Below are 71,291 nucleotides of genomic sequence, written 5' to 3' on the forward strand. Positions count from 1 at the left end.
CTGTTTGGGTCTCAAGATCTTTTAAAAAGCCTAGGAAGGTAGGTGAACCTAAGGTTGCAGGTTGGAGCAGACACCCTATTTATTGGTAAATGTGGGTTCAGGTGGTGCAAGCCAGTAATTCCTTGTAAGTGGAGAGGAGACCTGCAGGTCAGGAGTTGAGGGCCTTCTCTAGGCTAGCCGGGCTATGAGACTCAAGGAAATAAAAACATCTTTAATCCCAACACTCAAAAGGCAAAGGCAGGTGGATATCTGAGTTCGGTGTCAGCCAGGGTTACACACAGAGACCCTCAAATACCACCCCCTTCCCAACTGTAATCCATATCATGTTTCTTCAGTAGGTTTGCCTTGCTTCTTCTGCAGGTCGGTATGTTAGCCTGTTACATTGGATAATAAAGTGCAAATGCATTTTTTCCTTTGGTAGGTCATCAAACCCCCATGGGGCTTGCTGTTACATTGTGCAACATTCCTAAGTTGGAACAAGGACAAGGGGGACTGGCAAAGAACAGTTTTCGACAGGCAGTGGTAGTGTACACTTTTGATCTCAGCACTTGGGAGGCAGAGGCAGGCAGATCTCTGAGTTCTAGACCAGCCTGGCCTACAGAGCTAGCTCCAGAACAGCTAGAGATGCTACACAGAGAAACCCTGCCTCCAAAAACAAATAACAACAAAAATCCCCAAAAGTTTTCCTAGTGAGATGTGGGTGGGCAGGTAGGTGGGCCTTTTCTGAGGTGCCTATTACTTCCGGCCTTGTTCCATCAGCCCCCACAAGGCAGGCATCACAGCAGACTCACCATCTGTGTTTATTACAAACTGTTTAATTGCTTCTTAGTCCAACAACTTTAAAAACACAGAACCACATGCCAGTCTGGGTGCTCTTCATCGAGTCACTACAAACCAGCTCATGTACAGCTTAATGCTGCTAAGATCCAATTAGACCCAATCCCCAGGATGGCCTCAGCCGGTTGGGGAAGGAGGGTCTTGGAGGCAGGCTGCCAAGTGCAGTGGCCAGAACACCTGGCTCAGGTCTGGGGTGGCGCTTCAGCAGCGCGATGCTCATTTTCTGTCCGTAGTGTCTCCATGTACTTCCGCATCTTCTCAACCATCCAGGATGGCAGGACAAAAGATTTCAGCTCCTCCAACTTCAGGTCCAAGCATCCTCTGGGGGAGACAGTGTAGGGGTGTTAGAGGGAGGGTGATGGCTGCATCCCTGTGCCTACTGAGGCAGATGGGAGGGTATGGAGGGACTCCTTTTGTTTTACCTGTAATCGTCGCTGGCAGCCAAGTCTCGGATGTCCTCCTCAATGAGAAGGTAGGCCTGGAGGCAAGGGGGAGTGATTAAGGCCTGAGTCACTTCACAATCAGAAACACTTTTAATGTGTAAGGCCTGCTACTAACAGACTCAGGGTGCAGTTTACAGATTACCTGGCAAGGGTACGGAAGAAAGCACGGAGGGATGGCGCCTTGAGAGTGTCTTTACTCAAACAAACTTTACAGGGGGAGAAGCAGATACCAGTAACTAAGGAAAGAAAGTTGCTCAGGCTTTCCCTGAATGGCCCTGCCTCCTCAGCCTCCTGAGTAGCTGGATTTCAAGCATGTGTCATGGAGCCTGACTTTGGCGATTAACTCATTTATGGCTTTTATACACACACACACCCCTACCTTGTTGTGGTTTATAACAAAATGGTAAGAGCTAGCAGGAAGTGGTGTGTAGAAGTCAGCAGCGCTGCTATGCTACGCAGAGCTGTGGCACTGAGTTCTCCCAGGTCTGGACAGTGCCACAGTCTTGGGTCCTTGAGCTCACATACATTATCTGTTTTTGTTTCTGTAGCTGGGACTGGCCTTGAACTCATTGCAGTACTCTTGCTTTATCCTTGAAAGAGCTGGGATATGAATAACCCATACACAGGCACAACACCTTCTCTCACACACACACCCACTCTAGGCAAGCATTCTAACCCTGAGCTATATCCCCAGCAGTCTGCCTCATCTCCTTTAATTGCTTTTCTGAGATATAATTTCATGTAGCACAGGCTAGCTGTAAAACTTGTCAGACAATGGAGGCTGACTTTAAACTCCTGATTCTGCCTCTACCTCTCAAGAGTTGGTACACTACTTCTGGCCCTTTGGAAAAAACAAACAAAAACCTATTTTAAAAAAATGAGACAAAGCCTGGCAGTGGTGGCACAGGTCTTTAATCCCAGCACTTGGGAGAAACAGGCAGGCAGATCTCTGGGTTTGAGGCCAGCCTGGTCTACAGAGTGAGTCCCAGGATAGCCAGGGCTACACAGAGAAACCCTTTTTCAAAAAACAAAAACAAAGTCATATAAACTGCCTTTCCTATGGGCATCTGATATGACGGAATTCCATCTTGCAGGAATAGGTGGGCAGGTGAGAAGGGAGAGGGAGCCCTAGGAACAGGACTCAGTCTGCTCTTCAGCATGGAGAACAGCTCTCACAGATCTCCCTTCCCATATTTTTGGTGCTTAGGGAGTCTATGAAATTTGGAGACAAGCTGTGGCCAAGACCTGGCCTCGTGGTCCCTGGGTTGGGTGGGGGTTTGGTAGTGGTACATTTGACAACAGTGCTTACCATCTTCCCTCCTGTTGCCCGCATATGATGCTGCTCAGCTAGCCAGTGCTTGTCCTGAGGATCTGCTGCATACTGTGAGGAATAAAGTTAGTGGGGGGACACGTTAGCTTAATGGCAAGGGTTCTGTTCTTGGTCTGTCACCAGTTAACAACGGGCTGTCTTAATTAGGGTTTTACTGCTGTGAAGAGACACCATGACCACGGCAGCTCTCATAAACAAAATATTCAATTGGGATGGCTCACTTATAGTTTAAAGGCTCAGTCCATTATTATGATGGAGAGCATGGCAGAATGCAGGCAGATGTAGTACTGGAGCTGAGAGTAGGAAGTTGACTGATAGTCACACCGAGGAAAGCTTGAGCAAGAGACCCACAGCGACACACTTCCTCCAACAAGGCCACACCTCCTAATAGCGCCTTCCCTGTGGGGGCCATTTTCTTTCAAACCACTACAGGGTCCCTGTCCTAGACAGATATGTATGTCCAAGGGCTCTAGGATCTCTACGAGTGTAGGCTGAGTCAAGCCAAGAAATCCAGGGACTGCAAACTAGTTACCAGATATTGGGTAAGTGTCTACTTTCCCTTAAGTCCCTGAGGTAGTTTAAATATCATGGGCCCCCACAGAGGGAGTGGCACTATTGGGAGGTGTGGCTTTATTGCAGTATTGCAGATGACTTCCCATTGTGTGGGTCAAGATGCAGGAATCTCAGCCCCTTCAGCACCATGTGTGCATGCCACTTTGTTGCACCATGGGAAAATGGACTAAACCTCTGAAAATGTAAACCACCCCAATTCAATGTTTTCCTTTATAAGAATTGCTATGGTTATGGTGCCTTTTCACAGCAATAGAAACCCTAAGATAGTTCCCTTTCTTAAAATATAGCATCCCTGGAAACAAGAGCCTGTTTAAAATGATTACAAGTGCCTTATGATGATGTATCACTGTGTAGCCCAGGTTGGGATTAACTCTGGATCTCCTTGTCTCTGCCACTGAGTACTGGGACTATGAGCATGTGCTAATACCTGATAGGACTTTATTTCCTAAAACAAAAGTCAGGAATAGCTTCATGTAAACCACTTGCTTCTGGAGTTCGACAAGACAAATAAGGTTTCAGTTAAACTTCTTACTATTTTGTAGATGACAGAAGTCTGGGTGGTAACTTCCTCCAGACTCAAGTCCCCTCATTTGTGAAATGGGATGGAGAGTAGGACAACTAGGCATGGTTGTCTTAGTCAGGGTGAAGAGACACCACGACCATGGCAACTCTCTCTCTCACTCACTCACCCTTCCTTCCTTCCTTTTTTTTTTTTTTTTTTTTTTTTTTTTTTTTTTTGGTTTTTCGAGAGACAGGGTTTCTCTGTATTGCTTTGCAGGCCATCCTGGAACTAGCTCTGTAGACCAGGCTGGACTAAAGGCATGTGCTACCATGCCCAGCAGACCATGGCAACTCTTTATAAAGGAAAATATTTAATTGGGGTTTCCCGACAGCTCAGAAATTCAGTCTTTTATCCATTTAGTCATGGTGGGAAGTAAGGCAGCAGGCAGGCAGACATGGTGCTAGAGCTGACAGTCCTTATATCTTCACTCAAAGGCAACAGGAAGTGAACTGTCTCACTGGGCGTGGCTTGAGCATAAACAAAACCTCAAAGGGACACATTTCCTCCAACAAAGCTACACCTCTTAATAGTGATACTTCCTTTGGGGCCCATTTTCTTTCAAATTATCACAACCATTGTGCTTGCCTGTAGTCCTAGAACTTGCAAAGTAGAGGCAAGAGGATCAGGAGTTCAAGGTGGCCTTCAACTTTAAAGTGAATTAAGGTCAGCCTGGGCTAACTAAGACCTTATCAAAGTCTCAAGAGAGAGCCAGTATTTATTTTACAGTGTTCCCCCCCCCCCAGACAGTTTCTCTGGGTAGCTGTGGCTGTCCTAGAACTTGCTTTGTAGACTCATGTATATCTGCCTTCAGGAATTAAAATTAAAGGTGTGTGTTACCATACCTGGCTTCTTTAAAAAAAAAACACAAGGTTCTTCTTAGGAACAAATGATGGTGCAAAGTGGTAAATGCAGTGTGTGACACACAAATGCTCGAAGCCAGCTGTCATAAAATGGGCAGGCTGTTTAAATGGAGAAGTGGTGATCCCAAATGAGTGGCTGCTTGGAGGCAGCATGTTGCTAGATGGCCCAGGTTAGCCTGGCCAGGAATTTATGGCAATTCTTTTGCCTCTGCCTCTAAAGTGTTGGGTTACAGGGGCCTGTCATATGTGCTAGGCAAGTGCTCTACCACCGAGTCATCCCTCTGTTATGACTTTGTGGATTGTGGAGACAAGGTCTCATATGTAGGTCAGCTTAATCTCTGACTTGTGATTTCTGCCCATGACCATACCTGGCACAAACAAGGTTACTCTCCTTTGAGTTTTAAAATAATTTCTCACTTCCTAAGATTTATAGTAAAAAATTAAAGGATGTGATTGCTGACCCAGAAATCCCACTTATGGGTATTCATTTTTCACAATCGTTTAGGTATATAAACAAGGGCATTTGTTGGGGCAGTTTTTATCAGCAAAAGATTGGAAGGAAATATCCACCAATAAGGAAGAGTTTGCTGGGCATGGTGGCACAGGCCTATAATCCTAGTACTTGGGAGATGGAGGCAGGAGGATCTGGATTGAGTTAGAAAACAGCCTGGACAATAGGAGACCGTCTTGAAAAACAATCCTATCAATTCTATACAGTTGTTAAAAGATGAGGGAGAGCTCTTCTTGCAGTATAGATAATTGACAACAGGTCTTTCTGTAAAAATACCAGTCAGTTGCCAGGGGGCAGCAGCACATGCCTTTAATTCCGGTATTCCAGGCAGGTGGCTCTTTGTGAATTTGAGGCCAGCCTGGCTTACAGAGTGAGTTCTAGGGCAGCCAAACCTACACAGAGACACCTTGCCTCAAAAACCAAAATACCCCACTCCCCCCACCCCCAAATCAGCCAGTCATCAGGAAGCAGAGGCAGGAGAATGTTTGTAAATTAGAGGCCAGCCTGGTGATTTACATAGTGAGCTCCAGGACAGCCAGAACTACATAGAGAAGCCCTGCTTCAGAACACAAAACAAATAAAAGAACACCCCCCCCCCCCATATAGCTTGGGGTGGCCTCCAATTCATTATGTAGCTAAGGGTGTCCTGATGTTCCTGCTGCCTCTTCCTAAGGGCTGGGATGATAGGTCCACGTGGCCATTTTCTTGTTCCCTTTTCTGAGACAGGGCCACCACCTTGGTTCTATTCCATTCACTGCTTTATGTCTAGCATTCTGAGTGTTAACTATTTAATAAGCACTCAATACATACTTGTCCAATGGCAGAGCATAATCTTAAACTCCTGATCCTCTGGCCTCTATCTCCTATATGCTAGGATTACAGGTGTGTATCATCATACCAGGTGAAACGGGGGGGGGGGGGGGGTCTACAATTCTGACTAAAAAACTAGCCAGGTGGTGGTACATGCCTTTAATCTCAGCACTCAGGAGGCAGAGGCAGGTGGATCTCTGTGAATTTTAGGCCAGCCTGGTCTACAGAGTGAGTTCCAGGACAGACTGTAAAGCTACAGAGAAACCTTGTCTCGAAAACAACAACATAAAGCAAAACTAAAAGCAGGGCCAGACATAGTTTTGCATGCCTTTAGTCCTAGCACTCAAACAGTAGAGGCAGAAGGAGCTCTGAATTTGAGCCTAGCCTGGTCTACAGAGCCAGTGCCAGGACAGTGAGGTCTACACAGAGAAAACCTATCTTAAAAAACAAAACAAAACAAAGCCCCACCAAAAACTAAAAGCAGAAAAGAGGTTGGGCAGGGTGGATCGTGCCTGTGTTCCTAGCCTTAGCTCAACAGTGGAGGTGAATTACAGACATACACCACTGCATGTGGCTACACTACCACTTTAGGGACAATCCCATGAATCAGGCAAATGGAGCTCTCCAAACTGGGCTTGGTACAGCTGGGCAAAAGGTACAGGAGGTATCTAAAGGGAACTACCTAGATGTTCTGACCACCAGGTCAGTGTATGTTCATGATTCTCTGTGCCTTGCAGTTTATAAGCCATCTACAACCATGCAGTGGTGTATCTCCATCCTTTCCAGCATTCACCTACCTTAAAGAGGTGTGGGTGCTTGATGTAGATTCTCCCTCTGGTGCCTCCCATCCCTAAGGCCCTGGAAAATGAAAGATGAGCAGCAGGTGCAGATTCTGTTAGTGGGTCCTTGAGCTAGCCCCCTCCCCATCAGTACTAAGGGTCTTAAACTTACTTGTTGGCTCGAGACCCCAAAACAAAGGTGGTGGATTCATTCAGCCGAGCTGGGTCCCACTGAAAGAAACAGGTCAGGGAGGGAGGTTTAATGTGCTATGCAGGGGAGCGCCACTCCACCCATCCTTTCCTCCTCCCTCCTTATCCACTATTCAACCATTTACGCAGGAAATAGAGTACTTATGACATGTTAGACCCTTGCTAGACAGTGATAGAGAGATGAGTTAAGATACAAACTGTCAGCTGGGCGGTGGTGGCTCACACCTTTGATCTCAGCTCTTGGGAGGCAGAGGCAGGTGGAGCTCTGTGAGTCCGAGGGCAGCCTGGTTAACAGAGCAAGTTCCAGGACAGGCTCCAAAGCTATGGAGAAACTCTGTCTCAAAGATACAGACTGTCAGCCATGAGTCCCAGACACACATACTGAAGGGACACTACCTGATGAGGCCATGTCATGGCTGGGTGCAGGGCATGAGAGGTGTCAAAAGGGATGGGTGGAATATCCAGAAAGCCTTTCTTGAAGAGATAATCCCTGAAATTACTTCTGAAAGGGTGAGTGGAAATCAGAGCATCCTAGACAGAGTGATACATATAAAGCCTGATGAGTACTGATTTGGAACACTGGAGAAACTATGTAATTTCTATGTTGCTGAAGGAGAGGGGGAGTGAGAAGCAACCGTGGAGGCTGGAGAGAGAAGCAGAGAACTGGAGCCCCGAGGCCACATTGATGGGTTTGATCATACGATCCAGACCAGAGAGAACCACTAAAGCTTCTGCTGGGAGGGAGAGCCTGGTGCACTTTAATGACAGTTTTCTCTTTCAGCAATGCGGATGATGGACAGGAACCATAGTACACAGGATAAGGCTTGCATGGTTGCAAAGAGGTGAGGGAAGACAACAGGCAACGATGGCTAAGGGAATAGGAAACAAGATCTGAAGAGTGGGCTGGGGTGTAACTTAGCAGAGACCTTTGCCTAGCTACCAAGGCCCTGTGTTCAAACCCCAGCAGTTCTAGGGATGCCTACTGTATGTGTCATGCTGAGGAAGAGCTCCTCTTAGGACCAAGAGGGGACTTGGAAAGAACAGAAAGATTCAGGAGCATGTAGGATCACCAGCTCTACTTTTAGAGTTCTAGACACTCTTGAAGATTTTAGAAGAAAACTCATGACAACCATAGGGAAGAGGGCTCGATGAGCTGGCTGTGTTGGCTAGTTAAAAATCAACTTGACATAGGACAGAGTCATTTGGTTAGAAGGACTCCTGACTGAGAAACCACCCATATCTGTCTGTTTATAGAGCATTTTCTTCATTTATGTGGGAGGGCCCAGCCCACTGTGGGTGCTGCTGTTCCTGAGCAGGCTGACAGGCATGGTGGCTTATGCCTTTATCCAGTGTGGTGGTGGCACATGCCTTTAATCCCAGAACTCAGGAGGCAGAAGTAGGAGGACCTCTGTGAGTTTGAGGCTAGCCTAGTCTACAAAGTGAGTTACAGGACAGGCTCCAAAGCTACACAGAGAAAATCTGTCTTGACAAACAAACAAAAAAGAATTCTGATCATAAAAGCAATTGCAAAAATATCCTGGAGGTGGCCAGGCTAAAGGTGTCACCAGATTTGGGTTGGAGATTTGACTCTATCACTGACTAGCTGTATACTGGACAAGCTGTAAGTTCATTGGGAGCATGAGAGATACTATTCCAGGAAACAAGATCACTTCTGCCCACAGGGTTCACAGGAAAGGAAGCTCAGGTCCAGAACAGGAGCATAATCCGTATCTCATAATAACCATCAAAGAGACTAGGCCAGATAGCAGACAAAAGAGATTCACTTATGAAGTACTAAGTATTAGTGGCTACCATTAAGTCTCAACCCTCTCATGTAAAGACTTAGATTTTGCCCTTGAACTTGCAGTGATCTGCCTGCCTCTGCCTCCCAAGTGCTGGGATTATAGACAGGCAGCACTGTGTTGTGACTTTTAAATCAAACCCTGGGCCCCATTCCTGTCAGGCCTCCGGCCCAGCTTTTTAGTTTCCATCTAATTCCAATAAAGAGAGAAGTCACTGCCATCTGCAGGAAAATGCAGATCATCACATTAAATGAAGTCAGTCTCAGTTTTCTTATGTGCAATTCCTAGATTTTATGTAAATACATACAATCACATATGTATAAATAACATAAATGTAGAAGAGAAACTGCTTAGGGGAACAAAGGGGACCAATGAGAGGGCTAAGACAGAGAAAGGGGAAGTAGCAGATATGGACAGGGATGTGTTCACAGTATATCACACAATGTACAATGAGAAAAAAATAGAGCAGAACAAAAGATAACTATTATTCTTTTCTTTTTTTTGCCATGCTAGGGATTAAACCTAGGGACTTCCATATTCCAGGCAAGTGTTTTATTACCAAGCTATCCCAAGCCAAACTCCTTATTTTGCTTCTAATTCCAGTTCCCCCTTGGAATACTGTCTGGAGGCCAAGGTGACAAAAGGCAGAGATGGGAAAGATGGTTCTGAAATGGTGTGAGCACATCATGGATCATCTCTGACCTCTTTACCCCACAGGGCCCAGAGCCTTGGCCACCGTCACATTCATACAAACATACCTTGGGGCCTTCTCGGCGAATTGGTTCACAGGATTTTGGTTTCCATCTGCTTAGAAGGAAAGAAGACAGGTGAATTCTCCAAGGATGGAGGGAGGGGCAGAGTCTGGAACTAAGTTTACTAGGGGTGATGATGGCACACTGTTTTCTGAAATATAGAGGGAAAAAAGCCTGGACCAGAAACCATTTTAGAACCTAGTGATGGGCAAGTCCAAGAATCTCCAAGTTGCAGCTATTTCATCTGTCACAAGGAGATAAGGGCACAGCAGCTGCCCTGCCCACCTTGTGTTTATGAGGAATGGAAATGCTTGGTCTGCTTAGTGAGTTCCAGGTCAGAAAAGGGACACCGAGTAAGACCCTTTCCCCAAGACAGGAAAAAGGATTCAGGAAGGATACTGTAAACTCAGACTCACAACACTAGGGATGAACCTATGCATCCATCGGTTGGATGATGGCGTTAAGTAACGGCAAATTCATCACTTGTAACAAATGTGCCACTCTGGTGTCAGGTGTTGCTAACAGGGAGTCTGTGCACATGTAGGGGGAAGGGAGGGTTTCAGATAGTTCTGTAACTTCTGATGTATCAATATGTCCTATAAATAGATTTAAAAGTGCTCTTTGATAATGACTACTCTGTAGAAGTGTTTTGCATTTTAATAATTGTATGGCTTTTTGTGAGTGTCTCCTGTAGCTCCGGCTGGCCTTTAAGTCACCATGTGGCTGAGGATGACCCCTGATCATCCTGCTTTCACTCCCTAAGTACAGGGATCTCAGGAGTCTACTACCATGCCCTCCCTACTAGAGCATATGACTTTTTTTTTTTTTTGAATCTGCTAATTGCCCTGTTCTTTAGAGACTAGCTGGAAGCTGGTACTTAGACCAACTCTAAACATTCAAGTATGAACCAGGTCTGGTGTGTAATCAAGCTACAACTGTTCTGGGTTTTGTAAAAGCAGCCTAAAACAACTCCATCCCTTCCCTAACCTATACTCACACCTATACTGGGCAAGCCTCTCCCACAGTAGCTTAGGACAATGGACCTGCGCCCACCACTTTCACTTCTGTCCTCTTCCCACTCATGGTCATTCCTGCCCTCGGTTCCCTTCAGCTCTTATAGCACTGGTGGCCCCTACTCACACCATGCCAGCAGCTGCCCGGTCATTTGACAGGACGTGTCCAGGAGGTCGACCTTTCCTCTGCACAAAGAAGAACTGTTAGAGCCCTGACCATGGGGAGCATCCCTGCTCTAGTGTGCTGGGGCTAGATCAGTTAGTGGAATTATCCAGAAAGACCAAATGATCTTGTGAGTGCCCCGGAAAGCAACAGTGATTCTCTCCTTGCCACCCCATGCCTAGAGAAGCCCAAAGGTAATGAAAGCCCTTAGGAACAGAGGGGCCCTTTCCCAGCTGAAAACTCCCAACAGGGGACACGCTTACTTACCTTTTTGGGAATGGGGCTTCCTCGGTGGGACTCCTCTTCTGCTTGTCGGCCACGCTGAAGGAAACAAATGGGAAGGGAGTCAGTGCCTAGGAGCTGCAGTTTTATAGGACAACAGTAAGCAGGGCCCCTAGGCTCCACCTGCCTCCCACCTGACTACTTCCCAGCCACCCGAAGGCCTTAGGGCATAATGATTCTGACCTTGATTCCTGGAAGTTCATGGGTCAATCTGGGTATTACTTTTTCTCCATCTGAAAAGAGTAGCTTTGCCTGAAAGGGAAAGACCAGTGTTGCCAGTCATTAGTTTGGTAGGGAAGTGGAGCATTTTGTAAACACGGCTTAAGAATGGGTCAACTATCCCATCATCAACACAAAGGCATGGACACTCACATTTATGTTCAAAGATGAATAAGCCAGAGAGGCATTAGTACATGTGTCCATTTATAAAAGTGGATATGAAGCCAGGCATTGGTGGTGCACACTTTTAATCCCAGCACTTGGGAGGCAGAGGCAGGCGAATCTCTGTGAGTTCGAGGCCAGCCTGGTCTACACAGCTAGTTCTAGGACAGCCAGGGCTACACAGAGAAACCCTGTCTTGAATAACCAAACCAAACAAAACAAAAAACAAAAACAAAAACAAAAACCAAGTGGCTATGGAACATTCTGTTTCTGCTTTTTGAGCATGGAGGAAAGGGAAAGGACTCGGTGAGACACTTACACTTATTACCCTCTTTTTGTCATGATCATGGTTGGAGAGCTAGTAAACAGAGGCTGGAGTGTGCTTAGTGTACATGAAGCGCTGAACCTGATCTGAAGCACAACAGCCAGCACTTGCTGCCCAGTCTGATGATCTGAGTGAGTTCCATGCTCAGGACTTACTGGAGGAAGGAAGAACTGATGGGAGATGTCATTCTGTAAATATGTTTCTCATACTGGTTAATGAATAAAACACTGTTGGCCAATAGGAAAGGAAGATAGGAGGGACTAGGAGACAAGGAGGAAAGAGGAAGTAGTAAGGAGGAGTCAACATGGAGAGACAGGAGAACAGAACCCCCCAACCCCCCCCTACCCCCGCTCTCCGGTAAGATAAGAGCACGTGGAAATACATAGATTAACAGAAATGGGTTAATAATTAAGACGGAGCTAGCTGATAAGAAACTAGTACCCGGCCAACAGCATTATATCTAATACAGAGTCTCTGTGCATTAATTGGGGCTGGTGTGGTGGCGGGACAGACCAGCGGCGGGCAGAAAAACCTACTCCTTACAAAGAACTTCAGAAAATTGTCTCCTGACTCTAGATACTTGCCATCCATAGAATACACACATGCACATGTGTACAGACACACACACACACACACACACACACACACACACACACAGAGAGTAGAGGGATTTGAGAACTATGTTCAGCTCAACATTATGAAAATACTATTAGCAAATGTCTGTTGTTAGCAACTGTTACTATGAGCAACTGCTCATATATGACACTTCTTCCTGGAGTAAAGAAGATGGCTTCTCAGGAATTGGGTAGCTTAAACATCAGTCTCTACCCTGCCTGCAGGGTAGAGCAGTATCCTTTGAGAGCTAAGGTTCAGGCAATGGCTTTGCTCCTTTCAGAGGCTTGAGTAGCTTGTCTCTCATAGTCAAGCAAAGCATAGTTAATGGATTCACAGTCAGGAAAAGAATGTGGTTGATGCTGACAGTCCCTATTAATAGCAGCAGCTGACACAGACCAACAGGTTCTCTAGTGTCTTGGGATGCAGTCATTTATAGAACTGATGTCAAATCTCCAATCACACCTGAGATACAGGAAGGCAAAAAGGGTGTTAGGTCCCACAACCCCTAAGGGTTACGACTGCTTGAAGGGGATCCACCAACCACTTGTAGAGGTGAGGCGCATCACAAATTACAATTTGTTTTCCTGGCTTGCCTTTTTAAAATGTGACAAAATTTTATTTATTTAGTTATTGTGCACATGTATGTGTGTGGACACTCATATGTAGGTCAGAACAACTTCTAGGAGTGGGTTCTGGGGACTTTAACTCAGGTCATCATGTGTGGGGCAAGCATCTTACTGGCCCTGCTTTTTACATTTTTTTTCTCTAGGTTTATTGTGACAAAGCTGAAAAACAGATGTTACATACATGAGGTGGTATAATGTATTGATCTGATGCATGTGTGAAATGATTATCACAGCTTTAAAGCATCACCATGCACAGCTGCCGCTGTGTGCATGTACATGTGTGTACACTTAGGAACTACCTTCTTAGCAGACATCAAGTAAACAAGAATCAACAACTATTGTCATTATTCCAAATATCAGATCCCAGAATGAACCCACCCTGTAACTGTCAGCTTTTTTAGCTTCCCAGATAACCACCATTTCATTCTAAGCTTCTGTGAGTTTGCTAAGCGTTTTTTTTGTTTTTTTTTGTTTTTTTCCCCCCACCTGTCAAACAGGAACAAACAAAACAGTCCTTACGGAGCCCCAAGATGCACCTGTCCTGGCACCTGGCACATACTTAAGCTACTTTTCTTTCCGCTCTGCCAGCAACTGCCCTACACCTCCCGGAGGTAGGTGGCACTTTTCTCAGCTGACTCAGTGGCTGAGCCTTTTGTCCCCTGGCCCTCACCTGCTCCAGGCAGCTGCGGCAGGCCTCCTGAATCAACTGCTCTGCGTCCACTTCTTCCCCGACATTGTCTCGGACGTTCAGTGCTGCCTTCTGGAAGAACTAGGGGAGGACACAAGGTCAGAAGTCTCGCCAGTCTGCATTAACTGAAGGGAGTATGTGTAATAATAATAATAATAAGAAAGAATGCTGTAGCTGAAGCAAATGGGCCAATGTAGGCCAAAAACATCAAGACAATGGGAAGTCATGACTGGATTTTCATTATCAGCAACACCAACAGACAGAGGCTAAGCAGGGCAGAAGCCTCCTCTGCTGGGTAAAAGGGAGAGTGTGATTCTAAAAATACCAAGGAACGACATGATGAGGCCCCAAACACCTGAGAGGTGTCTGGGAACACATTTATTTAAGTTGGATCTAGGAGATACCTCAGTGGGTTAACATACATAATAAACTTTTAAAAAACACCCAAATTAAAAACAAAACAAAACAAAATGCCCAAATTGTATCTCTAAGAGAAAGTATGGTTCTCTCTCTCAGATATAGGTACATTATGGAAACTACAAACAATACTCCTCCTGTGGGAGACAACTATGAGGATGCATTGCCACTTTACATTTATCAAGTTCAATGCCTCTGTTTATCCTAAAAACCAGGGAGAGCACAGTGTGGTGGTGCACACCTTTAGTCCCAGCACTTGGGAAGCAGAAGTGGGTCTCTTGAGTTCCAAGCACCCCGGTCTACATAGTGAGTTCCAAGATAGCCAGACTATGTAGAGAAACCTTGTCTCAAAACAACAAACAAACAAAGCCAGGGAGAGCACATGAAATGATCGCACATAGCATCACTGTTCTGGAGCGCAATCTTCTTTCCCTAGCACTCCTTAATTCCTCTTGAGGAACTGACCCCTCAGAAACCCTCCAAGTGAATAAAGATGTAAATGTACTGTAAATGCACATCTTTATTCACTTGGAGGGTTTCAAAATTACATTATTATTTATGTATTTATTTAGTTTGCATGTGGAGGTCAGAGGACAGCTTGTGGGAGTTGGTACTTTCCTTCCCCAATGTGGGTCTTGAACTCAGGTCTTCAGGCAAATGTCTTTACCTGCTGAGGCCTCTCATTAGACCATCTTCTAGGAACTATCTAATTGAGTTCTGGTATACCGATGAAAGAGACTACTCTGTAACTATAAGGAAGAATTGGGCTGAGCTATTGTGTGATGATCTGGGGATACTGCCAACATCTATTAAGTGAAGTCAGTTAAGATGAGAAGGCTGTATGCAAGGGGCACAGCTGGAAGACTGCACAGCCACTATTGGAAGTGTCACTCTCAGTGACTCTTAGCTTTCATTTCAAAGCATTTACATTATTTTGTGAGGAATACTTTCTATTTTGCTTTTAACATTTAAAAATTAGTACTATTGTGTATGTGTGAGAGTATGCTGGTGCCATAGCATGTATAGAGGTCAGAGGGTAATTCTGTGGAGCTGGTGCTTTCCTCCTGCCTGTGGTTTCTGGGATCCAACTCTAGGGTGTCAGGCTTCAGGACACGTGCCTTACCCACTGAGCTGCCTCATTGGCCTGTTTTCTGTTTTTAGAACAAGGCATCAATCACACCACCCAGGCTGACCTCCAACATGATATGTAGTTGAGGACATGCCTGAACTCCTTATCGCCTTGTCTGTACCTTCCAAGAGTTAAAATTACATCCAGATGTGGTATGTGCATATCTGGCTTTACAGAATATGTTATCAAAAATTTGAAATAGAAAAGTTGAATTGCCCAATGAACATCTAGTACCCTCCACATACACAGTTCAAAGTCTTACCATGTTGTTTTACTATATATCTACTCATTCTTCCACTCATCTATCCATCAATGTTATTAAATATTAATTTTTTTGTAGTGCTTAGGTGCAAGTCCAGGGTCAGTGTATACTAGGTAGGCTGAGCCACACTGCTAACCATTTATATGTACATACATATAGTATGTGTGTATGCACGTGGGTACACATGTCATGGCATGCTTGTAGAGGTCAAGGAGAACCTGCAAAGTTGGGTCTTTCCTTGTATCGTATGTGTTCTGGGAATTATATTCAGGTTATCAGGCTTGGCAGCAAGTACCTGCTGAGCCACCTGGATGGCCACAGACTTTCAATGTTTGAGACAGTCTTAGTAGGTAACTCAGGTTGGCCTTGAACTAATTATCCCTCTGCTTCCACCTCCTGAGTACAGGGATTACAGGCATGCACTTCCATGCCAGGTCTGATATTATTATATTAAATATTCTATGTTATTAGAATACCCGTTTAAAAATTCTAAAAATTTTAGATTTGTACGTTGTGTATGAGTGTTTGCCTGCATAGATGTCTGTGCACCACATGTGCCTGGTGCCTGAGGGGTCAGAAGACATAACTGGAGCTGTAAGATGTTAGCCACCATGTGAGTGCTGGGACCTGAATCTGACCCTGAACCCAGGCCTTCTGCAAGAGCAACAAGTACTCTCTCCAGCCTTGACCTTTTTTTTTTTTTTTTTTTTTTTTATTATCTTAAAATGATTATTTTATTTCAAAGGTACCTCTGCCAGCTGTGTGGAGGGTAGGTTTAAAGAAGGAACAGTTCTATCTGGACAATAGCAGGAGCCTGGGTGAGAACATGGGATATTTGGGAGTAGACCACTATCTATGGAAGATGAAACAGAAGGCAGGTTTCTAGTGGACCATCCAAAACTGAGCTCTGATCCCCAGTTTGTCCTCCCCAAAGTAAGCCAAAAACAGCTGTTTTCATAGCTGCCCCCGACAAATCACTCTGTGAACATAGTCATGGATGTAAAAGCACATAAACTCCTCTACTGCTAAGGCCCAACCACTATCATCTCTTGCTTTGATTATTTTAGTTTCCTAACTGGTCCTCTGGTAGTCTATTCTATTGCTATGTGATAGCAATACTTTTTAAAAATCAAAACATATTATTTATGTATTTATTTCTCCATATGTATGTGCTTTCATTATGTAGCCCTGGCTCATCTGGAACTTGCTATGTACACCAGGCTGACCTTGAACAGAGATCTGCCTCTGCCTTCCAAGGGTTGGGATTAAATGTATGTGCATGCCACCAAGCCTGGTTTATAAAATTATTTTTAATTATGCGTATGTGTTTGCATGTGCTTGCAGAAGCCAGAGATGCTACATCCCCTAGAGCTAGAATTACAGACAGATGTAAGCACCTGACCTTGATGCTGAGAATCAAACTAGGGTTCTCCATACAAAGCCAGTATGTACTCCTAACTCCAGCCCCTACCTTAAAAACAAACCAACCAACCAGTGATTCTTTTAAAGCATTAACAGGTTGAAATAGGAGGATCATGGGTTTGAGGCTATCCTGGGTTATATAGTGGATTCTAAGCTTTTGAGCTACCCTGAAAGACCTGACTTTAAAAACAAAACCAATCAAACAAAAACTGTCAGGGGCTGGAGAGATGGCTCAGGGGTTAAGAGCACTGGCTGCTCTTCTAGAGGACCTGGGTTTAGTTCTTAGGATCTACATGGTGGCTCACAACCACCTGTAAAACTCCAGCCCTAGGGGATTCAACACCCTTTTCTGACCTCTGTGTGCATCAGGCACACACATGGTATACATCTATCTACACATGAAGGCAGAACACTCATACACATAAAAAAGAAACTAACAAACAAAACCCCAAACAAAAAACAAAAGCCTGGGCCCCACAAACAACAAAAACCCAGCAGAAAATCTGAAACATCCAGAAAACAAAAACCCAAAGTGAATACAAAAACAAAACAAACCCAAAAAACATTGTCAGGCGGTGGTGGTGCATGCCTTTAATCCCAGCACTTCGGAGGCAGAGAGCATCATGGTCTACAGAGCTAATTCCAGGACAGCCAAAGCTGTTACACAGAGAAACCCTGTCTTGAAAAACAAAACAAACAAACAAACAAACAAAAAATCCCAAAATGGTTTCAAAGTTTTTACATGATCTTCAGTTATTTCTTTTTTATGAAGCTTGCATTATTCTGATACCAAAGCAGGATAAAGAAAATTATAGGCCAAGCTCCTTAATGAACACAGAAAAATTCTCAACAGTATACTTGCAAACTGATTTCAAGAAAACATGATAAAATCATTCATCATGAATAAGCTGGCTTTACTCCAGATATGCAGAGATGGTTCAACATTTGCAAAATCAATAATGTAACTGATTACATAATAGACTCAGGTCAGAAATCACATGATCATCTTATTAGATCCTGAGAAGGCTTCTGACAAAACATTGCTTTGTGATAAAGGTCCTGAAACTTGGAGAGGGAATGTATCTCAATATAACCAAAGCAACAGATGACAGACTACAGCCAACGTTAAATAGGGAAAATTCAAAACTGAAACCAGGAACAAGATAGGGTGTCCACTCTGTCCATTCTTTTTCTTTCCTTTGAGACAGGGACTCTCTGTGTAGCCCTGGTTGTCCTGGAACTGGCTTTGTAGACCAGTCTGTCGAACTCAAGAGATCGCCTGAAGTGCTAGGATCAAAGGAAGGCGTGCACCACCATGGCTGGTTCACTTTATACTCTATTCATCAGTAAAGTCTTAGCTACAGCAGTCAGACATTAGAAACAAAAAAGAATACAAACAAAGGAAGAAGCCAAAGTATCCTTACTTGCAGATAATATTCGTCACATCAGAAAACTATTAGAATTGATAAGCATTTTCAACAAAATGGCAGGATACAAAATCAACATACAAAAGCTTATAGCCTTCCTATACACTGATAGTAAACAGGCTGAGGATGAACTCAGAGAAATAATTCTACTCAAAATTATTTCAAAACAAACATTCCAATAAGCCTGTCTGTAACAAAAACCTTAGAGCAATGGAGGAAACTGATGAAGATGCTACATGATGGAAGGACACCTTCCTTCATGCTTATGGATTGGAAAAAGCAATACTGTGGAAATGGCGTAACCAAAAGCAATCCCCATTAAAGTGCACAAAAGTGTTTGTAATAACAAGCCCCCCCCCATCACCTCTTCTTTTCCCTCCTTCCCTAACATTTGTTTATTATTTGTTTCATAAACTGCTGTTCACAATCATGCTTGGCAATATGCTAATCATGGATTACTATTTTTTTTCCCAGTACTTAGGATCAAAAAAAGTATTACTCCCAAGCAGTGGGAAAAAAATACTGGGGTATATATTCAGATTTGAAACCTTGAGTTATCTCTCTGTAGCATGAATGAAGAGAAACTGGTGACAGGTGGAAAGATCAGCCTGTCTAGATGTCTTCCTTCATTTCCACCCCCCTTTTCTTTTCTATCTTTCTTTCTTGTTTTGAGATAGGGTCTCACTATACAGTTCTCACTATGTAGATCATGCTGGCCAAGATCTGCATGCTTCTTCCTTCTGGATGCTGGGATTAAAGTCAGGTGTCACCTTTTTCTTTTTAACCCCCCCCTCCCCAGCAAATATTTTTAAATGTATGCATCTGGGGAATATGTACTCTGTGTATATACCTGCAGAGGCCAGAAGGTGGCACTGGATCTTAGACCTGGAATTAAAGATAGCTGGCAGTTCTAGGAACTAAAGCTGAGTACTCCGCAAGAGCAGCAAGCACTACTAACCGTTGAGCTACTTTGCCAGCCTCCATTCCTTTTCTCCTCCACCACGGGGGTCTTACTATGTTGTCCCAGCTGGCTGTCAACTGCCTCAGCCTCCTGAGCAGTTGGGTCCACCACTGAGCCTGGCCGTACTGTTTTAGTAGTGCTGTGAGCTTTAATCACCATGCTTGCACCTCTCACCTTCATGTACTTGTTGAAGACACTCTGGATCTCCTCATTGATGCTCGGCTGCAAGACAGCACGGAGGAGATCCATAGAGATGGCTGGATCTGTGAAACTGCATTCAGGGGGGAGACAGAGTCAGGGGAGTGTCCCAAACATACTCCCCAGATTGTCCAGCACTACTGGATAGAACAGACCACAGAAACATGTCATTTTATTTCAACATAACTCTTTCTGTGGAGTGAGAGCCACCTGCCTCTGCCAAGTGCTGTGATTAATAAATGATTATCGATAGCCCAGGCCAGAGATACAACTAGAATTCCAAAGGCCCATCCTGGGTTCTTTCCCTTCCTTAGGCTGGACATTTAGCTAGTAGCCCCACATCACTGCTGAGAAAACAGAGGCTAAGAGAAATTAAGGGATCATCCAAAGTTAATAATCATCAGAGTCTGCACTACAAAGGTGGTCTGAATCTTGGTTTCACATTCTCCCAATCACAGACACGATAAACGTGAGAGATGGTAGTAGACTGAAAACCGTCCCTGTTTTTCTTTTGGAAGTGGAGCTGACTTAAGGTCACAGGAAGAACCCACTCAAGTCCTCTTTCTGCAGGTTGCTGATCCCAGACTCCTACAGCGGGGTTCCCAAAGCACTCACTCAAGTCCACATAACGGGATGGATCTAAGTCTCACCCAAGGCCAGCCTTACCTTGTGGTCATCTGAGAGCGGCGGCCCCTTCGCTGCACCTGCCGGTGTTTTATCATTATGTTCCAAGGGTTCTGTGGGGACCAAGTGGGCGAATGTCACCGAAACCGCTCATAGTGGGGACCAGGAGAAAGTGGGGATAAAGCTAAACCTAGACGTTCTTGCTTCTCACTTCTCCCGCCTTGGGGTGAAGGGGAAATCAGTGGCTGGAAGACCCTGTCAGGGTGGAGGACCTGGGGAACATGTTCTCTGCCTCAAACGCCCAAAGCTCGCTTTTTCTGGAAGGGCAACAAGAAGAGCAGCAGTGTTTACCGAGGGTCTGCTCTGGCGGGTGGTGATGTTAGGGCTCTACCCGCCTTTATCAGCCCATCCCACCACAACTCCATCAAGCTGTTCATTTCACAGAAGAGAAACCTGGCGCTCAGAGGTTGTCACATTAGGCCCACGTCACCTAGCTAGGATCTGAATCCAGGGTCGTCGCACGGAGAAAACGGCACCCCCAGGGCCGCACAGCCGCCGCGTTCTCTTGCCCGCGGGCCCGGAGCCCGGGAGCCCGAGAGCCCGAGGCCCTGCCCGGCCCGAGCCCCGGCCTCGCCCGGGCGCCCTCACCGTGAGAACCGGCTGCCCCGCCGCGCCCGCGTCGCCCAACTCCAGGCCGCCTCGTTCTGCCACGCCGGGGCCCCGCGGCTGCTCGGTGTCGCCAGTCGCCCCCATGGCGCCCCCGGCCCACAACAACCTCAGCTCGACTCAGCCACCGGAAAGCGGCGCCGTGACGTCACGGGAGCGTCCCGGCCACCCGGCCGGAAGCGCGACGCGGGTGCGCCGAGCAGTTGCTATGGGAACCGAACTGCCGCCTGGGAGCCGCGTCTAGGTGGATTTCCGGATCTCGGGCGTGCGGACGAGGTTGGGGCTTCCAAACCCCTGGAAGACGACGGCTGGGGACCGAGTGGAGTGTGGGTGCTCGGGGACCATTCGATCAAGGGACGAGTGCGGGTGTGAGGGCCTCAGAGCATAGACTGCAGCCGGGGAGCAAAGGGTTTTGGATGGCGGCTGTCCGAAGTTCAGTCTTGAAAACTGCAGGAAAATCTGATAAATTGCTACATGGGCCCAGAATTGGAGCGGTCCTACTCAGGAACCGGGAAAGCCAAGAAAAGGAGGACTGCTTGTGCCATTCCAAAGACCCACTAGCCTTTAGGGTCTGCCTCTTGTGTCTGAAGGCATCAGAATGAAGGTTGAGTTTTGGCTTTTGAACTAGAACTGTTCCAGAGAGCTGGCTTTCCTCCCCCTAGATAATCATCTAGGTTTAGGTTGGGGATGAAGGGTTTAGCAACTGTGGCGTTCACAAGAGCCACGCTTAGCACCGTCTCAGAGGCAAGCGGTGTCTGTGAAGAATTTGATTTATTTATTTATTTATGGGTGATTGATAACGTTATACTTCGTAGGTTACAGTAGTCAGGGTCTGTAAAGTGTATGCGTTTTGCGTTAGGAAAGATCTAGGTTCAATCCTGTTGTGATATGATTATTAACATTGGCAGTGGCAGGTGTGATGTTGCACATGACCCCAGAACTCGGGAAGAAGTAGTAGGTGGCTCAGGAGTTTGAGGCCTGTTTGGGCTGCATAGCAAGACCCTGTCTCAAAGCCAAGGGCTAAGAACATTGGCTGTGGGCCTGGATCTTCATTCTCCTGCTTACTAACTGCATGACGCTCCACTCTCTTCCTCAAGGACCAAGCTGTGAACTTCTTATACATTTGTATTGATGCAGCAACACTTGGATACAGCTTTTCCGTGGGTTCTGACAGAATGTTATGCTTCAGTTACATCGCTTGCTTGGCTATTTTTTAAAAAGTTGTCTTTCCAGTTCTTTCCCCTGTCGGGCTATGAAGGCCAAAGGCCCTTCCAGATCCTGTGGACTGAAGAAAGAACACTGAGCTTTTGTTCCCTACCAGGGCCATTCTTGGCAAGGCCAGCAATGGACTGGTGCCAGGGCTCTGGGGGGTGGGGTGGGGGCTGAGGCCAGGGCCCAGAGATTGATGGTTTCATGTAAAGCTGTGGTTAAATATTACAGACTTTGAGATATGAAATATTTTGCTTGTTGTACCTTGCAAAAGAGTTCATCCTCCGGATGAGCTTCACTGATTTGTTTTTTGCCTCCCCATCTGAGGGGATGTAAAGAGCTGTGATACCAACAAACTTGCTGGTTTGAGTCATCAGCCCTCCGGACCCCAGCTTTGGACTGTTTATTTTTCTCATCTCTGGTCCCCACCCCACCCATCTTCCTCAAAATCCCAAAGTGAACCCAGGAAGAACAGCTGGTCTGGTTCACCCTCTGTCATTTTGACTGCAGCTGAGTCCTTTCAAAGCCCTTCTGGTCTCTCTTTGACCTTTAACCCAATAGCTACCTCTCCATTTTCCTAGCTTTCCATTGGGATCCTCATCACTTTTCTAAGAGCATTATGCATATTGTATGGCAGTATTTGGTCCCTCCCATCACACGTGCCCTTTGGTAGTGCCAGGAAAATTTCCACACGCCAGCAGCCAATCACTGCTCTTACTGTGAGGAGAAAAGGTTCCTGGTTGGGGGGGGGGTATTGTGAACCGGTTGGGATTGGATTGACAGCAGTTACCCAGTCCTGTCCTTTCATCTGCTGCTGCCTCTGCCCAGAACAGAGCTCTCAACCTCAACATCAGCAGGATGCTAAGCTCCCTCTTCCTCACGAAGGCACTCCTTGTTCTCCTTGCTCTCGGCTCCCTGGCATCCTGGGTAACTGCAGGAGAGCACGGTGAGCTATCCTTTGGGGTCCCTGGCTAAAAGTAATAGAAAGTTACTATGGGAGAGGTCTTCTTCTTCTGCCTTGTCATTTGTGGAGCCAGTCATCTCTGTAGGAAGAACCAGATGGAAGGGTTGTCGGGACAGCAAGGACAAGGTGGTTTGGTTTTTGCTGCCCTCTCACACTGCAGCTATCTTCTAGAGCTCATTAAATGAGGACAGGGCTGGGCAACAGCCCCCTCTGTCTGTCTGTCTGTCTGTCTGTCTGTCTGTCTGTCTCTTCCTCTGCAGCACTACTGGTTTACTTGTCGTTTAGTAGTCGTGGGGTTGTGTGTTGGTATCTCTGTGGCAAGAAGAGATGGGGGTAGCAGAGCTAATCTGCAGAGAAATGCATGGAGATGCTGAGCTCCTTAAGACACATTTGACTCTCATTCTGTAATTACTTTTTGTAAAAAGATTTGTGTAGGCGTCTCTCCGTATGTATGGCATGTGTGTATGGACACCTACAGAGACCAGAAGAGGGAGCAGGATCCCCCTGAACTGGAGGTATAGATGGTTGTGAGCTGCCTGAGACGGGAGCTGGGCACTGAACTTGTGTCTTCTGGGAGAGCATCAAGTTTCTTGACAGCTGAGCCATCTCTTCAGCCTTCACTCCATTTCTTTAGGCCTAATCAATTGTCTCAATTTCATATGAACTCTTTCAGTGAAAGGGACAGTGCCTTCCTGATCAGAATGCATGGAAAGATCTGTGCCAGAGCAATAGGTCACATCTTGCTGGGCAGAAGTGCTGCGGCACAGGCTTTTTGAGGCCCACCAAGCACACCTCAGAGGAGCATGTTGTCATTTGTCATGAGGGGAAAGATCCCTGGCCTTTTCTCATGGATGAATAGGACCAGGCAGCTTCCCTCCTCCCAGACTGGCTCTGGACACCTAGTGTAGGTTACCTTTCCCCCTTTGAGGTCTCTAACCATTCCATACCCCAGCCCATTGTCCCTATCAGGAAAGAAAACGCCATTGATGATCCATGTCTTACTTTGGATTAGAGTAGTGTTCTGACTTTATACTCGGGGCCTCCCACTTTTACCTCCCAAGTGCTGGGATTACAAGTGTGTGCACCATGTCTGGTCTTTTAAAAAAATCTTGTTTTTATTTAAAAAAAAATTTCATTTTACATACGAACCCCAGTTCTTCCTCTCTTTTCCCCAATTACAAGTGTGTGTACCATACCGGCTCTTTTTAAAATTCTTTTTATTTTTAAAATGTTTATTTTTCATTTTATACACCAATCCCAGTTCCCCTCCATCCCCTTCTCCTGCTCCCCATCTTCTCCCTTCCCACCCCCATCCACTACTCAGTAGGGGTAAGGCCTTCCTTGGGAAGTCAGCAAATTCTGACATACCAAGTTGAGGCAGGACCACCATGGGGGATGGGCTCCACAAAGCCAGTTCACAAACCTGGGATAGGTCCTGGTCCACTGACATCCCCCCCTTCCCGCAACTGTCACCCACACTCAGAGGGTTTATTTCCATCCCATGCAGGTTCCCCAGCTGTCAGTCTGTTGTAGTTCAGGAGCTTCCATGGGCTCCTACTAGCTCAGGTCAGCTGTTTCTGTGGTTTATCCCATCATGCTCTTGGACCCTCCCCTTGTGTTCATATGATCCCTCCTCCCTCTCTTCCACTGAACTCCAGGAGCCCAGTGCTTGGCTGGTATAGCAAGGACTTGTAAACATATGTTCTCCCTTGTCTATAAATAGCTCTGATGCCTCCTCCGAAACTGGTTTTGAGTTACATCAGGGCTCCCCACTCCCTGGGAAAACTTCTAAAACCAAGAGGTTTCTCCAAAGAGCCCTCCCCTCCCCCACCTCCCTGCAGGTTGCTCACCACAGCTGTCTTGTCTTGTCTGTCACTTTAAGCTGACCCTCTTATCCCCTCCCCGTTCCCATCCCAAGGCCTGATCATGGCCTCCATTGTCCTAGGTGTTCCTTCTCTGTAGAGCTCATTTTGAAGGGTAACCGGTCTCAATGTCTTTCCTCTGAACCTGCCTCTTTAAAAAAAAAAAATTAAAATCTTTATTTACTTTTTTATTTAGAGTATGCATACCAACTAAAGCATACATATGTATGTCAGACAACAACTTGTGGTAATTGATTCCTTCCTTCCATTATATGGGATTTGAGGATCAACTTCAGATCTTCAGGCTTTTGAAAAATGCCTTTACCTACTGAGCCATCTAACAAGCCTGTTTTTTAAAAATATTATTATTTATTATTATAGTAGTATGATTATTGTTTTTTTGAGACGGGGTTTCTCCCTGTTAAAGCTGTTTGTCCTGGAACTCATTTTGTAGATCAGGCTGGCCTCAGACTCACAGAGATTCTCTTGTCTGCCTCCCAAGTGTTATTATTTTTTTGATGTAGGTGATGGGGAACCAAACTCAGGACCTCAACCTCAGTTCTTCATGCTTGTTCAGAAAGCACTGTACTGACTGAATTATCTCCTTTACTCATGACTTTTAAAAACGTATTATTTTAATCTTTATGTGTGTGTGTGTTTGTGCATGCTTGTTCAAGTTTATATCCACCATAGGTGGGTGAGTACCCTCATAAGCTAGAAAAGGGCATCCAATCCCTTGGAACTGGAGTTACAGACAATTTGGGGACTGAACCTGGGCCTCTGTAGGAACAGTAAGGGCTCTTACCCACAAGCCATCTCTCCAGCTCCCGTGTGTCTGTTTCTGATACAGAGAGAAAAAGAGGCAGTCCCAAAATCATTCAGAGCCCATTCTGTTCTGACATGTGCACCACACATAAGGCATGCGCAGTGCAAAGAGATGCTGTGCATTTGGCTGCAGCAAGAGATGTGAGGTCCCACTCTTCAGACAGAAGCTGGGTAAGAGACATCTTCTTTATGATCCACGGACAGATTAACCTTTTCCTTTGTCAAACATACACATACTATTTGTTGCCAAAGTACCGAATCATTCCCTGATAATTGGTTTTAGTTTACTTAGAGAAACAGTACAGATGCCAGCTATTACTCTAAGAACTGAACACGGATACACAAAGTGCCCAGCTCACGAGCGCTTGTTGGATTAGTCCTAGCCAAGCAGAGCAGGGTGCCAAGAGGCAATGCCACATAATCGTCTGTGGAGGCTGATTAGGAAGTTGCTGACTAATTCCCAATCCCCACTGTCAGTTGAGAGATTCCCTACTAAAATCTACCCCAAGAACCTCAAAAGGGCAGAGTAGGATCTTGATGTCTGCAGAAGAAAGCACACACTCCTCTATTCTGCTTCTGAGTCACCCTGCCTGCCTGCACACTTGTGCAGGATCATCATTACCTAATTCTCTATGTACATATTTATCTCTTCTCCACAAACTTCTATTGGATGCCACTGTTTGCTACATCCGGTGATGGGTTCTGGGTACACTGTGCTGGATAAAGCATGCAAATAAATACATGATTGTGAACTGGGATATGGACAACAAAGAAGCCTTAAAGGACGTCTCTAGAGAATAATGGGCACTCAACGTTGGGGTCTGGGGTAGTGGCATTTAAGCTGCAACTGGAAGGAGTTGAAACTAGCCAGGAAGGTTGTAGTTGGACATTGAGGAGAGGAGAGAGAATCCTATGTAGAGGTCTTCAGAGGACAAGACATGCATGGTTAGGTACAGAGATGGGCGGATAGAGCCCTTCGACACTAGGGGGTTGTCAGTGGGTGTTGGGAAAGGTGACACAGATTTCGGCTCTGGGCCATGCTTCCTTTACCATTCCTTTAAGAGTCACCAAAAGTTACTAGAAGATGGTGGTGTCACTGGGAAGTGCTTTTTGCATGCCTTTAATCCCAGCGGCTCAGGAGGCAGATGCAGGCAGATCTCAGTGAGTTCTCAGCCAGCCTGGTCTACAGAGTGAGATCCAAAACCGCCAGGACTACACAGAGAAACCCCGTCTTGAAAAACAAAAACAAAAGCAAAAAACCAAAACAACCCTTTCCCCCAAACCCAAACCAAACCAAGCCAACCCCCCCAAAACCCGAGGAGATGGAGGAGGAGGAGGGGGAAGTAGTAGTGATTGGTGGTATCATCTCTCTGGGTGTAATTTCTTCTTTTCCTGCTATTTTAGATTTTTCATGGCTACTTTTGCTTGTTTATACTTCTCAGTATTCTTTGTGATCACATTTCCTGTCTCTCTTCATTTTCTAAACTCCTTTTTGGGGAGTGATGTTAGATGTGTACACTGGCCTTTGGAGAGTTAACCAGATATAATATGCAAATTTATGTCTGCCTGTTCAGACTTCAGGGTGCTTTATAGACTTAGAATATGTCTTGATACATTTATTCTTGGATGGTTTATTTTCTTCCCTGCTTTCGGGAATGAGGTCATTTATTACTTTTTTTTTTTTTCTTTTCTGAGACAGAGTCTTAGGTAGTCCAGGTTGGCCTCCAGTACTCTGTATCGCCAAGGCTGACCTTGAACTCCTGGTCTTCCTGCCTCTGCCTCCCAAGTCCTAGGATTACAGGCTGTCCGCCAAACCTGGCTCCTTTCCCCCTTTCCTTTATGCCCTTTCCTCTTTTGGAGGCAGAGCCTCACTGCTTGGCACAGGCTGGCCTGGGGCTTATGAGTGCCTTGCCACTGTCTCCTGAACGGCATTCTCTTGTCTGCAGAACTGGAGCCAGTCTCTCACCTGAGAACGCAGTGTGGTAGGGTTGCACGTGTGGGTTTGGGTTGTCTGAGACAAGTGGATCCCCAGGCCATCCTCTGGGCTTTTCTTTCTGTTTCTCTGTGAGGCGGAAAGCACCCGGAGAGCTGATACAGTGAGTTAAAGGGGTTGTTAGTCCTTCAGAGGACATTAGATTCTTTTCCTTTGGTTCCTGGGGGACCAGGTCTGGGCTACAATATCCTCTCCTCCTATTCCTCCTCTTCATGCCCTTCCTTTTCTTTTTCCTTTTTTTAAAATTTAATTTATTATTTTACATGTCGATCCCAGTTCCCTCTCCCTCCCTCCCTCCCTTCCTCCCTCCCTCTCTCCCTCCTTCTCTCCCTCATTTTTACCCTCTCTGCCCTCTCACATGCACCCTAACCACCCTCCCCTCCCATTCCCCACCCCAATTCCACATGTAGGGCAATGCCATCCAGTTGGGGTCATGTAGATCTGTCAGGTCATTTGAAGTAGGGACTAGGGCTTCTCTCCTGTCTCTAGGTTAAGGCAGTTATCCCTCCATGGGGGATGTGTTCACAAGGTCCTTTTGTGCACCAGGGATACATCCTGGCTCCACTGTCTGAGGTCCCTTAGACTGCCCAGGCCTTCTCATGCCCTTCCTTTTCATCCCGACCATTCCTCCTCCTCTTTGATAGTCTGTCTATGTAGCATATGGTGGCTTTGAATTTTTAGTTCTGCTGCCTCAGTTTCCCAAATGCTGCAATAATAGGCACATGCGACACTACAGCTGGTAGCTGGTTCAGGAGTAGAAATAGTGCTCCCCCCCACTGACCACCCCCTCTGAGAGACCCTGAAACTCCATGTCTCCCTGGTAACAAGCTCCCTTCCAGTACCTGGTTAGACAGATGCCTTACTGTTCATAAGAGAGAACACTGCAGCCCTTGTCAGGACTCTCAGTTCCCACCTCTGGGACCAAACCTGGGAATCTGTTGTGGGCAAGTCACTCACTGTCAGCTTGTAGGGCCTCTTACAATCTTCTCAGTGTTTGAAGCTGAAGTCTGAATTGTGGGGGTTGAGGGTGAGGCTGGCTTCTAGATGTGAGCTACTCTGTCCTTTGGCCATTAGAGGTGGAACTTCCTTTTCCCTTGGGGTTAGGCAGGCAGGCTGGAAGTAGTCTACAGCCCTCAGGGCCTGGAGGAGTTGGTGGGTCAGCAGCAGTTGGTGAGTTAGTGTTGAGCTATGTCTTCAGCATCTGTAGCTCCCGTTGTAGAGAAGGGTTGCTCTTAATGAGACTGATTCCCAGGAAGCTCTCCTTCCTGAGCTGTGAAAAGCTTAACCTTTGATGTCATGACAGGTCTACTGTAGCAGAGCTGGTCTGTTTGACAGAGGTGGGGTGCCTGTCAGCTTGCCTGAGGCACAGGTAGACACTGGAATGTGCTCTCCGGGATAAGTTCTGGTCTGAATATGGCCTGTGGTGAAACTTCTGTTTGCTCAGTGGGCTTGGGCAAGTGTGTTAATCTCCTTGAATCTCCCCTTTGTCATCTTCATAGAGTGATGACGTGGTTTGGAAGAAATGCACTTGAAGAGTCTGCATTGCATCTGGCAGGTGATGCTTAGGACCTCTTACAGCTAGTCCAGCACTAGTTGGGTCTGTTTTCCTCTCCACTCATCTGCATTTGATCTGCCCACTCACTCATCAATCATGGCCCGCCCACTTACTCATCAATCACTCGTTTACACCATGTGTGGAGAGTCAGCCCTACCTGGCATGCGGGTATCTATGTACCTTTGGTGGAGTGTTCTGAAGAGGGAGCTGCAAAAGCAGACGCTACGAGGGAGGGAGGAGCTTTGTTCCTAAGGACATGAAAGGAGGCCATTGTGATTGGAGAAAATCAAAGGGGGTTTCAGTTGAGGTTGGGGAGGTGGCGAGGCTCAGAGTTGGGGCAGCTTTGCCCTTCTTTTCCAGATTTTATGCTAAGTAGAAGAAGGAAGTAATTAGAGCCAGTGAGTTGGCTTATCGGGCAAAGGCCACATAAACCTGACAATCTAAGTTCAGCCTGGTTGGGGAAGGAGAATACTGACTATAGAAGCTGTTCTCTGATCAGCACAGGCACTGTGGCATTCATGCACTAACAACCACACATACTGTACACATGCAATAATAGATACAAATTAAAAACATTTGTAAAAAAGTACCTAAGCCCCGTGTGGTAGAAATGCTCATAATCCCAGCATCTCCAGGTAGAAGCAGGAGGATCAGGAGTTCAAGGCCATTCTCAGCTACATGGTGAGTCTGAATGAGGGAGAGGCCCATTCCAGGTTTCATTTGGAAAAGGCTGTTCTGGTGTGTGAAGAGGATGGGGGCAAGTGTAGACAGACGATGGAAGACCAGACGGCAGCCATCATGGCAGACTGGGTGACAGACGATCATGGCTTGGGCCAAGAAGGTCGCCATAATGCAGGCATGGAAAAGCAGAGACTTAAAGGCAGTTGACAGGACCAGGTAGAGAAGTAAATGGCTGTGGACACTGAGGGAGAGGGCGTGTCAAGGATGATGTGAAGTGTCTGGCGCCAGGGAGATCGGGGCAGTGATGCTCTCACAGAAGGGGCCCACTAGGGAGCTAAAACACTGGAGCTGATGCAGGAGTCAAGCCCATTACTGACTACAGTCTCCCTGCTTTATGGTGACAGCTGGGGTGTTGGGAGAGGTGCAGATGGAGGTTGGGGGTGAGCATCAATTCTAGCTACCAGTCCTGTTTCTTGTCCTCATCCCTGGTAGCAAAATTAGTTGTGAGCTTACTGAGCCCCATACTTTGTAATGGCTCAGTTCACCTAAGTTAGCAGAACCAAGACATTGAGGACAGGGCATGCTGTCCAAAGGCATTGCTGGTTCCTGGGGGGGGGCAGGACAAGGGTGAAAGCTTAGAACTTCTCAGGAACCTGGTTTCAGGAGGGTTTGAGGGAGTACAAACACTGTCTAGCTTAAAAATGAGGATGGTAGGTAGGTCGGGAGAGATGTCTCCGCTGTTAAGAGTACTGGCTGCTCTTCCAGAGGACACAGGTTTAACCCAATACTCACATGGTAGCTCATAACTGTCTACAACCCCAGGAAGGATTCAATAGCCTCTTTTGGCCTCTTTGGGTATCAGGCATGTATATAGACATACATGCAGACAAACACCCATATACATATAAATAAATAAGTAAGTAAGTAAGTAAGTAAATAAATAAATAAATAAGGGATGTGAAGTATGAGGGTCAGGGAAATGGCACAGTGCTTAAGAGCACACACTATTCTTACAGAGGACCTTAGTTCAATTCCCCGCACCCATATGGCAGCTCATACCTGTCTGTAACCCCAGTTCCAGGGCTTCTGACACCCTCATATACTGAGAGCCTTCATCATTTATTAAATAGCAATTAATATTCTAGGTGTCAACTCACCAGAATTAACTTCTGATGGAGGAAACTTGCCTTGCAAAGTCTGCAAGAAATACAGACTCGAGGATATCTGTTGTTTCTGCCTGTAATTTTAAATGTCTTTCCCTAGCCTGAATATGTATGTGTGTGTATCTCACAAATACATTCCCAATCTACATATATCTGTGGGAAGTCAGGAGGATGACTTTTCATTTGGCTGTATAATCTTGATATGTAGACTGTGTCCTGGGTGCCTTGTATTCCTGAAAAGGCCCCAGAGAGGAAATTCTTCTTACTGGGTGTCAGGGTAAACAAAGTCATTGCTTGGCCCAGGGGCTGGAAATACCAGGCTCTGGATTTTACACTTAGTAGCCTTTCACTCCATTAACCCTTTCCACCTCTTAAGTTGCCCGGATGTTTCACAAGTCACATCCTCTCTGAGACATAAGTCACCAGTTTTGTCAGATCTTATCTGTTTTCTTGGCCCTGAGAAATGCATGCCTGGCATCCTTGCTATTGTCAGAGAATTGCTAATTGGAACCCTTGTGGGATGGAGAGAGAACTTTTGAAGAGTAAAGAGGAGACACACGTATGAGCCAATTCATTCACCCTCAGATCCCTTTAACAAGCCTTGCGATTGCTGTTTAGCATCTTGCCTAAACCCTGAGGGGACACCGAGGCCGGCAGTCAGAGGTCCCTGACACTCACACAGACATACATGCAGGTAAAATACCAGTGAACATAAAATAAAATAAAAAAAATGAGGCTGGCATAGTCTGACTTGGAGGTAGTGAAGTCCCATTAACTCCATGTGTTTGAACTGACAGGAATTACTTATTTGACAGGGATTTGAGTTATGAAAGAGGATGGTAGTACTGAGCCATGGTCCAAGGGGATGTGTTCCGACCTCTGACCCTTAGGACCCCAGCCTGCCTCTCAAGGGAGCTCAAGGGAAGCTGGGCTAGGAGAGAGCAGAGGTAAAGTCTCTACTATGTCTGGAGTATACTACTGGGAGAAGAACAGAGAGGAGCAGAGGTTCCTGGCCTTTGTCCCATCAGAGCTAAGCTCATTAAAATGGCAACACCTGGTAAGTACGGTGACCCTCTTTACAGGTTCATTGTTCAACTCCATAAGAAGCTGGTGACAGTGGAATTTTCCTCTGGGGTGATTTCCATATAAAGCTCTCTCTCAGTGGCAGAATCAATTTTATTTTTGTCAAGTGTATTGAAGTGTTGGTCAAGTAGACGATGAACAAGTGTAGTGAGATACATCAGGTAGTTATAGTAACCATGTTTCCCAAATTAAAAATATCAGGGTATATAGTTTTGATATAACACAGCAACACAATATTCCTGTGCAGGAAAATACCAGGACACAAGACTATTATGGTTCATCTTTAGAGTCCAACACTTGCTCTTTCCATCATGGTAGACTCTCTGGAGCCAGTCATGTGCAATCATACACAATCTGTTGCTTTCGAGGCTCTGGGTTAGGCATGTTTTGGTTTTCTATAAAACTTTTAATTGCTCATCACCTCTCTCCACATTAAAAGAACCGGAATGAGTCATGGTGAGTTAGTTTGCCTTAGATGTAGTCTTCTTTGGGTGTGCCTACTCCTGGGGCCAAGTTGTCTGCATCTTTTAAGGATGGCGTATTAGAATACAGTTCATTGCAAGTAGGCAACTGAATTTTGTTCTGCTTAGCTGCTAGTTTACTTTGTAGTTCTGGATTGACCCCACTGTCTTCTCTAGATTTTGTTATTGTCACAGAAGTGATGAAGGGATGCATCTAGAATGTATTTGGCTAGGGACAGCAGAACATAACAGAAGAGCGATTCACTGTCTTCAGTTTACAAGAATTCTGAGGTGGGTGTCAGAGCTGTCATGGCAACTCAGTGATGCTACCAAGAAGGAAGAACCTCTCTCTCTCTCTCTCTCTCTCTCTCTCTCTCTCTCTCTCTCTCTCTCTCTCTCTGCTAGTCCTTGCTTTGTTCTCATGCTAGTGGCTTCCTACTTCACAGAAGGCTGCCTTACATCTCTACAGCATGTATGTCTTTTGGAGAGGAAAGAAGTGAAGTAGCAGTTTGTGTCAAGAATACAAAAGCAGGGGCTGGAAGATGGCTCAGTTAAGAGCACTGGCTGCTCTTCCAGAGGACCTGGGTTCAATTCCCAGCACCCACATGACAGCTTACAACTGTCTGTAACTCCAGTTCCAGGGGATCTGGCACCCTCACACAGACATACATGTAGGCAAAACACCAGTGCACATAAAGTGAAAATAAATTATTTAAAAAAGGATACAGCCAGATGGTAGTGGCGCATGCCTTTAATCCCAACACTCAGGAGGCAGAAGCAGGTGGATCACTGTGAGTTCAAGGCCAGGCTGGTCTACAGAGCGAGTTCCAGGACAGGCTCCAAAGTTATATAGAGAAACCCTGGCTTGAAAAATAAACAAAAGATACAAAAGCATCTTAGTGTGTGGTTACCACTGCTTGCAAGAGAATATGGAGGAAATGAATATTTGGGTTAGACTCATTGATTCTTAGACCAGACCGGGGTTTTTTTTATGAATGAGTCTCATTTACAGCATAGCAACTGTCCCCACATAGTGACCTGAGACAATAGTTAATTCCTCACCACGTCTGTGAGGGTGGCTCAGGCTCTGCTGATAGTTGATCACCCATGTGGCATTCATGTATGCAGCTGTGAACTCAGTAGAACTGGAATGTCTGGAATGCTATTTCTCATTTACTTATTTGGCTTTTTGAGGCAGGGTTTCACTGTGTAATCCTGCCTGCCCTGGAACGCACCCTGTAGACCAGGATGGCCCTGAACTCACAGAGACCCACCTGCTTCTGCCTTCTGAGTGCTGGGATTAAAGGTGTTCATTCGTCTGGCTGATTTAGTCATCTTAATTGATCAACTAGTTTGTGTATCTTTGCATATTGTGTGTACGTGCACATGCCTGTGGAGGCCACACGTCAGCTTGGAGTATCATTTCTCAGAAGCTGTACACCTCGTGTTTTTTGAGCCAGGCTGACTGGCCTGTGAGCCCGCTGCGGGTGCCGCTTTTGCACAGACACGGGGATCAAGTTCAGTAACGCATAGCAAACATTTCATCAACCGAGCCTTCTCTTTAGCTCCCTGGGGATGCGCGTCTCCCATGCTCCCTGTCCACAGTGCATGGCATCACACCACAGTGTAGCTCAAGTGTGAGCGCCGTGGCTGGCTTCTGAGAGGGGTATTCCAAGAGGACAGGCTCCCGTGTCCTCTTCATGCGCTCTTCACTTGCTGCTTGCACTATGCTTGCTAATGCCCCTCTGGTAAAAGTAAGCCATCGGGTGAAGCCCAAGTCAGTGAGGAAAGGGGCTTCACCAGGGCACACATTCCAGGAGACAGAGTTGACCGGGGTCAAACATTGTGTGTCTGTCACAGTATGAGAGAAGGGAATGTAATGTATGTGCTTGCTGTGGTGGATTAGAGCTAAACAGTGCGTTTTCATACTGCAAACAGCAAAACCAGTGTAGTAGCTCATGGCTGGAAGAAATAGAATGAACATGGAAGATTAGGGCATATTGCATATTGAAAATTTATGTCCACTGAAAAATGTATTTTATGTTCCTGACATCTGAGTTTCGATGTTTTGGTTCTATGGCAGAATTAAGTGCTGGATGTCCTGCTGACCCTCTTCCATGTGAGGAGCTGTGTGATGGGGACACATCTTGCCCCCAGGGACACAAATGCTGCAGCACGGGCTGTGGCCATGCCTGCCGAGGAGACATTCAGGGAGGTAAGTTGGTTCTTTAGAAGGAGAGCCACAAGCGCCCGTTGAGTCCCAGGTCAGTTTGTATGGGATTCCTGTGGACACCTTGGAGGGGAGGGGCAGCTGTCGTCTTCACCATCCCCTGGCCTCAAACCCAATGTGATCCTTCCTTCTATGGTTAAAGGTCAAAGTTGGCATGGAAAGAACTAGAGGGAAGTGTGGTAATGAAGCTTTGGTCTGGGCTCTGCTGTGGGTGTACTTTGTGACTGGGGCAAACGATCCCCTCTTGGGGCCTGTTTCCTCTGCCCAGTCAGTAAAGAAGTTGCCCAATATCACTGGTTTTTCTGATCAATTTTTGTTTGTTTTTGAGATAGGGTCTCATTATGTAGCCCAGCACATAGTCAGAGCCATGTGCTGACTTTACAGGCATGAGACACTATTAATTGGTCTCAGATGTCTCTTCTTCTCCCCCCCCTTCAATATTTTTATTTTGAGACAGGGTCTCATGCAACCCATGCTGACTGAACTTTCTATGTAGCTCAAGATGACCATGAACTTCTGATGTATTTCTATTCCTGCATGCAGGGGTCCCTGGTGTGTACCACCACACCCAGTTTATGCCCTGCTGGGGACTAAATCCAAGACTTCATGGATGTTGGGCAAACACTCAGTGTGTTTGCTGAGCTATATTCCCAGCCAGTTAGTCTGTTTATATTCCCATGCAATGTCCAACCCTTTGTCCCTATGTACATGCAGCTGGTTAGGAAAGACAAACGAGGAATTACAGATGCTCCTTGATGTAATGGGTTTCTATCTGATAAATCCACTGGAAATGGCAAGTCTTACAAGTTGAAAGTCCATTTAGTCCTCTTGTCCTGGTCAGGGTTATTATTGCTTCGATGAAACACCATGGCCAAAAACAAGCTGAGGAGGAAAGGGCTTCTTTGCATTCCACTTGCACATTGTAGTCAGGACAGGAACTCAAACAGGGCAGGATCCTGGAGGCAGGAGCGGACAGGACCATGGAGGGTGCTGCTTACTGGCCTGTTCCCATGGCTTGCTCAGCCTGCTTTCTTCTGTTGTTTTGTTTTGGTCTTCGAGGCAGGGTTTCTCTGTGTAACTGGCCTGGCTGTCCTGGAACTTGATTTATAGACCAGACTGGCCTCCAACACAGAGATCTGCCTGCCTGTGCCTTCCAAGAGCATGTGCCACCATGCCTACCTCAGCCTGCTTTCTTGCAGAGGCCAGGACTGTCAGCCCAGGTGTGGTACCCAGAGTGGGCTAGGCCTTCCCATGGCAATCACTGATTAAGAAAATACCTACCTGGAGGCATTTTCTCAATTAAGGTTCCCTCCTTTCAGATGACTAGCTTGTATCCTCAATGCACCAAAGCCTTCTACCTTTGTAACACATATAATATAGAGCCCAGTGTAGCATGTCAGTTGAATGTCATGGTAGCCCAATGGCTGACTGTGAGTTGTGGCTGCCCGGCCCAACACTGAAAGCAAGTATCTTACTGCATATTGTTGATCTGAGAGGAGAGAAGTTGAACATTAAAGGACTTCCTCCTGAATCTGTGCTGTTCTTGTACCATTGAGAAATGATACCATGGCAAATACACACACACACACAGACACACACACACACACACACACACACCACTCATATACAACACACACACCACTCAACAAACACATACTACACAAACCACATACACACAATACACACATCACTCACACACACCACTCAATACAACACATACTACAGAAACCACACACACACTCACAACACACACATCACTCATACACACCACATACACCACTCAACACAACGCATACTATACACACCACACACACACACATACACACACTCACAATAGACACAGCACTCATACACACCACACACACCACTCACACACAACACATACTACACAACCCCCCACACACACTTTGGTGAAAGAAGACACAGAGTTATGGTGGCAAAAAGCAGGGGCATAAAACCTCTTCTAGGGTGGCAAATGAAGCAGGGACATGAACTTCAATCGTAGGGAGAAGGCTGGACCTTGTCTCAGCTCTTGGCTCTACTGGCAAGTCTGTATTCGACCAGCCTGTAAGGAACTGGCTGTGGGAGTTTGCCAGCTCCGATGTGAAGGGTGTTTGGCTGTGTGGTGTCTCAGTCCTCCAGCATCCCTGCTTCCAGTCACATCTAGGTGGGAAGTGGGGTTGATTCACCTGGGCCCTGAATCTAAAGTCTAGGTGGGAATGTGGGACGAGAGGAGCCAGCAACTCGTGCCTTACCCTGTGCTGCTGTTCTCCACAGGGCGGGATGGCCATTGTCCCAGGATTCTGGTGGGCCTGTGTATTGTCAACTGCATGGTGGATGAGAACTGTCAACCGGGGGAGAAGTGCTGTAAGTCAGGCTGTGGCCGATTCTGCATCCCCCCTCTCCAGCCATTCAAACAGCCCACAGACTCCAGCTGGACCAGTGAGTCCAATTCTGAATTGGGTGAGTATTGCCCATGCTGACCTTTGACCAGCTATGAAGTCAACAGGCTTCAGGGCTGTTAACACTCCCTTGTTAGCTACTGGGAAGGTGACTTATGAAGGCCATGAGGAATGTAGCTGGAGAGAGAGATCCTGAGTCATGGCCACACCCCTTCTATGGACACTGTGGGATTACAGTGCTTACAGTGGCTGTGGCTGTCTGTGGGGAGGTCTTTCTGGAAGAGATGGGATTTGATCCAGGCTCTAAAGCCTAAGCAGATGTGACATGTGAGAGAGGGTGGGAATACCTGTGACGTGTTGGGGCCTTGAGGATTGGGGGCAGGGCAAAAACCAGAGCAGACACTATTCCTATTTGATTACAGGAGATATGAGGCCAATGTCTACATGACAGGAGTCTTCAGAAGCATTAGGAAGTCCATCTAGCCTCCCCAGGGTGGAAGGGAAGGAAAGGACTGGGCTTCTGGGGCAGGGAAGGCACAGCTGTGACTTGAAATGTCTTCTACTTGCAGAGGCTCAAGTACCCTAGCTGTTCTGGCTTGTCTAGAACTCCTGGAATCTTCTGGAAGCCAAGAAGGGGTGATATCCTGGGGCTTGTGACACTCCCACTGATATCAGGGCATCTCTTTGCTTCTACTGCTGTCTGGAGAACACGGAGCAGCCCTGGGGACAGATGTTTCTCTTTCCCAATAAAATGCTGGCTTGGACCTTCTTGTCTGTCCTGTGTAAGAGCTCGGATGAGACGGGGGGAGCCAGTGGGTCTACCTGAGCATGACTTTGGCATTGCAAAACCTATGGACTAAAGAGAGATAGTAGACTCTTTTTTTTTTTAAAGTAACATATACGAAGAAGAGTATTAATGTCCAATATGAAACGACTAGTTAAATGAACTAGTCATTGCATGGAGGTCTAGTAAAAAAGTTATGTGTAACACCTTAGGCAATCTTGGATGAGTTCAGTCATTTTGGAAATAATATATCCTGACTTGTTTGATGCATAACAAGGTAAAACAACTTTTTTCTTTTAAATTTTAAAAAATAATAAGTGTGTGTGTGTATGTGTGTGTGTGTGTGTGTGTAATTGCATGTGACAGTGCACATGTAGTTTTCAGACAGCTTTGAGAGGTTGTTTCTCTTCACTGTGTGGGTTCTGGGGATCGAACTCAGGTTGTCAGGCTTGTACTCATTCCCTGACTCTTGCCAAGGAGTCACCGTACTTTTAAAACGTGTCTCTACATTCCTCTTTTGTTTTCTGTAAGATATTAAAAATGTCATTGTCTTATAGCAAGATTGCTTTTGCTTGCTGCTTTGATTTTTGAAGTTTCTTGTAGCCTCAAATTTCTGTGTAGCTGAGGCTGGCCTTGATCTTCTCATGCCCACTTCTCTAGTGCTTGGATTACAGGTGTGCAGCACCATCTTGTCTGTTGTGCTCAAGGTGTGTTTCCACTGTACATCTTGGCTGAGGGTGGATCTTTGACATGGTTTCTGATTCTTTCACCTTGCTATGCACCAAACAAATCAGCATGCACTTCCGAAATGCTTAGATTTCTTCAAGATTGCAGTATCACACATAACTCTTTACTAGACCTCCATGCAATGGCTAATTTATTTCACCAATCATCTCATGTTGGACAATGACACTCTTTTACATAAAACACACACACACACACACACACACACACACAATATTGTTTTGCTATTTAAGACAGGTTTTCATTGTGTAGCTCTGGCTGTCCTGGAACTCACTCTGTAGACCAGGCTGACCTTGAACTCACAGAAATCTGCCCAGCTCTGCCTCCTGAGAGCTGGGATTAAAGATGTGTACCATCATGGCCTGGTAAAATTTCTGTTTCTTAAATAGCTCCCCGTCATAACTCTCAATAAATATTTGAGTGAATGAAAGGATGAATGGAATTTTTCAGTACATCAATTGAGAGTTTTTGGGTTGCAAGCAGTAAAGTCAACAAACACCCAGAAAGAAACAGCACAAGGCTGGCCGGCTCGGCAGCCCAAAGCCGCATCACTTCGCAGGTACAGGAGGGCGGACTGAAACTGGATGGCAGAGCAAGGTGTTGATGGCACCGCAGAAGGAGCTGCTTAAAACAACATTTCACTTGCTTCTTTTTATGTTGTGTGCACTGGTGTTTTGCCTTCACTTCATGTATGTCTAGGTGAGGGTGTTAGGTCCCCTGGAACTGGAGTTACAGACAGCTGTGAGCCACCGCGTGGGTGTCCTTAACTGCTGAGTCATCGCTCTAGCTTCATGCAGGAAGATCTTTACCTCACCTGGCCCTCTTCCTATGATGGCTCCCTGAGAACTTGCCATGGAGAGGCCAGGAAAGCAGAGGGTTGCTGATTAGTTATGTTTCGTTCCACGGATGAGACAGGAAACCACAATTCTATCAGCAGAGAAGGAAATTATGCTGCCTGGCTCACTGGGTAATGGAGATGCTGTACTGGCTCAGGAGAGCATGCCATTAAAATCAGGGTTGATGCTGCTGGGTGTGGGCTGGTGAGTTGACTCAGTGGGTAAAAGGGCTCGCACCCAGGTTTAATGGCCTGAGTTCAGTCCCCTGGACTCACATGGTGGAAGGGAAGACTTTCCTTCAGCAAATTGTCCTCTGACCTTTTTACATGTGCACTGTTACATGCACCCTTTCCCCCACATACACATTCACACACACAATGCAATAAATACAAAAAGTGCTAAGTGGAATTCTGGGTATTGCTGTGTTGAGAACACTCACATTTCTGAGTAGACATGTGTTGGAGCTGGCTGATTTGATGACAAGTGGTTGGCCCAGGACTGTCATGACTCTGAGAAGGGCTGATATCTGATGGATACAGTTGCTGAGATCCCTCTTCCATTGTTGTTCTTATCACTTTATTGTTTAATTAAACATCAAAATAAAAAGCACGTGGTTTTCCTTTGAGATGGAGTGCTGCTTGTGTTGCTTAGACTGGTCTTGAACTCATGGGTTCGAGGGACCCTTTTGTCTCCCGAGTCCCTGAGTGCACGGTACCTTGTACTTTATGCACATGACTAAGGGTCAGTATGGAGAGAGACTTCATGGAGAGCAGTTGATGCTGTCTGCCCCTGGGAATCTTCAAGTGCTGTAAGGTGATCTTCTTCCAGGTGAGGATAGGGCTGGAGGGTGGGGCCTGTGAGCCAGACCTCTTCTTCTGCCAGATAGGAGCTACCCTGTGCAGCTGGTGTGCATAGCAATGGTATGAGGGGAAGGAGGGATGGAGAGAAGGAGGGAAGGAGGAAACAAGAGAGGGAGATAGACAGACTGACACACACACGCACACACACACACACACACACACGCACGCATACACACACACACGCACGCATACACACACACACACATGCACGCACTCACGCACGCACGCACGCATGCATGCACACACACAGACAGATAGATAGAGAGAACTTAAGTTTCCAGGTCTTCCTGAAACCTCTAGGCTGTTCTCTCTACTGTTAAGTGCTAAACCAAAGAAGCCATGCAAAGCTTTCCTTCCTCAGAGTTTAAGTCCCTTTCAGCCTGAACTCTGAAGTAGGTGACTATGAATCCTGATCCTACCAGCCATCTGCTGTCTTTGACCATTCTGAAAAGCCACCCTCGCTTGCACCCTCAGCCTCCTTACAGCGGGTGTGTGACCCCCATGTGGGGACTGGAAAAGATCCGTATTCTCTGCCCCTTTTCCTGACAATCTGAGTCCTCTGTGCCTTTCCCCAGCAATATCGAGGGGGCACTGGCACCTCTCGCTGCTGTTCTGGATCTCATTTTTTTTCTCTCGTGGTATGATGTCAGTGGTAAGTTGGGATGTAGGGTGATAAGGGTGGGAAGTTGCTTTTGAGGGGAGTCAAGGAAATCAGTGTGTAGACAGACCAGCTTCTCAGTACAGATAGACAAACACAAGAATGAATAATCCCCTAAGGGAGTGAAAGGAATACTTTCTTGGGCTCTTTGGTCTCTGAGCCACCAGGGGGCAGCAGAGATCTAGGTTATAGACCATGAAAGGCCACATTAGAAACCAAGATACAGGCAAATATCCCTGTGGTCTGAGTTTCTGTATCCCTACTGAATCACACCTAATAAATCATGGTAGCAGGTTGTGGCCAGCCATTCTTTTCTTTATCTATTTTTAAAGATTTCATTTTATTATTATCTTATGTGTATGAGTGTTTTGCTTGCATATATCTGTGTACATGCATTTGTGGTGCCCCTAGAGGCCAGAGGAGGGCTTGGAGCTCTTCTGCTAGAGTTACAGATTGTTGTGAGCTGCCATGTGGGTGCTAGGAATCAAACCCAGGTCCTCTGGAAGAGCAGTCAGTGTTCTTAACTGCTGAGCCATCACTCCATCCCTACCCAACTCCCTTTTTGGTTTTTTGACACAGGATTTCTCTTCGTAGCCTTGGCTACCTTGAAACTCACTCTGTAGACCAGGGTGGCTTTGAACTCAGAGATCCGCCTGTCTCCCCACCTCCCAAGTGTTGGGATTACAGGTGTGTGCCACCCCTTTTCTCCCATCGTGCCCTCTCTTTTCATGATGTGACCTGTTTCTTCTGGCAGGCAATATTTATCTTGGGAATGTTATTCAATACATTTCAATATTTCTTATACAAAGCCACAGGGTCAGGTTGTTGCAATCGAGAGCAGGACAATAATTTTTTTCCTATGATCCGTGTGTGAGTGAGTGTGTGAGAGTGTGTGTGTGAGAGAGTGTGTGTGTGTGTGAGTGAGTGTGAGTGACAGTGTGTGAGTATGTGTGTGAATGTGTGTGTGAGAGTGTGTGTGAGAGTGTGTGTGAGAGTGTGTGTGTGAGTGAGTGTGAGTGACTGTGTGTGAATGTGTATGTGAGTGCGTGTGAAAGTGTGTGAGTGAGTGTGTGTGTATGTGTGTGTGTGTGTGTGATGGGCAGCCAGTGACTTGCAGGCATCCCCGATCCTGCCAGGCTCTCTGGTAGGTGCTTTCTAGATCTGATGGCTCTGTCTTTGCACTGGGTGATTAGGAAGCCAGGATGCACATTCTCGAGCCTTCTTGTTAGTGTTCTTCCTCCTTCATCTTTCCTTTTGTTTCCTTGTAACTTCAAGCTCTTTATGTGTTTAGGACTGTGAGTCTTTTTCTTTTTTCCCTTTCTTTGTACTCCTTAGTTTTAGGAAAAGGGGATGTGATCATTGCTGGGATATTCAGAACAACATACAAAACTCAAAAGGACGTCTTTTCAGCCACAAGCATCTGTCACCAGCATCCTAGTGAACATCCGTCCAGACTTCATTTATGAGTGGGGATTAGTTCATTTGTCATTGTTGAAATAACATAGCCAAGGCAGGCTACTTTATGGTGTTATGTCCAAATTCTGAACCCCCAAATCACCAAAAGACCCATTCCAATGCAAAAGCGAAGCGTCTTTTTTTTTTTTTTTTTTTTTTTTTTTTTTAACGAGTTAACTGCCTTAACCTGGACCCTTCGTCTGTCCAACATGGTGGCTGGCATGAGAAGACCTGGAGAAACTAGAGGCAGGAAACTTATTGGGGTATGCAAGGTGAGTGTCTAGGGGTATGAAACAATCTCAGGATTGGTGTGCCTCCAGACTTGGGCGACCTGTCCTGTGTTGATTGGTCAACTGGTTGTTTTGGCCTATAGGCTCTCCCCGAGTGGTTGTGATGCCACTTTTACTGTAAAGCATATCCAGAACCCATCAGCTGACTTCTGATTGGTTCCTTGCCACATGGAGGGTATCTGACCTCCTAGTGACTGGGAGGATGGGCAGGGTCAGGAAGCTCAGCACAGGCTGCTGAGTCAGAGGCCACGGCTGCCAAAGCAGGGGGCTGAGTGAGGGTCTTGTCCCTTTAACGGGAAAAAGAAATTTACTTTGGCTCTTGGTTCTGGAGGTTTGAGATTCAGGGGCCACATCTAATGATGTTTTGTTTTGTTGCTAGAGTGCGGAGGTGTCACAGACCATCAAAGGGTAAGGGACAAAGAGTGGTCATTCTCTCTTCTCCCTCTTCCTCTGTCTCCTTTGCTTTTCTGAGACAGGGTTTCTCTGTGTAGCCCCAGCTGTCCTGCAACTCACTCTGTAGACCAGGCTGGCCTTGAACTCAGAGATATGCCTTCTCTGTCTCCCAAGAGCTGGGGCTAAAGGCATGCACCTCCTCACCTGGCTTATTTCTTTTTCTTAGAAGAGCACTAGAATTTGATGAAGGGAACTCTACTATTATCCAAATCCTATTCACCTTCCAAAGGTTCGCCTCTAAGCACTGTAGTCAAATAAAGTTTCAAGTTGGTCTTAATGGGGGTTAAAAACCTCATCACAAGAAGTCTCTGGGCCATGCAAACTATGTTCAGACCTCAATAGCATACATCTGAATTTTGGCTTGGGTAGCAATTACAGAAGGCATGCCATTACTGGTGTTCTCTCATAGACTTTTGTCATTTGACAATGTGCCATAACTAGACCTGTGTTTTAATTGTAAAAGGATTTTATTTCTTTAAATATTTAACCATTTCTGTCTAACAAGACCCTACAACTCTGTAGCTACTGCTTGTCCTGTGTCTTGGTTACTTTTCTATTGCTCTGAAGAGGCATCATGACCGAATACTTACAAAAGCAAGCATTTAATTTGGAGGCGCACGGTTCCAGAGGCGCACGGTTCATGACTGTCATGGCAGGGAGCATACAGGACTCTGGAGCAGTAGCTGAGAGCTTATGTCTGATTCCCAAGCACTGGGCAGAACAGAGAGCTGACTGAAGCTGGCATAGGCTGTTGAAACTAAGTCCACCCCCAGTGACACACCTCCTCCAGCAAGGCCACGCCTTCTCCAGCAAGGCCACACCTCCTAATCCTTCTTAAGGACAGTTCACCAACAAGCATTCAGACTCATGAGCTTATGGGGGCCATTCTCATTCAAGCCACCACATCCTGTTTGAAAAGATCTTTACCAAATGCTTCAAAGACTTCTATCTTATTTCATTCAGTTAAGTCAGTCTGCATTCTAGACAATAAAATGTCCGTTCTTTCTGCAATACTTTCTGGATTAAGGATAAAGTATTATTGGTATCTCTTGATACATAGTTTCTCACTTGTAATTAGGTTTGTTTCTGTTCTGTTGAGCCCATATCATAGGTTGCCTCTTTCCATTTTTAATTTTAATATTATCTGAGCTTTACTACATTTTTCTTTCAATAGAGGATTTTCTAGCTGAGTCAAGACAGAAGGAATAACTGGGTCTCCTTTCTTTCCTCTGTTTCTTCTTAGTACCGAAAACTCAAAATCGAAACAAGGGTCTGAGGATGTGGCTTAGTTGGTACAGTGCTTGTCTGGCATGCACAATATGCACGGGTATGGTATTTTATATGCTTGTAATAATAGAATAGCATGCTGGGGAATAGTCCTTCTGTACATTGTAAGTATATGTCATTATGATTGCTTTAATAAGCAAGTTGACTGGCCAATAACTGAGCAGGATAAAGTTAGATGGGAAAGCCAAACTGGGAATGATAGAACGAGGAAGGGCAGAGTCAGAGGAGTTGCCAGTAGGAGGAAGAAGAGTTGGACACACAAAAAGGCATAGAGGTAAGAGCCATGAGCCTCAGGGCAGTGCATAGATTAGTAGAAATGGGTTGAGCAAGCATTTATAATTAAGTCTCTGAGTCAGTTGTTTGGAAGGTAGCTGCTGGTTATTTGGGAATAGGTGGTTGAGACACTGAGGTGGGAGGTGGAGGCAGAGAGATCAGAAGTTTGTGGCTAACCTTGGCTATAGAGGAAATCTGAGGCAGAGACTGGACGAATAAGGAGGAGGAGGGGGAAGAGGAGGAGAAAAAATTCAGCAACAATAAAAAGCAAACAAGGGGCTAGAGAGATGCCTTAGTGTTTAGGAGTGTTTGTTGTACAACCACAGGACCTGAGTTCATGTTCTCAAACTCATGAGACACGACAGATGTGGTTTCAAATGCACCAGTAACTCCTGTGCTGTGGGAAGTAAGGACGGGAGGGCTGTTAGGGTTCACTGGCTGCTAGCCTAGCCCAAACATTCAAACTTTAGGCTCAGGGAGAGACCCTGGCTCAAAGAAATAAAGTGGAGAGTGGCCTCCATGTAATGTGCACAAGTGAGCTTCCCTACAGACACATGTGCACATACGCTACCCCCTCCCACTGAGCCATATAAGCTTGCCCCTACTCCGCTGGATATCCCAGACCATTTGGAGTTTGTCTAGATGGATCAGTCTTGCTTTGGTCCAGTATTTTCTCACTATTCTTCCTTTCTTCCCTTTTGGCATGCTAATGTGTGTTCTGAGCCACTATATATGTTAGAAGTGTGTAATTTGCCCTTTGATTTTACAGGGGTTACAACTGGGAGATTGCCTTGAGTCTCAAAAGAGACATTGGACTTTGAGACTATATTGAGACTGACAGACTTATAGAAACTTTTAAAATTAGACTAAGTGCATTTTGCGTTATGATACGGCCATACGCCCATAGGGGCCAGGGGGTGGAGTGTGGTGCTTTGAGTGAGAATGGCCTCTATGGCTCACATATTTGAATGCTTACTCTGAAATTGGTGGAATTGTTTAGGAAAGACTCGGAGGTGTGGTCTTGTTGGAGGAAGTGTGTCATTGGGGATGGGCTTTGAGGTTTCAAAAACTCATCTCATTTCTAGGTAGCTCTCTCTTTGCCTCACGCTTGTAGATCGGATGCAGACTCTCAGCTACTGGTCCAGCTCCATGCCTGCCTGCCCGCTGCCATGCTCCCTGCCCTGACGGTCATGGGCTCACCCTCCGAAACTGTAAGTAGCCCCCAATTAAATGCTTTCTTTAATAAGTTGCCCTGGTCATGGTGTCGCTTCACAGCAATAGCTAAGAACAAATGCAGCAAAGGTATGCATTGGGGCTGCCATGGTCCGTGAAGAGATATGTCCCTCTAGCTGGGGACAATGACATTCGGGAGGGTCTAGAGGTAGGGAATATGTTGTTGGTTGTCTTTTACTCTTATTAATTTTTGCTCTTTAGGTCTTTTTTTGGGGGGCTTTCCACCCAGCTCCCAAATAAATCACATACAGAGGCTTATTACTACTTGTAAATACCCTGCCTTAGCTTGGCTTGTTTCTAGCGAGCTTTCCTTAAATTACCCCGAATACATCTTGTCTCTGGGCTTTTTCCTTTCCTTCTGTTTATCTTGCTTTCACTCTTACTCCATGGCTGGCTGGGTGTCTGGTACCTAGCGTTTTGCTCTCCTGCTCCTCTTTCTTCCAGATTTCTCCTCATATTTATCTTCTCTGCCTGCCGCCCCGCCCATTTCTCTCTCCTGCCTCCCTATTGGCCATTCAGCTCTTTATTAGACCAGCAGGTGTTTTAGACAGGCACAGCGACACAGCCTCACAGAGATAAACAAATGCAGCATAGGCAAAAGTCACACACCTGGAAATCATATTCCCCAACAAAAACATGTCACCTAAGACAGGAAGGTTATGTCTCAGTGGCATGGCTGTGACAATCCAGTTCCATTTCTCTTTACTCCTTCTCTCCTTACTTTCTTCGCTCCCTACCACCCACCTCAACCCCCACCAGAAGCCATCAACATCCAGGGTTGTGTTGATGTCTGTGGCCCATGTTTTCAACAAAGGCCGTGAGGATGCCATGGTCTGTGCTGCCTCCTGAAGCCACGTCAATGGAGGGTTTCTCAACCTTGGTCTTATTAAATATGTTTTAAGATTTTACTACTTACTTGTGTGTGTGTTTATGTATGTATGTACGTATGTATGCGTGTGTGTGTTCATGTGTGTATGCGTGCATGTGTGTGTATGTGTGTATACATGCATGTGTATATGCATATATGTATGTGTTCATGTGTGTATGCACGTATGTATGTGAATTCGTATGTGTGTGTGTGTGTGTGTGTGTATGTGAGTCCAGATGTCTGAAGAGGTCACACCCCTTGCAGTTGGAGTCACAGGAAGCTGGGAGTCATCTGATGTGGATGCTGGGGTCTGAACTGGGATCCTCTGGAAGAGCAGCATGTGCTTCTAACCAATCTTATTACTATTTTGTTCTGGGTAATTATTTGTGTGTATCTGTCCTGTATGTTATATAACATTTAGCTGCACTTGTGGCCTGTACTGGTTGATATTGTGTGTCAACTTGTCACAAGCTACAGCCATCAGAAAGGAAGGAGCCTCAGCTGAGGAAATGTCTCCATGAGATCCAGCTGTAAGGCATTTTCTCATTTCATGGTCAATGGGGGAGGGCTCAGCCCATTGTGGATAGTGCTACCCCTGAGCTGGTGGTCCTGGGTTCTATAAGAAAGCAGGCTGGGCAAGCCAGGGGACACAAGTCAGAAAGCAGCACCCCTCCAGGGCCTCTGCATCAGCTCCTGCCTCCAGGATCCTTCGAGTTCCTGTCCTGACTTTCTTCAGTGATGAACAGCAGTGTGGAAGTGTAAACCAAGTGAACCCTTTCCTAGTCACAGCAATCCCAATTAAGACAAGTTGGTACCAGGGATATTGCTGTGACAGACAGACCTGACCGTGTTTTTGGGAGCATTTTGAAGGACTTTGGGGCTTTGAGCTGGAAAAGCCATTGAGTGTTGAGAGCTCAGTGGGCTGTTCTGTGGAAGCCTGGAAGATAAGAATGTTGAGAGCAGTGTAGACGATGAAGGCCTGGCCTGTGAAGTTTCAGAGGGCAATTAAAAGACTATCATATCAGAGCCATTTTACTTTGAATTAAGATTCGGTTATTCTGTTTAGCCTGGGCTGAAGAATCAGCTGTGATTAACAAGATACTACTAAAGCAAAACTTTGATTCGCTGGATTACTTGTTACTGGCCTGCTGGAGCTAAGAAATTAGGGGTGATTAAGAAGAGACCATTGTGACTGAGGTGAAATCTTTTGGGCAGTGTTTCCTGAGAGCACAATGAATCTGTGTTCCAGAGGCAACCAAGGTTGTATATCGTGCTGGCAGCCACACTTGGTAATGTGTAAGAGTCACTCAGGTGGTACTAGTTTTGAAGGCATGAAGCTGAGGCTTGGCACTATGAGAGGCCAGGGGAGGCCATTGGGGAAGGTGCAGCTGCACAGCAGCAGAAGCCCCAGGACTGACGGGCTCATGCGGAGAAGCTGAGGCACAGCACCATGAAGAGAGTCCAGGAGAGGCTGCTGGTGAAAGTGCAGCCCAGTGTCAGCAGAGACCCCGGCATCTGGAGAGGCCAGTGCCGCGGGACGACCACCGAGAACAGCAGCAGCACCGAGTGGAGTCAGCTGGAGCCGAGAAGACAGCCGTGTGCGCTGCAGAGGGCGGAGCTGCAGAAGGGACCCCAGCCCTTCGGAGAAGTCCAGAAGACTATGCGTGGGTCCCAGACATGGGACAGATGGAATTTGATGATTTTGCTTCGATTTGATTGTGACCATGCCTGAAATTTCCCTCTTGAAGTAAGAAAGTATGTTGTTACTGGAGCCACAGTTGAGAGACTTCATCTATGAAGGCATCAGCTGCACTGGCTGGTTTTGTGTCAATTTGACACAAGCTAGAGTCATCAGAGAGGAAGGAGCCTCAGCTGAGGAAATGCCTCCATGAGGTGCAGCTGTAAGGCATTTTCTCAGTTAGTGATCAATGGGGGAGGGCACAGCCCGTGGTGGGTCATGCCGCCCTGGGGGCTTACAACCCGCACAACTAGGTACCACAAATGGGGGGGGGGAGTGAATTTTGTGACAGGAAACTGGCTGCTGAAGGAAGAAGGCATGCTACTATGCATAGTTAGTGTATAGACAGCATCTACATTTTTAAAAGATTTACTTTATGCCTGGGCACCACATGTGTGCTTGGCGCCCTCAGAGGTCAGAATAGGGCATCTGACCCCTTGAAACAGTTGTGAGTCTGCTTCACCTGAAACAAGTGGATGCTGGGAATCAAATCTAGGTCCTCTGCAAGAGCAACAATTGCTCTTAGCCGCTGAGCTCCTTCTTCAGCCCTCGTGTAGGGTCTTTTGGAAATATGTCATATATGTAATTTGTGTGTATGTATGTGTGTGTATGTGTGCAAGCATGCATGTATGTTTGTATGTGTGTGTGCATGCACCCATATATATATATATGTAAAGGTAAGAAGAATCAACCTTGGGTGTCATTCTTCAGGAGTAGTTCATCTTGTCTTTGTTTTTCCCTTCTTCCTCTGCTTTTTGAGACAGGGTCTCTCTATATAGCCCTGGCTATGTAGAGACCAGGCTGGTCTTGGAATCACAAATATCATCTTGCCTCTGTATCCCCAGTGCTGGGATGAAAAGTGTGTGCCATTGTTATGAGTAGGTTTTCCCGCCCACCGCCGGTCTTGTCCCTCTGCCTCGCCAGCCCCACATAACACGCAGAGACGCTGTATTAGATATAATTCTGTTGGCCAGTTACTAGTTTCTTATCGGCTAGCTCTGTCTTAAATGTTAACCCATTTCTATTAATCCAAGTACTTCCACGTGCTCTTATCTTACAGGAGAGAGGGGCTGGCGCTCTTTTCTCTCTGTCCTCCATCTTGGATCCCCTCCCTACTATTACTTCTCTCCTCCTAGTCTCCTAGTCCCGCCTATCTTGCTTTCCTATTGGCCACAGTGCTTTATTCATTAACCAATAAGAAAAACATATTTACAGAATGACATCTCCCATCATGCCATCATGGCCAGGTACCTTGTTTTAGGGGATCTCAATGGACCCAGAAACTCACCGATTAAGCTAGGCTGGCTGGTTAGTGAGCCCCAGGGCTCTGCCTATTCCTGCCTCTCCATAACCAGCATTGCCATCATGCCCAGCTTGTTGTGTGGGTTCTTAGAGTAAACTATCTTCCCAGTCCCCAACATTTAATTTTAAGTTAACTTGTTATTGCATTTATTTGTTAATTATTTGTATATTGGGAGCATAGGTTGATGTCAAATGCCTTTCTTGATCTCATTCTATTTTTTGAGATAAGGGGTGTCAAGCCTCAACTTCTTTGCACAAACACTTGTCTCGCTGCACACTTGCTGATTGGCTAGACTGGCTGGGCACCAAGCTCTGGGGAACCCACTTATTGTCTTAACCCTTTCCTTGCATTAGGGTTATAGACACGAAATCCCCTGCCCTGTGTTTGGCTGTTGGCATTTTAAATTTTTAGCCTTTACACACATTACATTCTGGCCACCGTTTCCTCTACCTCTGCTTCTCTCAGGCCTCCCACCTCTCCCCCAGGTGCATTCCTCCTCTGTTCTCTAAATAAATTAAAAAAAAAAAAAGGAGCAGGCCTCCCAGGAATAGCATCCAAATGGAGAACAGCATAGCAAATTACAATGTGACCAGGCACAAACCTTCCTATCAAGGCTGGATGAGGCAACCCAGTTGGAGGAAAAGGGTCCCAAGAGCAGGCGAAAGAGTCAGAGATACCATCCCAAGTCATACAGCTATAACGGATATGCAGAGGACCTAGCTCAGACCCATGCAGGGTCTGTGAATGTCTCTCAGCCTCTGTGAGCCCTGTTTAGTTGATTCCCAGTGCCTACATTTGCCTTTCTCCCCCCAAAGGAGCATAGTTAGTATCTATCAAGAAGCAGAAGAAACCTAAGGGGAAAGTGTGCCTTGAGTTCTTTGTCTCTACTGAACATATTACTCACAGTCATCCTTTGAACTAGAACATGGTTCTCAAAAACAAAGAAACTGCACTTGAGGCATACTTATAAATCACCAAATCTTAGTATAATCAGAGGGAGAAAAGTTTTATTGAACACAGTATAGTTTGGGATACTGGACTTGGAGATTTTGACCCAATACTCAGAGGCTACTATAACTCCCTTGTTTCCTTTGCCCTCACCAACCCTGTCTTGTAGTGACCCTTTGGGAGGTGGAATAGATGCTAAGCCTCTATTCTATGGTTTCTGCTGCTTCCCAAGGATTTTGGCAAGCTGTGCCCTTACAGGTTCTGTGGTTGCTGGTGTCTTGGTCGAGCTGGGAACACCACAAGTTGACTCATCTGGGACCACAGTTCCTTTCATTATTTGCAGGCACTTGGGTTCTGGTTTATGTAGTTATTCCTTTGAGAGGCTCTGTTGTTGACAAGAATTTAAGTAATCAGAGCGGTGACCCTCCATATGGTGGGAGCTCAAGACTGGGAGCTCCCAGCTGCAAAGTTGTGGCTTCTATAGTCCTGCTACCTGGGACACTAGAGATATTTCGCTAGAACATGGTCATGTGTGAAGGTGGATGGCAGTTGATTTGTGGCAGATGTGAGAACCGAATGACAATTTTTTTTTGATCTACTACGAAATTCAGAAACAAAGTCAGCTAGAGGACAAAGAAGAAGGATGCCACAGTGATTGGCTCATGAAGGGGAGTGGGCTGGGGCTGTAGGGGGGGTCATATGTGGCTCATAGCAATTGCATCTTGGATAGAAGTGATGCATGAATTCATACCAGAGCAGAAGTTCAGGAACATCTCAGTTACAATTGCATACAGCTAACAAGTGAGAACGATTCACTAGGCAAGGAAATTAACAAGAGTTTAAAATTCTAGATGTTGTCAGAAATTTCCACTTTATTCACTCAGCACATTTTGAGCATTGTTTTTCTCATCCATTATTTGCTCCCACTTATTCGTCGGCTGGCTGGTTTGGAATTAGTCCTTCTGTTAATAAATAACATTTGTGATTGTTATGGTCATCAGTATAGCTAAAAGGACCCAATCAAATGGTTCTTGAGTTATCACCCCAATTCCATAGCTGTTTATTGCTAATGTTCTACCTAGAAACAATCAATAAACAGGTGTAATGCTAGGTTGTGGGAAATGCAGATTGGTCAAGCAGTATTTCTGCTTTGGAGTGTTAGCCTTCTGTTTAGACAGTCATGACAGGCATCGCTCTGTGACTGGGGCCTTCCATATTCTTCTGATGCTCCAGTAGCTTTCCTTTTAACCATCAAACAGCAACCTATGAAGCTCTCAAAGACCCAGGCCATTGCCATAGTAGTGAGATGCTGGGTGGAGTTAAGACCTTTGCATCCTTTTCCTTCTGAGTGAAAAGCAAGGTGTCAGCTGCTTTGGGCTTTAAATTTCTTCCTTTTTTTTCTGACCTCTTTGAGAGTTTCATATCCCATGTTAACACATGTTTTGATCATATTTATCTCCCCTAATTCCTCCCAGATCCATCTCCTACCTTCCCTTTTATGTTTTTTCTTCTTTCTTTTTTAAAATGTAACCCAAGTTGACTTGGAACTCACTACACACACAGCCCAGGCTAATGTCAAACACTTGGTGATCCTCCTGCCTCAGACTCCTGAATGTTGGGATTACACAAGTAAGCCATTGTGACTGGCTAGACTTTGACTTTCAGCTTGAAAACAACACCGGGCACCGGAATTGAAGACTAACTTGTCTGCATCTGGAAGTAACTTCTTGAGTCCTTGTTTATTTTGCCCTAGCTTCTTTTTAAGTGTTGCCTATAAAACTGTAATCCCAGCCATGCAGCTTCATTAACAGTGGGGTGAGGCCCTAAGCGACTTACCTGCTTATGAATGCAATAGAACTCGCAGGCATATTTACTTTTAAAGTTGTTCCTGTTGCCCCCGCAGCCAGAGAAGACGAAGGGTTCACATACGGATGTTATCTTGTTGAAGTAGTATCTGTACAGACTCAACTGGCAGAATCCCTTCCTTACAGGGTGGTTGCAGAGTGCTGTCAACAAGAAGCAGAGTCTCTTACTAAAAGAATCGCCAGTCTTCTTTACAGACTCAGACTAGGAAAGCTCTCCCCTGCCCCCAGGTAGATCTGATCTTATCACTAGGGAGCAAGTTATAATGCCTCAGAGCATGAACTTTGCTCTCTGTGATACAGGACAGTAAGCCTGAGCTGTCTGTGGCCTGGACCAGTGTGATGGAGGGTACTTGGAGAAGGACCATACCCTCTACCTTCCCCAGTATTCCTTATCCACATTAAAACATCTTGCTTCCTGAATCTCTGCATACTTCCCTTGGCTCTGCAAGTGAATATCCCACTTGGTGCCTGTAGGTACTGATCTTTCAGAACCCTCCTGTTAGTCCCTTTTGCCCTCATCATCCAGAACACACAAACATGTGTGTCTTTCCACCTTGCATATCCGCTGCCAAATCTGGCAGACCCTCCCTCCCTCCCTCCTTCCCTCCCTCCCTCTCTCCAGATCACTAGTGTCCTCCCTCATCTGTTTCCCTTTGTTCATCCACCTAGACTCACCAGTTTTCACTGATAGCGTAGAAGTGAATTCCAGCAGGAGCCATGGTGACCATGTTGGAGACAAAGAAAGTTAATGCTGTTCTTAATGAAGTTCAGTTACAGTCCTGTCCATGACTGGGAATTTCCCATCTCTGCTGAATTTCCCAAAGTGCCCATTAGAATTCAAATTAAAAGCAAATTCATTAAGTAGCATGGGCTGGGTGGTGGTGGCACACTCTTAATTCCAGCACTCAGGAGGCAGAGGCAGACAGATCTCTGTGAATCCAAGGCCAGCCTGGTCTACAGAGAGGAACCCTGTCTCAGAAAAAAAAAAAAAAAAAAAAAAAAAAAAAAAGAAAAGTAACATGGGAGTGGGGATCATGGATCTTGGCCCCTCTAACTTTAAGAAATGTAACATAGAAGTCCTATGAAGACGCCCCTTACCAGCAGGAAGTAGTTTGGAAAGACGCCCAAATTCCCAAATATTGTGTATAAATGTTTGTTTTCATTTAATTGGACTTTGTTATATAAAATTAAATAAAAAATAAAAAAAGAAGTCCTATGAAGATGTATTGGATAGAAATTAAACTCATATTACACACACACACAGACGCGCACGCGCGCCCACACAGAAATTGCTCAATACCCTAATATTAATTCAGTTTTTATGATTCTCAACCTTTTTTTTTTTTGTCACTGAAACTCTTTGGGAGAGGCTTAAGTTGATTTTACTTTTCTGTCTTCCTCTTTCTCCAACCTCTAGTGGGAACTCAATATAATCAGAAGCTCCAGGCCCATGGAGTTGATATAAGAGGAGGGTTTGGCTGGCCATCACACCAGCAATGCCATCTGGATTACCTGGATTTCTTTCTCTTTCACCGTTTTCCTCCTTTTTTCCTTCGTTTTTGCTTACCTCCGAGATACCCGCTTTCACACAGTTCTTTTCTGATTCTTGGAGAAAATATTTCACTGGAGACCAAGCGCATGGGCATGGAGAATGTGAGGAGCCACAGGGCAAGGTGCACCCCTCGAGCCTCCATGGTGCTCCCAACTGCAGATGGAGAGACCCAGGCTACCCTGAAATGAATGGTCTTGGAGGTGGAGCTTCCGTTTCTCTGAGAAGTTGAACCCATATTCGAATTTAATTTCCCCAGGGCCTGGACAGGGCACCGGTGTATCCAGAATCAGTGTAGTGAGCAGGACAATAAGTGCTTGGGTACCCAGCCATGGCGTTTGAAAGACCATGTTTGACAGAGCCCTAAGGATGAACCCCATCTCTTTCTCTTCATCCATGGGTTACAGCTGTTAGAACTCAGGCCATGGATGTCTTTTCATTATTACATAAGCAGTGACTTTCAATATAGTTTTCACATTTGTTTTTCTTGCCCCCCCCCTCGTCTGTCTCCTGCCCCCTCCTCTCTTGGCCCCTTCCCACCTCCCCTTTTCATGTCACATGCTTTCCTCTCTATCCTTTTAAAGAACCTCCTTCCCCTCTCACGTTTCATGGCCTTGTACATGTACGCCCATGCCTAGGATTGAGGTCTGTTGAGAGCAGCCATGCAGTGTTTGTCTTTGTGAGTCTGGGGTTCATTGCTTGAGATAATAACTTCCACTTCCCATCAGTTTTCCTGCAAGAGTCCTGATCTCATTTTATTATTATTATTTTTAATGGCTGGATGAAGTGTTGCTGTGTTCGCGTACTTGCTTTCCCTTTCTTCCTTCCTTTTCTTATTTCTATATTTATTTATTTAGTTTTTTGAGACTGGTCTCTACATAGCCTCTGCTGTTCTGGAACTCGCTGGCTGTAGATTAGGCTCTCTGGCCTTGACGTCACAGAGCCCCTCCTGCTGGAATCTGGAATTATTGCACCACTACATTTCCTTCAACTATTTGTTTGTGTACTGACATACAGGCTGTTCCATTTCCTAGTACTGTGAATTGCACGCAATGGACAAGGCTGTGCAATGTCTTTATGGTGGTTGTGTATGTGTGCACAGCCGGTCATATGGTACTTTTAGTTGTAGGTTTTTCCTTGCTTGCTTGTTCGTTTGTTTTCTGAGGAAATTCTTTAATGCTTTCCCTTGCGGCTGCACAGTTTGCATTTTCTCCAGGAATGAGTACAGTTTCTCTTCTCCTGAACCTTTACCAGCTCTGTTGTAATTTACTCTCTTGATGACAGACCTTCTGGGTGGGTGAGATTGAGTTGAAAAAGAAAACAGTTTTAAGGGGGCTGGAGAGGTTGCTCAGTAGTTCAGAGTGTGTGCTGTTCTTGCAGAGGACCTGAGTTCAGTTCCCAGCCTCCACATGAGGTGGCTTACAACCACCTATAACTCTAATTTCCAGGGACATCTAATGTCTCAGGCCCCTGTACTCACATACACATACCACCACCCATATATATTAATTATGTAATAATTGATGTATATATAAATATATATAATTAATGTAAAATAAATCCTTAAATATTCCATTTAATGTGTATGGGTGTTTTGTCTGCATGTACTGCTTGTGTGCCTGGTGTCTGCAGAAGCCACCGATGGCCTTGGATCGCTGGGACTAGTTACAGACACTCGTGAGCTGCCATGTGGTGCTGGAATCAACCCTGGTCCTTGGGAGAAGGATATTCCACCTGTATTATTTGGTTACTATTCATTGTATGCAGTTTACTTCTATTACTTACTTCTATTAAGAGAGGCCAAAATAACTTCACTGAATTGAGATATGAGAGTGACACCTGCTCATATGGTTAAACAAAAAAGAGGTCACAGGTTGCCTGTCTTGACTGACCTTGTGTAATGGCAGAAAAGAAAGGATAAGGAGGTTCCATCAAGCACTCAGTTGGGCCATTATATTAAGTAGGGATGAACAGAAGAGAGGAAGCCCGGGATATAAGAACACAAATGTCTGCTCCAGCCCACCTTTTCATGTCAGAAATGAAGACCTGGTTCACCCCAGAGCAAAACCGTCTGGTTATCCAAAGAGCTGGCTGGAGGTGGGCAGCTGTGGGAGAGGGAGAGTGTGAAAACCCATGGGACTGAGCATCTGAAAGCACGGGTTGGCTGCCTGGACTTCCTTGCTTGCTATATTAAAGCGGAAAGAGCAGTTCCCAGTGTGCTCTGTAGAGTGTGTGGTTGGATGGTAATATTTGCTACTTACTCTAACTGCTCCACTGTTTGTTTGTTTGTTTTTAATCAAGAGTCACACAGGACTCTAAGACTTTGGATCTGAGACCTGGAGACTCTGGGAGCTGGTCAAAGGAGCAGACTTTTGGTTATCTTTCTTTGGGGACTAGCAGGTTCTTCTTGTTATTTCAGACAGAGGCTACACCAATGTAATAGCCATCCATATAAGCTGCAATAGTATCTCAAAGTGAGCCTTAGAAATAGCCTGTTTCTTTTTTCTTTATTTGACTCCCTTTTATTGTTTCTTTGAGGATTTCATAAATCTATTTTTGATCTTATTTACTCCTCTTCCTCAACTCCTCCAAGATCCACCACCCTTTCCTACTGTACCTAACTTTGCCTCATCTTTTGTTCCTTTTTAAACCCATCAAGTTGAATTTGTGCTACCTATGTATTCTTGGATGTGTGGCCTTCCACTGGAGAATGGCTGACCTACCAGAGGCCATGCCTTTAAAGAAAGTGGTCTCTCTCTCTCTCTCTCTCTCTCTCTCTCTCTCTCTCTCTCTCTCTCTTGAGAGCAGCTGTCAATTGCCAATCCTCTGCTGGGAGGAGGACTTCAAGCCTGTCTCGCCTCTCCATGCTAGGATTTGGTCTGGTTTGAGCTTGTGCAGGTGCTGGAACATCTGGAAACTGTTTTTGTTTGTTTGGTTTTGTAGTCAACCACCATTTCTGGCTCTTATCACCTTTCTGTCCATCTTCTACAATAATCTCCGAGCCTTGGGAGGTGGCACTGTGATAGAAATGTTTCATTTACCACTGAATATTCTGCAATCTCTCATTCTCTGCACTAGGAACAGTTGTGGGTCTCCATGTTAATCACCATTTCCTACAAAAAGAAGTTTCAAATAAACACACAGATGCTACATTAGTTATAAAACTGTTGGCCAATAGCTAGGGCTTCTTATTGGCTAACTTTGTCATAATTATTAACCCATTTCTATAGAATCTATGTATTTCCACATCATCTTGGCTTACCAGAGACTGTCCGGACCTGTTACTCCTTTGCCGGTACATGCCTACCTTTCCTAGAATTCTCCTCATCTCCTAGTCCCGCCTTTCTGCCTCTATTGGACAAACTGTTTTATTCATCGACCAATAAGAGAAACATATACAAAAGGATATCCCCCATTGTTCAGATATAACAATAAACCACTAGCAGTCAGTTTGATACTATGTACACTTAGCAGAATAACAATGGCAGGTTCTCCTCTATAGTCCATGATCTGTCTAGCCACAGGTTCTTGGTCCTGGTTTTATCTTGTGGTGTATGCCTTAAATCAAATCATAAAGTGGTAGATTACTCCCCTGACATCTGTGCCACTATTGTTCCCATGGGCATGTTTTACCAGCCTGTTTATTATTGCAGCTTGAAGGGTTCACAGCTGGGTGAGACTGATGGTTACTTTTCTCCTCCAGTGATGTGTGTATCATCTACGGGCACTGTGAAAGCTAGCCAGGAGGGATGCACCTTCCATGTGAGTCCAAGCTTGATTTCTCCAGGTTCTATGACTCAAGTTGTGTGGTGTTATCAGTGATAGAGTCTTACCACCAAGTTCTGGTAATAGCCTGTAATGTTTGGGGACCTCACTGACCAACAATTCTATGAGAGGTAACTGAGGAAATAGATTCTTGGAACTGAGGTCTTCTTTGTCTTCCTTCCTTCCTTCCTTCCTTCCTTCCTTCCTTCCTTCCTTCCTTCCTTCCTTCCTCTGTCTCTGTCTTGTCTCTCTCTTGAGAAAGGGTTTCTCTGTGTAACAGCCCTTGCTGTCTTGAAACTGTCTCTGTAGCTTTGAGCTCACAGAGATCCACCTGCCTCTGCCTCCCAAGTACTGGGATTAAAGGTGTGCACCATCACTGCCCAGAAGGACTGGGGCTTTATTTATTAGTTTCTGGTGTCTAGAAGGGGCAGTGTCATCCTGTTACAGGATAACACCATTTGAACTATCAATATGGATATGTTTCTATTTTAGGAGACTTCTATAATAATAAATTTCCATATAACTTTAAAAAAGTCTTTGGTGTTAGTTATCTCATTTTCCTCCACTATATTGCCTTCCCATTCCCTACCCAATTTAACCCTTCCTGTTCTGTTATTTTCATTTAGACCATAAGACCACTGCATTCTATCTCCCCGCACTCATCTCCTGACTTCAATGAGTATTCCAAATGAAACATACATAGCTGAAAATATCAAAGCTAACATCCACAAATGAGAGAAAACAAGCCACTTTTATCTTTCTGAGCCTGGGTTACATCACCCGGAATGACTGTTTCCAGTTCTACTCATTTACCTGAAAAACTCACAATTTTGTTTTTCTTAACAGCTGACTAATACTCCATTATGTAAATGTACCATATTTTCTTCCATTCACACATAGATGAACATTTACACTGCTTCTATTTCTGGCTAATCGTGCCTGGAACAGGGCAGCGAACATGGAGGAACAGGTATCTCTGTAGTAGGATGTAGAATCTTTTCAGGTGTTAGCATAAAGGGAGGTTGTGAGCACCTGTGCAGAGCTCAGCTTGTGAGGGGGGGGGGATGGCAGTGAGGGAAAGGATGACTGCCCAGACACTAAGGTGGAGACCACTGATGGCTGGCGAGACCCGTGTGTGTGTGTGTGTGTGTGTGTGTGTGTGTGTTCCTGCATGTGCTGTGTATTCATGTGTATTTGAGTGCACACAGACCAGAGGAGAATGTGGGGTGCGCAGGGCCTCCTCCTCTACCTTCTTCTCTTGACACAGGATCTCTGACTGAACTCCGGGATTGTCTCCATTAGGCTGGCTGGCCACTGAGCTCCCAGGATCTGCCTGTCTTTGCTTTCCAAAGCTGGGGTTATACTCACCCATGTGCAGCCATATCTGGCTTTCTTCACATGGGTGCTGGGGATTTGAACTCAGGTCTTCATGACTGCTGAGACTGCCCACTCTTAATCATTGAGACTATCTACCCCTAATCCCTAAACACCTCTTTTGATGCATAACCCTCAGATCACACTTAGAGATAGTGGGATAGAATAGAAACAGAAGGAACAGTAAAGCAGGGAGGCAGAAGGAAACTAAAGTCTGAGAATTCAAGAGTGAGACACTTTACCCTGGAAACATAGTATTTATTTTTTCTGCAAAATTTATATAAATCTAGAAGACTAAGAAGAGCTTAAAGGATTTTATAGAAAGGTTTATATTTAAAGGTGTCTATGTTTTACTTCCTTAGTTCTATTTGTTTGTTTTTATTTTTAAATTTACTTGTTTTTATTTCATATGTGTTGGCTTTTTGCCTGCATGTATGTCTGTGTGAGGGTGTTGCATCCCCTGGAACTGGAGTTACAGACTCCAGTTGTGAGCTGCTGTGAGGGTGCTGGGAATTCAACCCTGGGTCTTCTGGAAGAACAGCCTTTGTTCTTAACTGCCAAGTCATCATTTTAGCCCCTATTTTTATTTTTTCGAGACAGGATCTCAAGTAGCCCCATATTGTTTTTTTCAAATCTGCTACATAGCCAAGGATGGCACTGAAACTCCTCTTTCGGCCTCCCAAGCTCTGGGATGACAGGTCTCTTGTTTTTAATTTTTTTTAAATTTATTTTTACTTTATGTTTTTTGATGTTTTGCCTGCATGTATGTCTGTGTGTGGGTGTCAGATCTTGGAATCACAGATAGTTGTTAGCTTCCATGTGGGTGCTGGGAATTGAACTCAAGTCCTCTGGAAAATCAGTCAGTGCTCTTAACCATTGAGCGATGTCTCCAGTCCTGGAATGACAGGTTTAACACCTTAGTTCTGATACTGCTCCACTTAAAAAATAGTTTTTAGGTTGATTTTTTTATATGTGTACAGGTGTTTTGCTTGCATGTATGTATGTGCATCATGTGTGTGCAGTGCCCATGGAGGTCAGAAATGGACATAGGATCCCCTGAATCATCTCTCCAGCTCCCTGTTCCATTTTTTTGAGTCAGGGTTTCTCTGTAGCTTTGGAGCTACCAGGCTGGTCTCAAACTCATAGAGATCCACTTGCCTCTGTCTCCTGAGTGCTGGGATTAAAGACGAGTGCCACCCACGCCTGGCCCTGTTCCACTTTTGAACATGGTTGCAAGCATACTTGCATGCCACACTTGGAGCTGGGTTCCAAGCATGGGAACTGGATAGGGTATAGTTTGTAGTTTTAAGGGTGTGTGTGTGTGTGTGTGTGTGTGTGTGTGTGTGTGCCTGTATGAGAGAGAGAGAGGGAGCCGCTGAATTTCCATAAAGGCACATGATCCTTCCCCCACAGATAGAGAACAGAAGGTAACATCTTGCTTTTTATATCTTGTTGAGGGGTCAGTTGGGAAGGAGTCTGGAGGTGCCTCACTCCAGGCTTCGAACAGAGGAAACATCCTACTAACCAGGTCAGCTCTCAGAGAAGAGAAGGCAGGGTGGTGGAGAAACAGAAGGTAGCTGAACACCACGTTTCCTTTCAATTTTCGTTACTGGGGACTGACCCCCAAGGCCTCCTGCATGTGCCCAAACACTGTAGTCCCAAACACTTCTCTTTAGGGGTTTAATTATTTTAAAGCCCATGTGTGCACGTGTGTGGTGGTGGTGTATCTGAGTGCAGGAGGCCAGAGACATAGGATAACCCTGGAGCTGGAGTTACAGGAGACTGTGAGGTGCCCAGTATGGGTCCTGAGAACAGAACAAGAGCAGCAAGTGCCTAGCTTTCTGTCAGCCCCTATTATTAAATTTGAGACAAATTGTTACCAAGTTTTCCAGCCTGGCCTTGACCTCACTCTGTAGCCCCAACTAGCCTCGGGCTTGAGAGCCTCCTGCCTCAGCTTCCCAAGTAGCTGTTATTCCAGGCCTATGCCATTCAGTCTGGCTGGCTGAGTTGGGAAAATTACCTCCCAGAATTCAGGATATCTAGGAATTTTCCACTAAGCTCCTCTTTGTGGTCACATGCAAAGATGGGAAAGGAAGGCTGGAACCACATGTCTGGGGGCGGGGAATGAGGCGTTCCATCTCAGAGCACAGCACTTCAGATGAAAGACACAGAAGAGAAAACAAGGAGGAGGGTCATTAACTCTACATTTTTTTTTTAACCATTACATTTTCCGCTCTGCCTGCTGGAAAACTAATAACCGACAGCTCACGAGTAATGCTTGGGGGCGCAGGAGTGACCGATAGCACTCCTGAGGGAGAGGAGGGGTCTGTCTCAGTCCAGTTTCACAGACTTTCAGTTCCCTCTCAGTTGCATTGTAACTGAAGAAAAGTGGCACACGAGAGAAAGACACCATTCCACAGGGGTCATGCAGAGGGTTTTTTTTTTTTAATTAGGGAAAGGGGTCATGAAAAGGGGAGATGGAAGGGGGAGACTGGCCTCTGGTGACAAGAGCAGCAGGAGAGAGGAGGGAGGAAAGAGGGGAGAGAGGGGGACAGAGAGGGAGGGAGAGGAGAACAAATAGAGAGAGGGAGAGAGGGGAAGGGGTAGGGAGGGGGAGAGGGAGAGAAAGGGGGAGGGAGGGAGGAAGACAGGGAGGGGGGGAGGGAGGGAGGGAGGGAGGAAGGGGGGAGGGGGAGGGGGAGGGAGAGGGAGAGAGGGAGAGAGGGAGAGAGGGGGAGAGGGGGAGAGGGGGAGAGGGAGAGGGAGAGGGAGAGGGAGAGGGAGAGGGAGAGGGAGAGGGAGAGGGAGAGGGAGAGGGAGAGGGAGAGGGAGAGGGAGAGGGAGAGGGAGAGGGAGAGGGAGAGAGAGAGAGAGAGAGAGAGAGAGAGAGAGGGAGAGAGAGAGAGAGAGAGAGAGAGAGAGGGATGGGAGGTGGGCAGGGCCGTTTTAAAAGGAAACACAGTGAACGTGCACAGGTGGTGCTCTTAGTGTCTGCAGCTGAGGGCGTATCCTGTCAGAACCCTGGGGCAGGCCAGTACAGGTGCCTGAGTACTAACAAGTTGTCTGTTTTGCTCTGTGGCAGCAGCTTCCTTACCCTTCCTTCCACACTCAGCACCAAGTCTCACATACTTGATGAGGATGGAAAAGAAAGGCTGTATTTTTATGCAAAGAGAGTGAGGCTAGAGGCTGGAAAGAGGGCTCAGCAGAGGACTGGGGCTTGATTCCCAGTGCCTACATGGTGGCTCACAGCTGTCTCTGAACTACAGCTCAACTGGACCTGTTGCTGCCTTCCAGCTTCTGTGGGTACAGCATGCACAAAGTGCACATAAGCCCATGGGATCAAAGCACCCACACACTGTTGTCTTAGGGTTACCCTGGCTGTAATGAAACACCACACACACACACACAAAAAAAAAGTTGGGAGGAGAGGGTTTATTTGGCTCACACTTCCATATTACTGTCCATTACTGAAGGAAGTCAGGACAGGAACTCAAACAGGGCAGAAATCTGGAGCAGGAGCTGATGCAGAGGCCATGGAGGGGTGCTGCTTATTGGCTTGCTCATCATGACTTACTCAGTCTCCATCCTTACAAAACTCAGGGATGGTGCTGTGGGGAACCCCAGAGCAAAGTTAGCATCTTAACAGCCACCTTTCCTACTATTCTCTTAGATACTAACACACTGGTAATTTTCCATTCCCCTATGCCTGTTCTCCAGTTAAGCGCATGCTGTAGCCTGACCCTGAAAGATCCCCAACTGCAGGCTCATCGTATAGCAACTTATCTTGTAGCAGAACAGCCGCATCCTGATTGGAAGGACATTCTGCCTCCCTCACGTCCTCCCGTTGGCCCATTCCCTCATTTCTCCACTACTACTTAAACCCTGTGGTTATATCCATCAATGAGACTTGATCAGAACACTGTCTTGTCTCCATCTCTTTCATTTCTTGCCTTCTCATTTTCACTCCCTCCCCCAGGGTCCGGGTCAACTGACCCATTATGGGCTGGGCCCTCCCACATCAATCACTAATTAAGAAAATACCCCACAGGTGGATCTTATGGAGGCATTTTTTTTTCCAACTGAGGTTTCCTTCTTTCAGATGATTCCAGCTTTTGTCAAGTTGACTAAAAATTAGAATACCCCCCAGCCCCCCACAGAGGCACCTGACTGTAAAGATTGTTACAGTTCATGCTTCAGTGACTGGGTTCTGCAGCAGTGCTGGCCACCACACTCCATGAATGTTGAAAAAAGAATAACTTCTTATCACTCAAGAAGTCCTATGACGCGTTCCTATTTCTTCTCTGTAGGCTATTTCTTTCAGTTACCTAATGTGTAATGAACCCAGCTTAATAGAGGCTCTGGCCCAAGGTAGGGGACCTTGGAAGGTTCACTGGAAGAGAGGTGTTATTAAACCAGACATAGAGCTATGATGAGTACACACACGTGTTACTTATTTTCCTATGCTTGTATTCTAGAATCAAATGAAACCCACTCTTTTCAAACTCACCTGCTGTTTTGAGGAGTGCTGGCTGAGGCAGAGGCTTCCTGTTTGATGTACTACAGGGTTTACTGCCATAGGTCAGTTTGTAATAGAAGTAAAGAGACTGTGTAAAATCCTGCACTTCAGCCCAGTGGGAGTGATCAAACCAGACTTTCTGTTGTCTCCTTTTGAGTTGTGGGTATGTGTGTTAGCCATGGTAGCCAAGAGCTACTATGAATGGATATCAACCAATAGGGATGGAAAAATCAGGAAGTGGAATGCACCAAGTGTTATGGTCTATGTGCTCAGTGTTGGACCCTCCATGTGGTTGTAGCAACCCTGTTTTCTTTTTTAAAGATTTTATCTGAGACTCTTGCTACCTAACCCAGACTAAACTCAAACTCCAAACCATCTCACTTTAGTTTCAGTTGGGGTTTCGGTTCTGTGCTGCCATGCCATGTGGCACCCCAATTTTTCTTTTCTTTTGTTAAACTGTATAATGTGTTCCTTTTCTTTTCTCCTTCCTTCCTTCCTTTCTTCCTTCCTTCCTTCCTTCATTTTTTTTTTTTTTGATACAAGGTCTCACTCTATAGCCCTGGTGGCCCTAGAATTTGCTATGTAGACCAGACTGTCCTCAAACTCCAAGAGATTCACCTCCCTCTGTCTCCTGAGTGCTGGGAATAAAAACATGCACTAGTGTGTCCAATCTTTGTGTATAAAACTTTCAACCCCAGTGTGCTTCCTTCCCTAAGTGTGAGCAAGAGTGGCTCAATAATGGGGAAGTTAGGGCCTGTGAGTATTAGAGTAAGGTTACCATGCACAGTTCCTTCTAATATTACTTTATTTTTGTGGTAGCTTTATTTTTATTATTCACACTGCCAAGTGTGAATCATGTGACCATTTACCATAGCAACAGAGTCATGAAACCATCACTGCAAACTGGAGAACTAGCAGTCACTCCCCTGCCCCAACTTCTGGCAACCTCTGATGTACTCCTGGATTTGTCTATTATGGAGGTTTTGTACAGAATGGATTATATCCCTTGGTCTTTTGTGACTGGCTCTTTTCACTTAGCTTCATATCTTCAAGGTTTATCCACATTGTAGCATGTATTGTTACTTCATTTCTTTCCATTGCTGGAAAACATTCCATTGTATGAACATAACTCACTATTTGTTATTTTTTATATTCTACATACAATTTTATGAGATATATGATTCAAACAATATTTCTTCCCATTCTATATTTAATTCCCCATCCCATCTCTGTTTCTCTTTTTGAGCAAGGCTCTCACTTTAACTCTGGCTTTGAATTCACAGAGATCTGCCTACTTCTGTCTCCTGAGTGCTGGGATTAAAGGCATGCACCACCATGACCTGTTATTTTTTTCTTTCTTGATTGTGTTTGGAGACATTGTAGTAGAATGGGGAACATGAAGGGAAGAGAACATACTAGAAATTATTAGTGAGAGTATTTAATGTTAATCAGTTTGCCAAAGAACAATAGATTCAGAGATTAAACTAATGTTCCCAAGATGAAAAAAAAATTATGCTTAACTATAACTGATATCCAGTTAAACTATAACCCAAGGATGAGAGAAAATAAAGATAAAAGACATTCCTGGATCTGGCTTAGTGGTAGAGTGCTTGCCTCACATGTCCAGGGCCTTGGATTTGATTCTTAGAATGGCAAAAAAGTAGAAACAAAATTAATATATTTACATTTTCTTAATGTAGAATACAGTTTAAGGCTAACCTGCACCAACAAGGGCAAAGAGTAGTGTCACATCTTTGTAAAATGAAGACTCTGGAGGAATAAAAGCAGTGATTGGGACTGGCAGATAGTTCAGTTTCTAAGATTCTTTCTGCAGAAGTCTGTGGACCTGATTACACACACACACCCACACCCACACACTACACACACACACACTACACACACACACACACACACACACACACACACACACACACACACTGAGAATTCTCCTAATGATGTTCTAACACAAAGCAAACACAACATTGGTGGATTGGAACTGTTGGCAATTGCAATCACAATGTGAGAATTAAAAACATACTTCATCTTCAGAAGCCAAGAGGTCAAGCAGACAAAAGCTAACACAACAGAGAAAATGGATTTCACAGGTATTTGAAGACTATGCATAAAAAAATAAATACCAGCTTCTTCTACTTCGGGAAAACACCAAATGGCAGATGACGCCGGTGCAGCAGGAGGCCGCGGCGGCTTCAGCGGAGGCTTCATCAGCGGTCTCAGGGGCCGCGGTTGTGGTCCAGGCCGTGGAGGTAAAGCCGAAAACAAGGAGTGGGTCCCTGTCACCAAGCTGAGCCGCCTGGTTAAGGACATGAAGATCAAGTCCCTGGAGGAGATCTACCTTTTCTCTCTGCCCATTAAGGAATCCAAGATTATTGACTTTTTCTTGGGGGTATCTCTTAAGGATGAGGTTCTAAAGATCATGCCAGTACAGAAACAGACAAGGGCTGGCCAGCGGACCAGGTTCAAGGCTTTTGTCGCTATTGGGGACTACAACGGTTATGTTGGTCTTGGTATTAAGTACTCCAAGGAGGTAGCCACAGCTATCCGAGGGGCCATCATCTTGGCCAAACTTTCCATTGTCCCTGTGAGGAGAGGCTACTGGGGGAACAAGATTGGCAAGCCCCACACTGTTCCGTGCAAAGTGACAGGCCGCTGTGGCTCTGTGTTGGTGCGTCTCATCCCTGCCCCCAGAGGCACTGGCATCGTCTCTGCTCCTGTGACCAAGAAGCTACTGATGCTGGCCGTATTGATGACTGCTACACATCAGCCAGGGGCTGCACTGCCACCCTGGGCAACTTTGCCAAGGCCAACTTTGATGCCATCTCTAAGACCTACAGCTACCTGACCCCTGACCTCTGGAAAGAGACTGTATTCACCAAGTCTCCTTATCAGGAATTCACTGACCATCTTGTGAAAGCCCATACCAGAGTCTCTGTTCAGAGGACCCAGTCTCTAGCTGTTGCCACCACATAAGGGGTTTTATACAAGAAAAATAAAGTGAATTAAGTCTGTTAAAAAATACCAGATAACATCTGGGAATGGTGATGTATGTCTGTAATTTCATCATTTGGGGAGGTGGAGGCAGGAGGGCCAAGAGTCCCAGATCAGCTTGGCCATGTTGGCTAATTTTTATACCAACTTGACACAAGTTAGAGTCATTTGAGAAGAAGGAGCCTCAATTGAGAAAGTGGCGCCACCAGATTTGTTTGAGGGGATTCTGTGGGGGCATTTCCTTCCTTTCCTTTCTTTCTTTCTTTCTTTCTTTCTTTCTTTTTTTTTTTGTTTTACACTTCTACTTTTATTGATAATATTACAAAACTTTGGTTGGCATTTGAGAACTCATAACATCATTCTTACTTTTTTGTTTCTACAGGAAAAGGAATTTAAACAAAATAAAGACACCTGAGTTCTGGGTAGAAAAGACTGAGACTTATATGATGATGGTAACAAACTATGGTTCATCTATATTGTTCTTACTAGAGTTGGTTTGCAGCTTTTTGTTTTCTAGTTTTTCTTTTATTATTATTTTTCTTATTTTACATATCAATCCCAGTTTCCTCTCCCTCCCATCCTCCCATGTCCCTTGACCCCCCTCCCATCCCATTCCCCACCTACTCCACAGGGAGGGTGAGGCCTTCCAGGAGGGATCATCAAAATCTGTCAAGTCATTTGGAGTAAGGCCCTCCTATCTCTAGGTTAAGGGAGTATCCTATCCCTCTATGGGGAATGTGCTCCCAAAGTCTTTTCCTGCATTTGGGATACATCCTAGTTCCACTGTCTGAGGTCTCTTAGACTGCACAGGCCTTCTAACTGAGACCCATGTTCAGGGGGTCTGGGTTGGTTCAATGCTGGTTTCCCAGCTATCAGTCTGGGGTCCATGGGCTCCCCCTTGTTCAGGTCAGCTGTCTCTGTAGCCTGGTATTGATCCCTTTGTTCATCACTCCTTTCTACAACTGGATTCCATGAGTTTGGCTCAGTGTTTAAGCTGTGGGTGTCTGCTTTTGTTTCCATCAGCTACTGTCTGAGGGCTCTAGGATAGCATATAAGTTAGTTATCAGGGCATATAAGTTCATTATCAGGGAAGGGCATTTAAGGTAGCCTCTCCACTGTTGCTCAGATTGTTAGTTGTAGATCTCTGGACATTTCTCTAGTGTCAGTTTTATCTCCAAACCTATAATGGTATCCATTATGGTGTCTCTTTTCTTGCTCGTGTCTATTCATCCCCTGACTCAACCTTCCTGGCCCCTCATGTTCTCCTCTCTCCCCTCTTCTCCCCTTCTCTTTCTCCTAACTCCCTCCACTCACTGTGCCTACCCCCTCCCAATATGCTCAGGAGATCTTGTCCCTTTCCCCTTCTGTGGGGGACTTTGTATTATTCTCTTATAGTAATCCTTGTATCCTAGCTTCTCTGGTGCTGTGAATTGTAGGCTGGTGATCCTTTGCTCTATGCCTAAAATCCATATATGAGTGAGTACATACCATGTTCCTGATTTTGTGACGGGGTTACCTCATTCAGGATGGTTTCTTCAAGTTCTATCCATTTGCCTGCAAAATTCAAGATTCCATTGTTTTCTTTTTTCTGCAGAGTAGTATTCCATTGTATAAATGTACCACATCTTCTTTATCCATTCTTCAGTTGAGGGGCATCTAGGTTGCTTCCAGATTCTCGACATTACAAATAATGCTGCTATGAACATAGTTGAACAGATGTCTTTGTTGCATGGATGTGGATCTTTTGGGTATATGCCTAAGAAGGGGATTGCCAGGTCCTGTGGTAAACTAATTCCCATTTTCCTGAGGAACCGCCATACTGATCTCCAAAATGGCTGTATGAGTTTGCACTCCCACCAGCAGTGGAGAAGTGTTCCCCTTTCTCCACATCTTCTCCAGCATACTCTGTCATTGGTGTTTTTGATTTTAGCCATTCTGACAGGAGTAAGATGGTATCTCAGAGTTGAGGCATTTTCTTGATTGATGACTTACATAGGAGGGTCCAGCCTACTGTGGGCTGGCTGTCCTGGGTACCATAAGAATGCAGGCTGAATGAACTGCGAAGAGCAAGCCGGTAAGCAGCGTTCTTCCATGGCCTCTGCTTCAGTTCCTGCCTCCAGGTCCCTGCCCTGTTTGAGTTCCTACCTGAACCTCTTTCAGTGTTCAGTGATAGACTGTGATGTGCAAGTGTGAGTTGAAATAAACCGTTTCCTCCCCAAGTTGTTTTTGATCATGGTGTTTTATCACAGCAATGAGAATCCTAAGACACTGGGCTATATGAGATACCCTGTCTCAAACAAGCAACCACAAAAAGCAAAGCTTCCTCATATCTCCAGCAGCAGCATATTATGGAGCACATGTGGGAGTCAGTCTGACTTTTCGCCTTCCTTCGGGCTCCAGGGATTGAACTCAGGTCAGTAGGCTTGCCTGCTTTTCTCGGATGAATCACATCCACAGCCCCAAGGGGAGGACTTGAGTGTGCTTTTGCATCATCTAACACTAGCCACTGAGAGGCCTTGCGAGCTGATCCCAGCCCCCTCACATTCCTCCTCCTGGGTAACAGTTGGTTCCTGTGACATGCACTGCGAGTTTTCATCATTACCTTTCTGGAGGTCATTCTTAAGTTAAGAGGACGAGGACTTTAGGAGTCTGTTGCTTCCACCCTGATGTTCAACTTGTTCTTCCTGCTAAATGGATTTGTTTGTAGTCAGCCTTCTTTTACGTTCTCTTCTGAATGTCTCATTTATGAATAACTGATCCCTTAGTGATTTGCCCTTTGGGAGTCACATCGATGTGTGTCCTGTGTTATTTTGAGTGTCCATGAAGTTCTGTTCTAATGCCTGGGTGTGCTCAATGGGTTGCGCTTTTATTTATTTATTTTTTAATTTTCATTTCATGTGCACAGGTGTTTTGCCTGCATGAATGTCTGTGCACCACACGCACGCCTGGAGGCCAGAAAAGGGCATCAGTGCCCTGGAACTGGAGTTGCCGAGGATGGCTGTGAGCCTCCTCTCCAGCCTCTGCGCTTCGGATTTTTAATGCTTTTATAGTTTTACAGGTATGTGTGAGAAAGCATTCAGAACCAGACAGCACACACATAACTGTTTTCTTAGAGGCAATTACAGTTTAGAAATTCTGCCTTTACCCCCTAAGCCATCTTGCTAGGCTTAGGGGCAATTAAAAATGTTTTTAAGGTTATTATACAAAGTGATGGATTTCATTATGACATTTCCATACATATGTGCCAGTACATTTTGCTCTTACGCTACTCCCTGCTGCCCTCCCACAGCTCTCATGCCCCCTTGCTGGTCCCTTTCCCTCAAGTGTCCCTTTTGCTTCTTGACACCTTTATTCCATTACAAATGGAATGCTGTTCGGAAAGTCCTTTCCTGCATCTATAGCTTGTAGAGTACTGGCTATGTTTCCTTTTTTACATTCATTTTATTTTTATTTCTATTTATTTTTAATTTTTTTATTTTACATGTCGATCCCAGTTCCCTCTCTCTCCCTCCCTCCCTCCCTCCATCCCTTCCTCTCTCCTTCCCTCCCTCCTTCCCTCCCTCCCTCCCTCCCTCCCTCTTACCCGCTCTCCCCCCTCACATGCACCCTGACCACCCTCCCCTCCTATCCCCCCACCCCAATTCCACATGTAGGGCAATGCCATCCATGTGGGGTCATGTAGATCTGTCAGGTCATTTGAAGTAGGGACTAGGACTTCTCTCCTGTCTCTAGGTTAAGGCAGTATCCCTCCATGGGAGATGTGTCCGCAAGGTCCTTTTGTGCACCAGGAATATATCCTGGTTCTACTGTCTGAGGTCCCTTAGACTGCTCAGTCCTTCTGGCTAAGACCCATATTCAGGGGGGGGGGCCTGAGTCAGTCCCATGCTGGCTTCACAGCTATCAGTCTGGGGGCCCGTTAGCTCCTCCTTGTTCAGGTCAGCTGTCTCTATGTGTTTCTGCAACCTGGTCTTGTCCTCTCCCTCTGCATTTGGATTCTAGTTCAACTCAGTGTTTATGTATGGGTGTTTGCTTCTGTTTCCAACAGGTACTAGATGAGGGCTCCATGATGGTGGATAAGTTAGTTGTTGAACTCATTATCCGGGAAGGACATTTATGGTAGCCTTTCCACGGTTGCTCAAATTGTAGGTCTCTAGACCTTTCTTTAGGTTCAGTTTTCTCTTCAAGCCAATAATGGCTCCCTCTTTTATGCTCTCTCTCTCTCTCTCTCTCTCTCTCTCTCTCTCTCTTCTGTCTTCTATTCCCACCCTGACTCAATCTTCCTAGTCATACGTGTTTTCCTCTCCTCCCCTCTCTTTCTCCTACTTCTCTCTCCATTCACTGCCCCCCCCCACTTCCCCTGTGCTCTGGGGGACTTGTCCCTTTCCCCTTC

At 45.7% G+C, this 71,291-nt stretch overlaps 2 protein-coding genes across 3 annotated transcripts; one reads left to right on the forward strand and one right to left on the reverse strand.

The window, feature by feature from the left end:
- Positions 1-795: 795 nt before the first annotated feature.
- Positions 796-20,799, reverse strand: Dnttip1 (deoxynucleotidyltransferase terminal interacting protein 1). 2 transcript variants are annotated; one of them, XM_051186543.1, is made up of 13 exons: positions 20,651-20,799; positions 20,045-20,115; positions 19,355-19,451; positions 13,545-13,643; positions 11,111-11,179; positions 10,913-10,966; positions 10,610-10,668; positions 9,476-9,521; positions 6,878-6,936; positions 6,724-6,784; positions 2,590-2,661; positions 1,260-1,315; positions 796-1,158 (listed from the first exon to the last, which is right to left on the reverse strand). In XM_051186543.1, exons 1-13 carry the CDS (start codon positions 20,753-20,755, stop codon positions 1,020-1,022), a joined length of 987 nt encoding a protein of 328 aa, XP_051042500.1. In that variant the 5' UTR covers positions 20,756-20,799; the 3' UTR covers positions 796-1,019. The 2 variants fall into 2 exon arrangements, with proteins under 2 accessions (XP_051042500.1, XP_051042499.1); XM_051186542.1 differs by having other exon boundaries at positions 9,476-9,524.
- Wfdc3 (WAP four-disulfide core domain 3) lies at positions 19,338-37,858 on the forward strand. Its single transcript, XM_051188794.1, has 6 exons — positions 19,338-19,404; positions 20,514-20,994; positions 22,711-22,823; positions 34,548-34,679; positions 36,972-37,157; positions 37,666-37,858. The coding sequence occupies exons 1-6, from the start codon at positions 19,338-19,340 to the stop codon at positions 37,680-37,682; spliced, it is 996 nt and encodes a 331-aa protein (XP_051044751.1). The 3' UTR covers positions 37,683-37,858.
- The last annotated feature ends 33,433 nt before the right edge of the window (positions 37,859-71,291 follow it).

The sequence above is a fragment of the Phodopus roborovskii genome, unplaced genomic scaffold (assembly GCF_943737965.1).
Source record: "Phodopus roborovskii unplaced genomic scaffold, PHOROB, whole genome shotgun sequence".
Taxonomy (NCBI): domain Eukaryota; kingdom Metazoa; phylum Chordata; class Mammalia; order Rodentia; family Cricetidae; genus Phodopus; species Phodopus roborovskii.

Coding starts and splice junctions, on each gene's coding strand:
- Wfdc3 (XM_051188794.1), top strand. CDS start 19,338: ATGCTTGCACCTCTCACCTTCATGTACTTGTTGAAGACACTCTGGATC. Junction 19,405..20,513: donor CTCCTCATTGATGCTCGGCT/GCAAGACAGCAC, acceptor ATCTGAATCCAG/GGTCGTCGCACGGAGAAAAC. Junction 34,680..36,971: donor CCGAGGAGACATTCAGGGAG/GTAAGTTGGTTC, acceptor TGTTCTCCACAG/GGCGGGATGGCCATTGTCCC.
- Dnttip1 (XM_051186542.1), bottom strand. CDS start 20,755: ATGGGGGCGACTGGCGACACCGAGCAGCCGCGGGGCCCCGGCGTGGCA. Junction 13,644..19,354: donor TCTTCAACAAGTACATGAAG/GTGAGAGGTGCA, acceptor GTCCTCCCCTAG/TTCTTCCAGAAGGCAGCACT. Junction 1,159..1,259: donor GCTGCCAGCGACGATTACAG/GTAAAACAAAAG, acceptor TGTCTCCCCCAG/AGGATGCTTGGACCTGAAGT.